General features: G+C 32.8%; 2 protein-coding genes across 2 annotated transcripts; both read left to right on the top strand.

Annotated features, from left to right (window-relative positions):
• The first annotated feature begins 15,748 nt into the window (after window positions 1-15,748).
• Window positions 15,749-27,125, top strand: LOC111709252 (uncharacterized). Its single transcript, XM_023482882.1, has 4 exons — window positions 15,749-16,044; window positions 16,593-16,630; window positions 24,332-24,388; window positions 26,849-27,125. Exons 1-4 carry the CDS (start codon window positions 16,004-16,006, stop codon window positions 27,043-27,045), a joined length of 333 nt encoding a protein of 110 aa, XP_023338650.1. The 5' UTR covers window positions 15,749-16,003; the 3' UTR covers window positions 27,046-27,125.
• A 31,307-nt stretch (window positions 27,126-58,432) lies between these two features.
• Window positions 58,433-60,215, top strand: LOC111709222 (uncharacterized). Its single transcript, XM_023482843.1, has 3 exons — window positions 58,433-59,394; window positions 59,543-59,617; window positions 60,091-60,215. The coding sequence occupies exons 1-3, from the start codon at window positions 58,788-58,790 to the stop codon at window positions 60,129-60,131; spliced, it is 723 nt and encodes a 240-aa protein (XP_023338611.1). The 5' UTR covers window positions 58,433-58,787; the 3' UTR covers window positions 60,132-60,215.
• The last annotated feature ends 11,874 nt before the right edge of the window (window positions 60,216-72,089 follow it).

Here is a 72,089-nt window from a genome sequence, read left to right as displayed (position 1 = left end):
ATAGCATGCATTGATTTATAATGATTTCAATTTATGATTACTTTTCTCGTTCATATATTTATCCTTGAATGGGAACCTTTCAACGATCCGTTGAATAGATCCGGTAAACCCGCAATATATTTAGATGTCGTCTTTGTTACAGTGTGATATTTCGGAAGAAAAATATATATATTATAGCGGTTTCGGGATAATCTAAATATATAATTAGATTCTATCAGCCATATAGAAAAGATTTAGGGGCATCTTGTTTTAATTAAGAGCTTTTAATGAAATAGCGGGTTTTCGGTCGAAATTCTTAACTAAAACATAACGTTTATCAACTTAGACTTTTTTCAAAAAAAAGCGGCCAAGCCTTATTTGACATAAACTAGGCTTTTGGGGCGCTTCGCGCCCATCTTCTATTTCAACTTTTAATTGTGGCTTTATCTATGAACATCTTCTCTTTGTACAGTATAAAACAAAAACAAAAAAGTTTGCGGATTTCATAATATTTTTTCGCGCATTTTCAAATTTTACAAAAATAAAAAACTATTAAACACAAATTTTTTAAATTTTGATCATTCATAAACCTTCCCTGGGGTCACGTGAGGTCCCAAACAAAATTTGGGCCCGATCGGTTCGGCCGTTTTGACGTTTATTGGATACAAACAGACAAACAAACACCAACCAAGACAGACAACAGATAAGCTAACTCTAAATATAGATAAGAGGTTTATGGAATAAACTTATATTGGCTAAGCCCCCATAATACCCAACTGTGCCCCCCCCTCCCCCTCTCTCCATTTCTTTCATTAATGTTAAGACCCAAGCCTATATATAGGGTTAAGAAGTACAAAGAGGTTGAATTACCATAAATATCTCTTAATCTTAAAGAATACCTATTTGATGGATGTTAAAACTGCATGTAGAGGTACAGGATGTTTAACAGACGGAGCCTTATAGGTCGTCTTTAATTGATACATTCTACAGACTGAGGAATTAAGGTCGTAAATTACGATTATAGCTATATTTTCCTTTCAAAAGTTGACTTACTGAACTTAAGGTAAGAACATTTCCGTGGTTCTCCCGAGTTCCCCAATAAAAATTTGAGGAAAATCGATCAAGGGGTTCATGAGTTATGATCGGACATCCCAACAAACAAACAAACAGAGATTACAACTTTATATACATAGAATAACTTAAATCACTGACCTTTCTGTGAATTCCTCCTTCTATGGTCAAGTGTCTGGATACTTACATCAGTCTGTGATATACACACTCTATGATTGAGTGGCTTAGAAATTTAATTTGTCGTTGAATTATTCTCTCCATGATTAAACGTCTAGACGTCTTTATTAACATCAATTATTCTCAAACAAGGATATGTAATAGAGTAATAAAATTCTAGTGTATTTAAACTAATTATTTAAACCTTGCTGACCATCAATATTCCAAAGAAGTAGGAATTATCCCGTAAAATATACAGAACTAGTTCTATGGTTGATAGGGGCGTATACATAATTGAAATGGATAGTCTAGGGAACATACTGTATTAATGTACTCTACTGCATATAATTTGTGAACATTTACATTATTTGTACACTTTGAACTCCCCTTCAAACTGAAAGGGACTGTAAAAATTCATACCGAGAGATTTTCTAAATTCCCCTCTAATATATATTCTATTCTCTATGGCTCTGAACCGTTTACTAAATTGCCTTCTGCCGTATTTTGCGTAATTTGTTAAAATTATTATGTATTTCGCGAAGAGCTTTCGCGAAGATGGAAGACGATGATGAAGTCGTCAATAAATTAGTTAATTGGAAATCTCTATAGTCCGCGGTTCGCGAAAATCAGAGAACTCTAGATACACATACAGAGCGTCCCAATCATGTTGGATTCTCCAAGCTCACCAAATTACGCACATAATACTCGAAACACCTAGTATGCATGCAGGGGCGTACGAGGGATTTTGTTTAGGGGGGGGCACAATTTGCGCGCATAAGCGCGCAATCCGGCCCCCCCCTCGTACGCCCCTGTATGCATGCAAATTTTTATTTTAGCCTTATATATATTTTTAAAATGATTCATTCTTTTTAAAATTTCTAATTAATCCCTCAAAACGCAATTTAAAGCTATGAACAATCTAATATGGTGTGGGGACACTCTGCACATATGTATGTGCATCTACAGATGTCAGGGTGTCCTAATAAACATGGGAATTCAGTGACGAATTCGATATCGTCTTTTTAAATAATTCTTAGATTTAGTATAGTGATACCTACTGAGAAAGCGTAATCTGTAAGATTTTCGTCTGCTTTGTTTACAAATTGTTTGTTTATGTTTTGACTGCATACGGTTGTACTTAGTAAAACAAGAAAATTACAGTATACAAACAGAATAAACTTGTCCATCATCACTGTCCATTTTGCATAGACATTATAGACACATCTTTACAGTCTTTTACCCTGTTCATAAAATAAACTCTAGCATACATAATAATATTATGGTTTTATAAATTAGGTATTAATTCATAACAAAGACGATATCGAATTCGTCACTGAATTCCCATGTTTATTGGGACACCCTGTATTTAAAATTTTTTTTAAGCTACGTTTTTTAAAAAGACGTGGTAATTCTCAACTGTTTCAACTGCGATTACTTTCCTAAACTGTATTTGTACTTAATCAGCAGGGTTAGTACACAAATACTTTCAAGGCAAAGAAAATTTACATTTTTAAATTAATATGATTGTTTTATGTCGAAAAGAAAATCTTTATTGTAACTACTGCCAGGGGCGTATTCAGGAATTTGTCAAGGGGGGCTTAAATTTTTTATCTTTCCAGGGGGGAGGGGGCTCAGCGCCCGTTGGGGCCTGAAAACCCCCTGAAATCAATAGATTTCACTGGTCCAGGGGGACTTAGCCCCCATAGCCCCCCCTAATACTCCCCTGACTGCTACCAGTTTCATTTCAGTTGTACGCAGTACGCACTTTGTTTTTAGTCTCAATTGCTTCTTCCTCTTTAATCTATTTCTTAACTGAATTGAAATGTGCACAGAGTACGGGAAGTACGAAGCACAAATGTCAAATCAAAAATTAGATAATAACGCGAACTCTATCAGACACACTCTTTTGTCAGACAACTTCTTTTGGAAGTAAAAACGTCGATTATTTTCTTATCCAATTGCACAAATTCTTATTTCTTATCGAAAATAATTGTAAAATCAAGCATGTATTAATTTTAAAAATTCTAAAGTAAAGATGTTGGCCCTCCATCAAAAAAAACTAAAACCCTGGCATATTATTTACAACTACAGATAAAGAAAATAACAATTTAAAAAATGTACAGACCAAAGAGCTATGTTATTAAATTAAATCATCATTAATGGTTGAGTGGTCTACCCAACCTCCCAACAAAATGTGTTTGATGTACAGACACAGAATGTTCTCAATAATCTTTGAACCCCTTAGCTTGTGTTTTTTAACCTGCACAGTGCACAGAGAACACACAAATTTTAACCATTTTAATCCATTCAACAGCAAGGCACTATATAATCTTATGCCCCCCTCTCCCCCCACAAATAATTCGTTGCCTCTGAATTTGTTGTTTTAATCTCCTCCCACTGCAGTACACATATTTGAAGCATCAGATTTGCGGTTCTAATATACAGGGTGTCCCACATCAAAATAGACCGCGTGAATGGGTCTAAATTACGATTTGGGGGACAAATCAGAAAATTTAAGAAGAATGAATCATTTTGAAAAATTTAATAAGGCTAATAGAATTTTTTTTTGCAGAAAATGCTAGATTTTTCGAGTATTATGTGCGTATGTAAGTGTTAAAGATTAGAGATAATCTAATATGATATGGGACGCTCTGTATTTCTTGGTTCTGCACAGTATTTACAGGATCTAAATATTTTGAATCATTATCATTTTCATTATCATTGCATAATTATCATTTACAATGTTATTATTATTATTCATAACTCATGAAACCCTTGACCGGTTTGCCTCAAATTTTGATATAGGGAACTCTGTTGAACCGTGGTAAGTTGGTAAACTTTCATTAAGAAAGTTTAGTTTCAAGTCAAAGACGGGTTCCCGGGTTAGTTCTTAATATAAAATAAAAAAAGGAATTGAGTTTTTGCAACAAACACTGATTTTCGGATCCCAATATCTTTGCAACCCAACGTTGTAGCCCTTAGATATGTCAAACCAGGAATTTTGTTAGGTCAAATAATCAAAGTTTGAAATATCAAATGTTTACGCCGTCCGGTTGCTAAGATATAGGGATTAGCTAAGAAAATCTGAGATTGTGCCAAAGACTCAATTCCTTTGCATTGATGCTGCAACATGTACTCCGGTTCAAAAATGTCCTTGGGTAGAATTTTATAGCCTTTAAATGACCCCCACTAACCCCCTCCATCGTATATAAAAAGGTCGCCCTGCCCCATCGGCGCGGCACGGCCACGGGGTAACGTAGACAACGCTTAAAAAAGGATTTTTATCTGGAACCATTTCGTATTTTTTAACATGGGGTTTATATAATCTATCTCACATGTTTAAAAAGTACATGTTCTGTAAATTTGTACAATTTGGTCAGATTGAAGAACTTCTTAATCTTTAAAAACCTAAAACCATTAATCTCCAAAACCTAAAAATTTTAGAAATATTGTGGTTGTTTGTGGACGTATGTTAAAAAAACAAGTTATTTTTCCAGCATGCTCCCTTTTTTTACTTTCATATTTTCTGTTTACATTTTAGGGGAAAAATAGCTATCTATCTCTCAGATCATTTAATATTGATGTGTACGCCGGCTAAATACCTAGTTATTATATATGATCTAAATATATGCCAAAATCGAAGTTTAAAACAAACCCCTGCAGACTCTGCATTATGCTTACTCTATGAGGTAACCACCAAAAAAGTTCTCTAAAAAAAGTTTTCGGAAATAAAGTCCTAAATTTTGGGACTAAAAAAGTCCTGTGGAAAAAAGTCCTTGAAATAAAAAGTCTTTATTTTCTAGGAATTTCTGGTTCCTCCAGTTATATTTTGTCCTCGGACTTCAGAAAATTGGGACTTCTTTTCGGCGGGATTAGAGTTATTAGCATAGCCTCAATTTTTTTGGGGGACTTTTCCCATTAACCCTAAAAAACAATAATTTTGTAAGCCGCCAATGCCGTCCATTCAAAAAGGGAAGCTATACTAATTTTTTCTTTTTTACTACAATTTATAAAATGTATTATGTTTATGCGTGATACGTTTTACATTTACTAAGTAGATTAAGATATATAATATATACAGACAGGCCATATAAGGAAAACATTAAAATATAAGTTATGATGAAAATAATAGGCAAGGTGGGTGTGAAAATGTTTCAATTTAGAATTTAGATGCTGCAGCAGGATATATTTTCTTCATTCTCACATTCTGAACATGTATACCTAAACTCTCTTATACGTTTCTTCATGGATTAATAAATACAATTTATGATTTTGACTTCATTTGCAAGCATTCCGTAAAACTTTTTATAACTATTACTATCATCATTTTCATTATTTATTATTATTATTATTATTATTATTATTATTATTATTATTATTATTATTATTATTATTATTATTATTATTATTATTATTATTATTATTATTATTATTATTATTATTATTATTATTATTATTAGTCATAGATCTGTTAAATTATTTCTTTATGTCAGCATTGTTTAGGGTTAGGTTATATTCCATGCGTTACAATTATGGTAAACGATTGCTTCAGGAAAGTTAGAGGGAAAATATGAGCTCACTTATATAAATATAAATAAACGTTAAAAAATTTTAAATGTGGGCTTAAGAAGTCACCCTTTTTCTCTCTTTTTTTTCTATAAAATGCCATAAATATTACTTACTTTAAAGTAGTACACTTTAGGTAAATGTGCATACTTTACATACAAACAAAAGAGGATCCTAACTCATTAACTAATTATCTAATAATTTTTAGAATAAGTTTAGTTTTCAAGTAGCAGGGAAACTTCTATTCAAATCTGACTTATATATTTAAAATACATTTTCCCTTTTTTCTCGTTTATACTTTTGTTGGTGGGCGCAGTTTTAATGAAAAAGCAGGAGAAGTAGGTTTAAAGATTTTTGACCAAAACGGGATGAAATAAAAATCGAAAACATATAGCCTTAGTTAGTCCATGGTGGGATAAGGTATTAACCAATAGCAAAGAAATGTAATGTAAAGATAGTTATTTCAGAGTTGTACGCATTTTTTGTACTGCAGTGTACTGTCACTGAACTGTAAAGTAAACACAAGACGGATGTCACAGCCTAAGATGGGATCGATCTTTCACATAAAAAATCAATGAAATATTCTGGTCATAGGAAAATATTATGTGAATTATCAAAATTAAATGCTTTTATCCTCCTCGGATACTAGAGAAACACTGATGCATCTATTCTTGTTTACAAACACAGCCCAGAGAGAACTGGTTTCAATATGTACTTTGAGAATACGCAAAAGCAATTAACTTTCTTTGCCTTATTACCTTGACCTATAGCCTCCATTTGTGTTAGAACTCTCTTTATGACTAAGAAGTATATATCTATAAATATATATATAAGAAGAATATATCTTATTTGCGGTTCTAATATACAGGGTGTCCCACATCATTAATACGAAATTAAAATTGTTGAAATTATTTGTCCCTAATTTAATGCTTATTTACATAAAAAACTTAATGAATTAGACCACAACGAGCAATTAGTATGAATCATTTCCTTTTCAATTAAAATAAAAATATGAAACCTTTATATATTTGATTTCTCATCTTATGTACGGTTCATGTCAAAACAAATTCTCTGAATTAACATTAAAAAAAAATTTAACATTCTCATATTTGAAAATCATGAATTCATTGTCTCCACCTGGTCCCTTGCTGCTTTATTAGAACAATTCCTTTACAGTATAGATAGTAATAAAGGTATAATAATAAATATTTTTTTTTTAAATAAAAGATACAAAGAAACAGCAATAAACAGAACATTGTAACATTGTGATAAAAGTATTTTTTACGGTCTTATTCTGGTTTTATCGGAACAATTTGGTCATAAAATGATTCGAACAAATATTTAAAGATGTTAACTTATCATTGTGAGGAAATATTTATCTTTGATATTAAAATATTTAGCATAAATGTAAAGGGGATGTACGCTAAAATCATGTTGTAAAATTGTCACCAGCTGATCTACAACTATTATTTTTGACTTAGTTATCATGTTCGCGACGCCTTCTTTTAACATCGACATTGTTTACCATTTCTTATTCTTAAATATTTACCTCAGGTATTCAATAAAAAGAATTTTTAAAATAATTATAATGCAAAAAGTAGTTTTAATATTGGACACCCAGGTTGGCCCGCCAACTTTATGATGGTTTCATGATAATATTTTCCTCCGTTTTAGGCGTTTTATAACTTTTTAAAAGTTTTAAAACTAATTATAATTCATCTCCCCCTGCCCAGTTAGTCTAAGCCGTAAACTAAACATAACTAGGCTGTAAAGTTGTGGCGAAGGGTTGAAATTTAGTAAATTTAGCAGAGATTTTTTATCCTAATATGTCTATAAATAGGCCATCAGGGCGCTTCGCGCAAATCTTTTAATTATTGCTCAATCTTTCAGCATTTTCTTTTCGATCAAACAAAAATGTGAGATCCCACACAAAATTTGGGCCCGATAGGGTCAACCGTTTTGACGTTTATAGGTTACAAACTAACAGACAAACAGAAAAACAAAGTATTTATATAGAATAGAGATGGACCAGAGAGAATATTTATAAGAATCCCTGTATACAGATTACAGACACATTGTCTCCATTATAAGAAACGGTTTATTCTGATTCCTCGATATCTGGTGATGGTCATACTTTAGTTAATGGAGGTATTAAACATTTATATTATTCGAAAAAAGGGTCTGTTATAGACGTAATTTCAATTGACAATCCATTTAAAATGTGCATGATATACCCGTTATATTTTCATCTAAATTAAATCTTTTTGATCGTGATTTCTCTTCAAACGTTTATTGTGCAGTTTTGCTGCAGATCAATTTAGGAAATGTTGAACATTTTAACAGATTGACAGCAGGGATATCCAATTCAGAGGATTAAGAAGAAAATCAAAAGTGTCCACGGTGGATAGAGAGATTCAGTAATCGGGTTTAAGGGTATTAAATTCTAAAGTTTTCAGCTCTGAACTGAAAACTTTAGAATTGAATACCCTTAGTCCCAATCGCTTAATCTGAATATCCACTCTGGACACTTTTGATTTCTACTAATCCGCTTTTCCCCCCTCAATTATATATCCTTCTGGTTTCTAACCATTGCGAGTTCTGTTATTAAATTGCGCGCAAATGCTCAAATTTCCCGTCTTCTGATTGGCTGTTTGGAATCTGCATACACCTCTCTTATTGGTTGAATTTTATAAACTTTCCGAGATAAAAACTAAAGATTGAAATAATCTTAAGATTATCAAATGAAAGGAGATCAAGAATTGATCTCGATATCCACAATTCTAAAGTTTTTAGCTCTGGTTCATCGTTCTTGAGTATTATTTGATGGGCATCTGTTACGTAAATATCCCTAATCAGTTCTCTAAAAATGTCTGCAGGTATTTTGAGAGATCTTATTCCAAGTTTATACAGTAAAGACTGGATAACTGTTGCCCTAGGTTTTATACTTACGTTGCCAAGTTANTATAACAAATTTTTGAAATTTTACTGTAATAAGTTTATGCAAATGGTTTTTGCAATTACAGTATCATGAATATAATTAAAAAAAATGAAACGGTGGCAAATCTTGAAAATAAACAGAATAAGCTTCATGGTTTTCATGGAATTTATTCCAAGAAATATATTCAAGGCGCAAATACGTCAAAGAAATCTGTCAAAGGAATATGATCAAGGAATATTTCCAAGGAAAATGTTCTAGGAATATGTCCAAGAAATACGTCCAAGGAAAATATCCAATGAATATTCCAATGAAAATGTCCAAGAAATATGTCCAAGAAATAGGTTCAAGGAATATGTTCAAGGAATATGTTCAAGGAATAGTCCAAGGTATATGTCCTAGGAATATGTCTAAGGAATAGTCCAAGGAATATGTCCAGGGAATATGTGCAATGAATAGTCCAAGGAATATGTACAAGGAATATGACTAAGGAATATGCCCAAGGAATATGTCCAAGGAATATGTCCAAGGAATAGTTCAAGGAATATGTACAAGGAATATGGTCAAGGAATATGCCCAAGGAATATTCCCAAGGAATATGTCCACGGAATATGTCCAAGGAATAGTCCAAGGAATATGTACAAGGAATATGTCCAAGGGATATTCCCAAGGAATATGTCCAAGGAATATGGTCAAGGAATATGTCCAAGGTATATGTCTAAAGAATATCTACAAGAAATATGTCCAAGGAATATCTTCAAGGCACATGTTCAAGGAATATATCTAAGGAACATGTTCAAGAAATATGTTCATAGAACTTGTTCAAGAGATATGTCCAAGGAATATGTCCAAGGAATATGTCCTAGAAATATGTCCAAGGAATATGACCAAGATTTATGTCCAAGAAATATGTCCTAGGAATATGTCCCAGGAATATGTCCAAGGAATATGTCCAAGGAATATGTCTAAGGGTATATGTTCAAGGAATATGTCCAAGGAAGTCATTTGGAAAGTAAGTTGTAATTGAAAGATGTATGAAATGATCATAAACATAAACATATTCTACCTTGAGGTTACTGGAGGGTTTGATTTGTTTCAAATTTGAATAAAAAGATTGAGAAGAAGTATTTACCTTGATAGGTTTATCCTCCTACTAAATACCCTGCAGTCCTGAAACCTGACTTTGTCTGCATCTTAATTCATTTCTTACACTACTGATTATACAGATAAGACAAGAGAGCAAGACAATTCTTGATAATTTCGATCTTATAAAGAGACTTATGCCTAAATTCAAGTGACCCTGTATGAAAAGAATCCCAACGGTACCCTTAAAAGATTTGTCTGATCAAGTATAAAAATAAATCCATGTGTTTGTTGCTGTTTATTTTAATTAGGGGTTTCTCTGCAAAGGAATTGAGTTTTTGTCACAAACTCAGATTTTCTAAACCCAATATCTCTGCAACTGGATAGAGTAAAACTATGATATTTCAAACTCAAATTATTTGATCTACCAGTATTTATAGTTTGAAATATCTAAGGTCTACAACATTGGGTTGCAAAGTTTTAACGATAGAAAAATTTTAGTTTGTGGCAAAGACTCAATTCCTTTGACGTTTAGATCGAGTCAGGAAAACGATGATATCTTCCACATTTTTGATCAGATAAAGGTTTCAAGGGTACTGTTGTGAATTGGGCTTGCATGGGTGGGGGTTCCCTGAAAATTACTTTTCCAGTTCATTTTAGCTAAAGGAATTGAGTTTTTGCAACAAACTCTGATTTTCTAATACCTTTATCTTTCCAATCCGATGTTTTAGACCTTGATATTTTAAATTATGAATTCTATTAGTTCAAATAATCTTAGTTTGAAATATCAAAGGTTTACATCATCAGATTGGAAAGATATAGGGATTGGAAAATTTCTGTATGAGGAAAAAACTCAATTCCTTTATTTATCGCTTACCATGAATAATTTCACTCATTTGGTTATGAACCAGCTCACTGATTCAAAAACCAAAATAGAGATTGTTCTCTAATAAGATTATAAAAAACCTCTTATAAACACAAACACGATTCTATCTGCGTAATTTCTATTTTCTTATCAATCTAAGTGTCAGATCTTTTTAGCAACCAAATTATTAATTAACTCCTTGTAACAACTTTATATTAATTTAACCGTAAAAATTTGGATAGAGGAAAATTTGGAAAAAGGGGGGATTCTAACCGTATCCTTCACTCCGTAAGAATAAATTAAAATAAATAATAGAATAACCAACAACTCCCCCCTTTCTTTAAAGCCCAGGTAAAGGGGTTGAACAATTCATGATTCATGATTTGTAATTCGGATTATTTTCAGGTTTTACATATGAAATTTTGCACCTTGGTTTATAGTTTTCCCTTCTTAAAAAAACAGACTGCAGTTATAGTTAAAACCTTTAAATATCTAAATAGTTTAAATGTTTAAATATATTATTTAAGTTTTTTTTTCTACGATTTTCATCCATCTTTGCTCTGTGTATAATCAAGAGCATCCCTCCACCCATCCTGATTCTATCTCTCCTCCCATTCTGATTCTATCTCTCCACCCATCCTGATTCTATCTCTCCCCCCATCCTGATTCTATCCCTCCGCCCATCCTGATTCTATCTCTCCTCCCATCCTGATTCTATCCCTCCGCCCATCCTGATTCTATCCCTCCACCCATCCTGATTCTATCTCTCCTCTCTTCCTGATTTTATTCCTCCACCCATCCTGAATCTATCTCTCCACCCATCCTGATTCTATCTCTCCCCCCATCCTGATTCTATACCTCCACACATCCTGATTCTATCTCTCCACCCATCCTGATTCCATACCTCCATCCATCCTGAATTTATCTCTACACCCATCCTGATTCTATACCTCCACCCATCCTGATTCTATCTCTACACCCATCCTGATTCTATCCCTCCACCCATCCTGATTCTATCTCTTCCCCCCATCCTGATTCTATCTCTCCCCCCATCCTGATTCTATTCCTCCACCCATCCTGATTCTATCTCTCTCCCCATCCTGATTCTATCCCTCCGCCCATCCTGATTCTATCTCTCCTCCCATCCTGATTCTATCTCTACACCCATCATGATTCTATCTCTCCACCCATCCTGATTCTATCCCTCCTCCCATCCTGATTCTATCCCTCCCCCCATCCTGATTCTATCCCTCCACCCATCCTGATTCTATCCCTCCTCCCATCCTGATTATATCCCTCCTCCCATCCTGATTCTATCTCTCCTCCCATCCTGATTCTATCCCTCCATCCATCCTGATTCTATCCCTCCCCCCATCCTGATTCTATCTCTCCTCCCATCCATGATTCTATCCCTCCGCCCATCCTGATTCTATCCCTCCACCCATCCTGATTCTATCTCTCCTCCCATCCTGATTCTATTCCTCCATCCATCCTGATTTTATCTCTCCACCCATCCTGATTCTATCTCTCCATCCATCCTGATTCTATCCCTCCTTCCATCCTGATTCTATCTCTCCGCCTATCTTGAATCTATCTCTCCGCCCATCCTAATTCTATTCCTCCGCCCATCCTGATTCAATCTCTTTGCCTATTCTGATTCTATCTCTTTGACTATTCTTATTCTATCTCTTTGCCTATTCTGATTCTATCTCTTTGCCTATTCTGATTCTATCTCTTTGCCTATTCTGATTCTATCTCGTTGCCTATTCTGATTTTATCTCTTTGCCTATTATTCTGATTCTATCTGTTTGCCTATTCTAATTCTATCTCTTTGCCTATTCTGATTCTATCTCTTTGCCTATTCTGATTCTATCTCTTTGCCTATTCTGATTCTATCTCTTTGCCTATTCTAATTCTATCTCTCCCCCCATCCTGATTCTATCCCTCCATCCATCCTGATTCTATCTCTCTGCCCATCCTGATTCTATCTCTTCCATTTTTTTTATGCCCAACGTTCCTAATTTATCGTCTAATAAAACTAAGTTTGTTTAATAATTTATTACTGTTTTCAAAACTGCAAGCTGTGCATCTTAAAACTTTTGTGCAAGGGGGTACGTTTAGACATTTTCTTAAAGGGGGTAAAATTTAAATTGCAAAAATTTTAAAAACAAAATTCCTCATTTCTTATTTCATAGTTAAAAAAATGGCTCTTTCCTAGGGGTTCTTTAATTAAACCCGTTTTTTCGAGATTTTAGGATGAGATTATTATGTTATGACCAATTTCAATTTCAATTAGCTGTTAATGACCAATTCTGAAAACTCACGGGAACATTTTTTTGTCGTCCTTTTCCTTAAAACCTCGTACTGCGTCTGCACTATTCTATTTATGCATAAAGAATTAAAAATTAAAGAATTGTGTTGTTTACACGGATTATATAGATGAGACTTGAGAGACAACTTATACGTTCTTTTCTTTACTTCAGTTTTACACTTTTTTCTTTACAAAACTATATTTAAGACTGAAACTATATCTAATCTAGATCTTTTTAGAAACAGGTTAAAGGGACTGTAAAGGAAAATGAAAGGGGGTATAGGATGAAACCTGAGTGAGAATCTCAGGCGTTGAATGATATATTTAGACTTCTATCTGATGTTCCTGTCTCGAGAAATTGATATAAAACTGTGTCAAATTTATACGAAAATTCATATATATGCAATTTTGTATAAAAATTGTAGTATTAAACTGATCACACTCAACAAATACGAAACCAATCTGAAAACGATTACATTCCACAGGAGCCTGAGAATCTTAGGTTTGCTCCGAATTATGATTTTTTAATTTTGATTTTGCATTTTGAATACATATAATTGATAATACTATAGTCCGTATTACGTCACCAGAACAAAATTATTATTACAGGAGCAAACCTGAGATTCTCAGGTTTCATCCTATAACCCCTTTAATTTTTCCTTTACAGTCTCTTTAAGGACGTCATTTAAGTCTCGTCCTTTGTGTGTAACCCTGTACAATTAATGTAAATTTGTCAATTGAAGATTTAACTCCGAGAATTGCTTAAAAATCATTAAAATTGTTGGACTTCGTGGATTAATTTTTTGCGTTTTTTTTCTAATGCTGAAAGAACATGAATAGTGATTACTCGCTACAATCTCAAAAGGAACTGAGTTTTTGCCACAAATTCTGATTTTGTAATCCCTTTATCTTTGTGACCTTTTGTCGTAGACCTTTGGTAGTTCAAACTATGTACATTTTTTTTGATAAAATAATTTAAATTTGAAATATCAAAGGTTTACACAACCGGACATAGACATAGCAATTGTGCATTGTAAATAGACCCATTTCACTTAAATAGTGCTTTGCTTTAAGTTACTAGTAAAAATATTTGCTTTGTAACAACATCAAGACGCTTAAGCATTGCTAAAATGTCGTCTTTCTATTCCATTGATTTCTGATTATTACTGTATATATTTACTACTTAATGTAGTACAGTTTTGATATTTTTAGTTATACATTGGATCAAACAATCAATAAAATGGAAAAAACATATTTCTTCAATTTTCGGAAACATTTTGCATACATAAGAATTAGAATTAGAATTAGAATTAGAATAAAGTCAGATTCTAAATTTGGAAAAAAAATAAAGGAGCTAGAAAAGTAAGGTTAGTGGGAAATAAGATTGTAATTATATTAAAACTAAGATGAATACAGTAGTTCTTCATATACAGGAAATATCTAGGGGCCAACTCTGTGATCTTTTATCCTCAATGTTTTAGATAATTATAACCGCAAACATTGCAGTTTCAGTTTTGTAATTAAAGAAAAGTTCAGCAAATTTTTCTCCTTTCATCAATCAGAATGCAAGCTGTTGAATGTAAACATGCCTAGTGTAAGAAAGGTTTATTATTTCATAAATCTTAATTTATGCAATTCATGACAATACTGTTTTCTTACCCCTTAGCACACGGTAACTGTCAGGATTAATAAAATAATAATTGGTAATAATATTTTGCAACAGAGTTTTTTTAAAGTGTTCACATAGATCCAGACTGCCATGAAAAATTTCATCAATTTTCAAGACAGGGTCTACTTAAATATTGGCAACACTTTGATTTTTCCTCTCTTATTCACTAACTACGTTATTGTAGCCTTAGATATGAACGTTTTAAAACTAAAAAGCATTAGCTTTTAAGCAGTAACTGAGAAATTTATCATCGTTTTTCGCGAGAGCTTGTAGCTTTTGGATAGATGTGATTGCATTGTTACAAGGCCTAGCCTGGCTTATCCCTAAACCATCCACTGTTCAAAGAACCACTATCGTTGTGTTTGATATATCAAAAATTACCAAAGGCCGTTCGATTTATTAAAAACTTTGTTCATTTCTCATATATCTTTGATAGTATCTAAGAACACTTTTAGACTCATGAACATAATGATAGGAGAGCTAAAAGGTTTTTATGAGGGCATCCGGAATGACTTTTAAGGGTTACTCACATAGGATAAAACACAAAGGATAAAACACAAAGGATTCCCCGCTATCTTATACTTTCTTATATCTTTCCAACTAATCCCTAGAAGAAGAACATTAACTTGAAAATTTCTGCTTGCAGAAACAATGAAGGAAGTTGTCTGAAATAAACACTTTTGAAACTAGAAAACGACGAAATCTTTCGCATAATTGTTGACACAGGTTTAAGAGGCACTGTTGTGAATCTGGCATGATATTTTTTTTAAATAGAGGATCACTTGAAATTATATCGACAGTCTCTTTAAATGGATCTAATACTGAGTACTGTGCTGAGATTGAAACAACTGCTGAGAACAAGTTTCTTTTAATACATTCATTCTAGAAAATAAGATCCTTATGAAAAATTTGCAAACTCATTCCTAAAATGTGTACTTTGAAAACAGACATATCACCCTTTTTAATCCGGAAGAGCGACTTAAAAAAGTTTTGGATTAAATTAAATGTCTCTGCTTGACATTGAAGATATCTGAAGCTTGACATGACAGTGATAGAAAACATTCAGTTCCTTTCCTTCCTTCCTCTATAATACTTGATACACGTGATTTTATATAATATTATCCGTATTCACATATCTAGATATAAGACATTAGGTGGTTTATATAACTTCAGATATAGTGGCACACCAGATACAAGTTTGGTTCAGAGCTGGTAGGGTTCAGGTTCAGATATCCATGACTTCGGGGTCTGGTATGAATTGAAGGTTTAGATGACGGAGAAGAATGAAGGACGGGTTGAGATATATAGTTTACTCAGGGTATCCTAAACAACAGGAGCAGATTCCACCAGACCAAGGAGAGACAAAATATGAAACTGTTCCCTTTTCTGCTTTTTCTCATTAAACTCAGGAAACCAAGAGAGTGAAATTATTATTAAAAACAGTCATTAGTTTCAATTATTTTTAACTTTTAAAATTTGTATGAGCATAAATATAGTCGAATAGGCTTATCAGCTTCTCCTGTTCTTGACAAAATTGCATGGTATCATTTTTGTTTCTGTTATTTTTCGTTGTTAATTTAAAATTTTGGGCAAACAAACTGAGTTTAAGACGAATCTCTCTCTGAATCCATTTTTCTTTCTTGTTTATATATGTTTATTTGATACCCTCCCCCCCCCCCCCCCCCCTCCTAGATTCCCTTCTCTTCCCAGTTATTTTCAATTATAGAATTAAATAATTTTACAAAGGAGCTTATTTTGATATACTCTCGCTTAAAATTTATTCTTTCCAATTCATCCCATACTTTCAAACCTTTAATATTCTAAACTTGGACATTTTCTTCAGAAATGTTTTATCGTTTTACATAACAAAGGTCTACAACGTCTGGTTGCAAAGATAAAAAGATTAGAAAATTCGAGTTTCGATTTGTTAACAAATTAATAAATAATAATTTTGCAGCAGAATTGTGATGTGTCAGCCCCTCACGGTCGGAATAGGAAAATAATTCAACGTTAAATGATTTAAAAAAAAACTAAAGCATAAAACTACTAAAAATTTTAATCTTAAAAAAAAATATTTTTACCGACACATTTTCTCAACTAAAAGAATTTGGGGTTCATCTGAATATCAAATAACTGAGTCATAGCCGTTTGAACGATTTATGTTCATGAAAACCAAATAGATTATCAAGTACAATAGGTGGCAATAGAAAAATGGACCAATTATACATGACGTCACAAGTGACAAATATAACTAGAAAACAAATTATTTCACAGTAGGATAAGCACTCAGTCTAAAATTATCACTATTATTAATAATTTTGTTGGACACAAACACTGAGTTGACACTTGTGACGTAAGAATACAGCTGTACTGAGAGAGTACAAATTCTACGTTGCCAATTATTGAACTTGACAATCTATTTGATGAAAACAATTTAAGATCATAAAAACTCTTAATTTATGCATACTCTCTGAATAATGTATACATGACTCATGATAACTGCATATCTACAAATATTTCATAATTACAATTTATAAACCTAAATAATTATCTAAATCTACATTTCATTTCCAAAGCTTGGGAACATTTGGTTTGTTATTAAAGGGAGTGTTCGCGAAAAATGAAGAAGGTCATAGACTGACCGAATTGAATTCGCTACATTGGACATTTATAGGTTGTAATATCTAAATGGTTAATTTTAAATTTTGTTGAATAATTTACAATCTGAGTGAAATATTGCAACTCTGTGAATTTATTTGGACGCTACGCTCTTGAGTGTAAGACGTTTTTTCTTCATTTTATCCGAATAGATGAAACAGATAGAAGTAAAATTAGTAGCGATCAATCAGTCCATACCACCTTTAATTTTTAGCGAACACTCCTTTTAAGGACACTATATTTAAATTATGAAAAGCAGAAAATTAAAAACCAAACTATTACAACGATTATTGTGATTCCAATTGCCAGAAATAGAGATTTTGTTTTATAATTGTCTTATCATGATTACATAAGTGAATTATTCACAAGTCATTCAGCAACTCAACATTATATCTTTTCTATCATTGTCATTGCAAGATTTAAAAACTATTATAAATAGTTATAGTTAGATAATTATATAGGACAGATATATAGATAGATAGGCAGATATAGATAGGTATATAGGCGGAAAGGTAGATAAGTGGAAAGGTAGATAAATGGAAAGGTAGATAGGTGGAAAGGTTGGTAGATGGAAATATAGATAGTTGGAAAGGTTAGAAGATGGAAAGGTAGATAGATGGAAAGGTAGATAGGTGGAAAGGTAGATAGGTCGAAAGGTAGATAGGTGGAAAGGTAGATAGGTGGAAAGGTAGTTGAGTGGAAAGGTAGGTAGGTGGATAGGTGGATAGGTAGATAGGTCGAAAGGTTGATAGGTAGAAAGGTAGGTAGGTGTATAGGTAGATAGATGGAACGGTAGATAGGTGGAAAGGTAACTGGGTGGAAAGGTAGATAGGTGGAAAGGTAGATAGGTGGATAGGTAGATAGGTAGTTGAGTGGAAAGGTAGGTAGGTGGAAAGTAGGTGGGTGGAAAGGTAGGTAGGTGGATAGGTAGTTAGGTGTAAAGGTAAAGTAAGTGTAAGGCAGATAGACATATAGATAAAATATATGGATTGGTAAATAGTTAGATAAGTAGATAGGCAGATAGGTATATAGATAAAATATATGGATTGGTAAATAAGTAGATAAGTAGATAGGCAAATAGGTATATAGATAAAATATATGGATTGGTAAATAGATAGATAAGTAGATAGGCAGATAGGTATATAGATAAAATATATGGATTGGTAAATAAGTAGATAAGTAGATAGGCAAATAGGTATATAGATATAATATATGGATTGGTAAGTAGGTAGATAAGTAGATAGGCAGATAGTTATATAAATAAAATATATGGAATGGTAAATAGGTTGTTACGCGAGCCATGCTGCGTGAAGAAAGTCTGTTTGTCGCCCCTGCGTATTTCTGAGTTTCTCCTGAAGATCTGTACGGAATGTATTGTGAAGAAACTGGTTTAGGAACTGTTTACAGTCCGACTGCGCAGACGCAAGATTTCTAGCGGAGTTATAGTTATATTTATATTCAGTATATGTTTATTCGTTTTGCAAGTATTTTCCGTGTTCAGAATTCTGGGATCACCGTGGTAATTATTTTATATTTATTGGTTGATTCTAGTATGATTGATGATTATGTATTCGTTTATTGGTTCCTAACCACAGTTTTTTAATGCCTGAGTGGATTATTTGTTATATTTGTATGATTTTCACTCAAAGCTTTTTCTGTGGGTTTATTAAACTTGTTTAGATTGAAGGCTCAGAGAAATAAACGTTCGGAACCTTACTGTCTTCCTTTTTATTATGAAGAGCGTTGAGAGAAGGGAGTCTTACGATCCAATCCTGAGAAATACCACACGGTACATATATTAGGTCTTTAGGGAAATCGCTAAGTAGCGAAACATAGGTATATATAAGTAGATAGGCAAATAGATAAGATATATGGATTGGTAAATAGGTAAATAAATAGATAGCAGATAGGTATATAGATAAGATATATGGATTGGTAAATAGGTAGATAAGTTAGATAGGCAGATAGGTATATAGATATAATATATGGATTGGTAAATAGGTAGATAAGTAGATAGGCAGACAGGTATATAGATAAAATAGAATTTGTAAATAGGTAGATAAGTAGATAGGCAGATACGTATATAGATAAAATATATGGATTGGTAAATATGTAGATAAGTAGATAGGCAGATAGGTAAATAGATAAAATACATGGATTGGTAAATAGGTAGATAAGTAGATAGGCAGATAGGTATATAGATAAGATATATAAATTGGTAAGTAGGTAGATAAGTAGATAGGCAGATAGGTATATAGATATAATATATGGATTGGTAAATAGGTATATAAGTAGATAGGTAGATAGATATATAGATATAATATATGGATTGGTAAGTAGGTAGATAAGTAGATAGAAATTAGCATCATTATGAAGGATAAAGTGTAAACGGTAGAGTTGTGCAAAATATACTTATACAGGGAACTTGTCAGAAATTGGTTTGAGTTTTATTGAGGAAAAGATTAAGAAAAAGAATTTAAAATTAAAAACAACAAGTTTAAAAACTACTGCATACAAAATGGGTATTTTTCCCCCACGACCAGATGTTTTGGAATAGAATAAAAAGGTACTTTTTTTTTGCAAAACTTTAAAAACTATAATGGACACATATATAAGTTTTAACCCCCCCCCCCTCCCCCTTCTTGGGTAATCTTGCTGAGAGATAGGAGAAGGGGGGTGGGGTGTATTGGGACATGAAGCGCGAAAAGGGTTCAGGACGCTTTCAGAGAAATTAAGATTTTCAGCAAAATTAAGTAAAAGTTTAGATCTTAATCTTCATTGAACTGTCTGAAATCAACTATTTATAACATTATTATTTTGGTTCGCAGTGTTATGAAGTTTTTAAGCAGAAATTTTCTCATTATCGAGAAAGGTTCGAGCCTTTTAAGATTAAATTTTGTGCAGATCTTAAGTCGTCGTGCCAAAATAATAGTGTTATAGGTAATTTTAAGAAACTATTGTGTACTTTATCATTCTTACTCACTTCATGGTGAATTCTATTATGAACGTGCTATAAAGTAATAATCGTACTATAAAGTTAAATTAGCTGTACATTATAGCACGTGTGCTATAAAGTTTTGACTGGTTCCCGGATTTTCTTCTAAAATTATAATATCACGCGATAAAAAAGAAAATTCACATATAAATAATACCCATCAACAACGGTAAGTTTCTTACTGCCAAACATGAACCTTACTTTAAGGCGCAACTAGTTGTAATCTACGGGGNATAAATGGTAAAGTAAAACTAAAGCTATCTGATTAATGAAGTGTGAAGTGTTAACTATTATCAAATAGGATGGAGATAATCCAACCCAACGACTAGGGGTCAACAACTTTTAAACTTTTAACTTTCAGTGGTTTCGTTCCCTTTAAGCACTGTATTCTATATAGACAAGCTCTTCGCTCATAGCCTCATATATAGGTTAGCTTTAGGTGACCAAACGGTGGAACCAAATTGACTGAATTTTTTAAGGAAACCATTTATTTCAAAATTCAAAATTTTGTTTACAATGTGTTTAAAATTCCACGGGCAAGGCCGGGCACTTCAGCTAGTAACTTATAAAGAAGTTTTTGCCACAAACTCCAATTTTCTAATCCTTATACTTTTGCAACCTGATGGTGTAAACCTTTGATATTTCAAACTTAGACTAAATGTGATTTCAAACTACTATTTATTTGATTTTACACCATTTATAGTTAATAATATCAAAGGTCTACCGCTACAACATCGGGTTGCAAAGATATGGGGATTAGAAACTCAGAGTTTGTGGCAAAATCTCAATTCTTTTGAAGATTATGTCCCAGCAATTGTTGAAGTAATTATTACAAAAGTATGTTTTCGACATTATTGGAAATAAGCCAGTTGATTCCCCCTACTCTCACCTGGTAAGAACCCGCCATTCCAGTCATCTTAATCAAATTTTATTATACTTATAAAGATATCAACATGTATTATGTAAATGCACCACAACCAATAAAATACGATTTATGAAAAAACTGTTTTTTTCCTTAAGGTTTTGTGGTTTTAGTTTTTGTGTGAAACCAAACATTAGTTAGTTGTTGTCTGCGTAAAGTTTACGCTTTTTAATTTTTGATGTTATTTCCTGATATTAGAGCACAACACATGATGATAAAATAATCAAAACTTTAATGATTAATATTAATATATTATATATATTAAAATTAATATATTGATGCGTTTGCTTCATCTTTTTACAATGTGTTTAAGTGTTCGTAAAACACGACATTAATGATTGGTTAGAGCTGGAAATAATTTCAGGTTTGAGGTAATTAGGTATATTTATTTCAAGATGATTTTCTAGTTTTAACAGTTAAATCTTGTCATGATTCTTGATTGGGGATCAGAAAGTTAAATGGACTATATAAGAGAAATTTTAAGTTTTCCTCCATGCAAAGATGGCAATGCCCGATTCACAACGGTACGCTTGAAACCTAAATCAGAATAAAAATGTGGAAGATAATATCGTTTTCCTGACTTGAGAAAAGTGTTTCTGATCATTTTTCGAATTGCAATTCTTAAAAGTAAGAAATGCTCCGGTCACTTTTACAGAAAATCCGCAAATGAAAAGAAACACTTAAAATAAACTAAAACATGGATACCTAATTCATAATTGATCAGACAAAGCTTTTATCGGCATCGTTGTGAATTGGGTATTGTCATCTTTGCATTGAGGGTCACTTGAAATTACGCTTTTAGTCCCTTTTGGGACGGCCCAGAGAGAAAAAAAAAGATGAATGGCCGAGCAGAAAAAAAAGTATTTAAAGGGAGTGACCGGCTGTGTAAGGTAGTTGAACTGAGTACGCAGTGTTGTGGAAAACTTCTTTCGGATTCATTTGAGACATACTAAACTTTTTAAAGATCTCTAAATCCTTTGTTTGAGCGCAAATTCGTCTCCTACTTTGGGGTTGGATCCGTTTTCAGAATTAGTTCTTTTTAAACTATTAAATACGACGACATAAAATGTAAAAAGTTCTTCTATTAACTACAGGTTGAAAAAATAAAAATTAACTGTTATAATTAAAATAAATATTTTATTTTAAATTTATTTTTAGTCATGGGGGGAGATGTGATATAAGACTGGCACAAACGTAAAACTGTAAGAAGAAACCCTAAGCTAGACTTAGCAAATATGACCAAAGACAGATCGATGTGTCGAACACTCTGTTAGAAAAGGGTTTAGCAATAAATTGGCGGGTTTTCCGTCCCTTTATCCTTCCTATATGTCAACAGTAGCAAATTCAAACAAAATCAGACACCTTGTTAAACCAATGCCATAAACTGTTGTAATGATAAATTATCCATCGTTATTTTTCGTATAAAGCAACAACTTTTTCCCCGTAAGACAGAGCGGCATGTTTGAGGACTGGAGGGCGGGGACGGGAAGTGTGTCAAATTAAAATGTGTGCACTGGATGTGGGGGGGTGGGGTTTATATCTTTACTAAACCTTGAGATGAGTTAATACCCCTTTATACCTGGAAATAAACGCTTTGTAGCTGAGTTTAAGTGAATCCGAGATATAAATATAAATATATTCAGACAACATACAAACCGTGCTCAATTCTCAATTGAATCGTGGACTATATATTCTTACATTCAGACGTATCAGACATCATCAGTGCACAGACATTAGACATATCAGACATTTCCACTGCATAGACATTAGACATACAGACATAATCTCTGCGTAGACATTAGACATACAGAAAATCATCTCTGCATAGACATTAGACATTCAGACATAATCACAACATAGACATTAAACATACAGACATAATCTCTGCAGAGACATTATACATAAAGACACCATTACTGCGTAGACATTAGACATACAGACATAATCACAACATAGAAATTAGACATACAGACATAATCTCTGCAGAGCCATTATAGACATACATTCATTGTAACTGAATGGACAATCGATATAACGACATCATCACTACATGAAGACATTATATGTGTTTGCTGATATCGTCACTACATAGACATTAGACACACAGACATCATCATTACATAGACATTAGACACACAGACATCATCACTACATAGACATTAGACATACAGACATCATCTCTGCAGAGACATTATACATACAGACACCATTACTGCGTAGACATTAGACATACAGATATAATCACAACATAGACATTAGACATACAGACATAATCTCTGCAGAGACATTATACATACAGACACCATTACTGCATAGACATTAGACATACAGACATCATCTCTGCATAGACATTAGAACTAAAGACATCATCATTACATAGGCATTAGACATACATACATCATCTCTGCATAGACATTAGACATCCAGACATAATTTATGCATAGCATATAGGCATCATCGCTGAATAGACATACAGAGTACAGACATCATTACTGTATAGACATTAAACATATCAGAAATCGTCTCTGTATAGACATTAAACATATCCGAAATCGTCTCTGTATAGACATTAAACATATCAGAAATCGTCCATGCACAGACCTAGTTTCAAAACCTTCATTTAAATGGATTTTTAAAAGAAATTTGTGGAATTTCATGAAGACAAACTAGTTAAATATATATAGTAGGTTAAATGAACATATCTAAGTTTGTTTATTGTTCGTATATCTAGCTTTATTGGCATTCATGCTTCCAGAAGTGTGCAGTGTTAACAAAATTAATGCAGCGTTGTTGCAAAACATTCGCTTTTTAAAGAGACTGTCAACGAAATTTTACGTTTAATAATTAGTTCAATAATTTTATTAGGAGCAATATTGAGGCCTTTTCCGGCTCATAACCTGAGCCGACCAAATCTAGGCTTTGTGAATTAATGATGGCACTTTTTTTAAAAAAGATTACTTGGAATTACGTTGACAATATCTTTGAACTTAAAAATATCCTCCAAACATCTAGAAGTATACTTTAAAATCAAAAAGTTGATTTATGGACATTTTTGGTTTCTGATTTTTATATTTGAGGCCGTAAATGCCATGATTTTATAAAAAATGTTGAATATTTACAGGCGGAGTATTTAACACCCCTCTCATGCCAGATTCTTCTGTTTATGCCTTCGATCTAGGTAATAATAATGAACTAAATACTCTCAAGAAGATGCACCAACAATTCAACTGAAACACTAAACAGGATGCATCAAAATGCAGCCTAAAAATGACCATATTCGGGATTCTTTACTTTAAAGAAGGTTCCAATAAAATGATAAAATGAACACAGGTCACTTAAAAACATTAAAAGTTGATCAATACAAAAAGAAACATTAATTCTGAACAAGTTAATTTCTTGAGGACATATAATGCTAAAAAATGCAAAGCCCTGTAAAAATTACTTGAAACTCTATCCAGAAGCCGAATTTAAAGAATTTGAACCGCGTCACTAAACAGTAAATTACCGGTTCCAATTGAGCGCCGGCTCAAAATTCGAACACTTATTAAAACTTCCAGCTGAACCGTGTCTTATGTTTAAACTGCGTCTAAAGACGAGGTTCATATTTTCTAAATTCAGCCTCAGATGTTCAAAATGTTAAAGTTTTTAGACACAAACTTGAACAAATCGATTGATCATATAAGAGTTCATGAACATGGGCATGGACACTTTTTTGGGACATCCCAGGCCGGGGTTATCAAGTTTTATGTACACAGCACGTTTTCTGCAGTTCACCATTTAATAATACCACGTCAACGTGTTATAATTTTAACAACCTGATATAAATATTTCTAAGTGCACTTGCTCGCTAAACTCTGTTAACCTTGTTTCTATATTTGCATATTGCAATTGCATCCTGCAGTTAGGGCAGGGAACGTTCAAATCTTTCGTTTTCAATTCGCTCGTTGGATAATAAATGAAACAGTTAGTCGTTTTAGGGGGAGTGTTCGCGAAAAATTAAAGGGGTATAGGCGGATTGAATTCGATATTGATCACTACTGATTTTACTTTTATCTAAATTGCGTGTACAAGGAGAAAGAGTTTAAACACATTTTATACTGAAGAGCGTAGGATCCAAACAAATTTACAGAGTATTTCCACTCAGATTGTAAATCGTTCAACCATTTTCTCCTTATTATAGGCGCAACAGATAAAAGTAGAATTAGTAGCCATCGATATCAAATTCAATTCGATATCAGCCTATATATACTCCCTTTCATTTTTTGAGAATACTACCTTTAAGATTATAACTTTTTTCAGTTTGTGATGAAATTGTAGTTCCCTATCCAATTCTATTTGTGCGCCGTTAACGGAAGATTTGCCAAATCTGCCTTAACCGTTAACGGTTTCTCAGTTCGTTAAAGAAAGTTGTACCTCTTTCCGTTTTGGGGGTTGAATTAAAAAAATACTCAAGTCAACATTAGAACCCATCTTCACATATTTTCATTCATGCAATTTGAACCATTAAAATTAACGATGTTTGCCTTTACTTAAAAAGTATTATTCTTCTAAAACGGTTCATTTCGTTCGTTAACGGTATTAAATTAACGTTTTTGCCGTTCGTATAATGAGACGGTTTACACAGCCCTAACTGTAGGATGGGTTGTAAACTCTTGCTTTAAACATTCATTTGAAGTAAAGTGGGATTAGACGGAATATGAATGATTTTATAGATTTAAATGTTAAAATAATAGGACAAAAATCATATTGACTGAAATGCATTTACTTCATGCAAAGAGATGTGTAAGAAATGGAAATAAAATCATTCTTTTTAAACATATACAGGGTTACCCACAAAAAATGAGACTTAAAGGACAAACTAAAAACCTTTCAATAGAACTATTCCAATGTTTAATTATTAATCACATGTTTAGGGCTGGGCAAAGTTCCGTTAACGAAACTAAGGTTTTCGAAAATTTACGGAAGAGTCCGTTAACGAACGGCAAAAGCTGTTAATTTTTTAAAAGTTAACGAAACGGATTAGCCATTTTTGAAGAAAAAAATTAAAGGTTAAAAACGTTAACTGAAATAGTAAAAAGCAAAAAACTGTAAATTTCGTTATTTTCTGATTAAAATTGCTTGAAACTTTTTTATAAGTTTAAAAATTTAACGCGTTTTGATGTTTTTAAATGTCGTCTTCTGTGTTTATAAACCGTTAACAATTTTTTTCGCCGTTAACGTCGTTAATACTGTAATATAACCGTTAATGAATTTTGTTTGCCCCTAACGCCGTTAATACTGTAATATATCGTTAGCAGCTATTATATAATTGATGATATTAATAGTTAACACTGTACTTTATGCGTCTATAACCAAAAAGAATAGATTAGTATAGAGAGGAATTAACTCTTTTATGTGTTTACAATATACTTTTATTTTCTTAGAGGGACTGTAAAGTGTAAGGTTAATATTTAAGTATTTAAAGAGTCATTTCAAAACACTTCAAACCTTGATCTGAGGAAGGATATACCATCGACCTTACATTAGACAAAGGTTTATTAAGCTGGTATGATTGTGAATTGGAAGTGCCATTTTTAGAAGTAGAAAATCAATCACTTGAAATTACTTCTGCAGTCCCTTTAAGTTATCTAAATTTCAGATTATCAGAACAGAGACTACAACGACCAGCAGTATTACCCTAGTTACGACTACTATCATGACTACGATCACAGTGAATCCCGACATTCTGGTCAAAGATACGAAGACGACTCATGGCAACGTGGGCTCAATATATTCTGCAGTGGTGCATACTGCGCATATCAGCTACACAGCGGGAGAGAGGTGTTAATGCAGTGAAGAGAACGTTTAATTAAGCATTAAATTAGCGTTATGTTATTGTTATTGTTTTGTTTAATAAAATGAGAGGTTGTTGCGCATTTCTTTGTTTTGATACTAATGCCTATTCAGATTTAAAAAAAAAAACAATTATCTGCATAGTAGTTAATTATCTTAATGACAAAAACTTTGCTCACTAGTTGATTATAATCGATTATGATTTATATATAATCTTATTTGACCTTAACTTGGAAATACTGAAGTTAAATGAAAGGGGTAACAGTATTAAAAGAAAAAATGGATATTCAACTTGAAGCTTCAATGAAACCAATCCTACCCTACACAAGAATTTTATCTTCAATCTGTGTTCATTTTAGGAATTAAAAACTACTGAGCTGTTTTAATGCGTCATAGGTGAATGTAAAAAAACTGTTCCTAATTTTTCGTTTAGTGCAAAGTAAGTTTGAAAAGTTAAAGTTTGCTTCAATCTTATAAAGAAACCCATGCAGTTAACAAGAAAAAACAGTTAATCATCAAAATGTTTATATAAAAAAAGGAAATTTTGCCAAATTAATAACAGACAGTATTTTAATTACTTTTTGGCAGTGCTGTATTTCTATTTGATATTTCTGTAAAGCAGGTCGGTTAACATCGATCAAGTCACAAGGAGAATGTCAAATTTACTCGACATTAATGGTTCAACTTTGTTACCGAAATAATACTATTTCAAGAATAAGTATGATAAAAGATAATTTATCTGAGCTGAAAACTTTAGAATGTGATATCCTTAATCCCGATCTGTTAATTAATCAGGAGATTAAATTCATGAGGTTTACAAGCAATATTTAATCTGGAGATTAAGAAAAAGAGTGGATTAAGCATTAATCCTGATATCCACCATTCTAAAGTTTTCAGCTCCAGCCACATATTAAACATTTTAAACATTTTTGTTCATCACTGTAGATCTTCATTAAGAGGAGTTCTGATCGAAAACATGAAAGATCTTTCGTGCAATCTATTTTAGTTTGAAGTGAAGTATATTACAAAAGTATTTCGCGATTAACAATCAAATTGTTCAGGGTTAACATGTTAATCATAGTTTTTGAGGTTAATAGTTAACTAAAATAAATAAAACCATCCTGATGCTTATCAGTTGTTTATGTAGAATATTTGTTCAAGTTCTTGCAGTTACAGTGTGTCCCATATTGGATTGTTTAATCGTGAATTCCGGGGCTAATAAGAAAATTTACAAAGATTGAATCATTCAAAATATTGTAAAAGCATATTATAAAAATCTGCATGCAGAAAATACTAGGTATTTCGAGTATAAAATGCGTATTTTGGCGTTAAAACTAAGAAATAATCTAAAATGATCTGGGACGCCCTGTAATTTACAATTATTATAGAGTATATTAGCCTTGTTTACAGTTAATTACTCTGCAAGGGTTGAAGCGTATATTTGGCCTGTATTTGCCCTCAAGGTTCTCAAACTGCTTGGTGCTCATAAACTCTTAGGTTTATTTTATCTCCAACAATACAATTACAAATTCATGATAAATAAACATTATTTTTTAGTTATTAAAATAAATTAAAACAAATATGCCCACGCTTCAGGTCACCTGACGGATTAAAAAAAATAAGGATATGTAAGAAGAAGGGATGAGAGAGAACAGAGGAGAGAGGATGGAGGAAGAAGGTGTGAGAAGGGATGGAGAAGTGAGGAAGAATTAAGAGGAGGGTGAAGAGAGGAAGGAGAATAGAGGAGGGAGGAGGGGGAGCGCCATAGAGAATAGAATATGTATTAGAGAGGAATTAAAAGAATCTCTCGGTATGAATTTTTTCAGTCCCTTTCAGCCTGAAAGGGAGTTCAAAGTGTACAAATCATATAATGTTCACAAATTATATGCAGTAGAGTACATTAATACAGTATGTTCCTAGACTATCCATTTCAATTTCAAATTTTTTAAACTGTTAAATAAACTTTGTAATGAATTAGGTGAATAAAAACATCATTTGATTTATAGTTATAACGGAAAATCATCGTTTGTAAAGTGGAAGGCATAGAGTCTATGTGAAATGATCATTGGTCAATTATGAAACCATAATTTCATAATTTGGTTTTCTTTTAACAATAATTTTAGATTTTCTATATAATGATATTCCAGGGCCCAACAGGTTATATAGCATAAATATGTGAAGTACACCTGAGCCCAAAACTTAAAACAGGGTATCCTTATGAAAACCAGTTTTGGAACCCGGGTTTCAGAAATGGGTTTACCCAGTTTTGTAGATATCGATATTTTTGTTTTGAAATATTATTTTATTTAATCCTTTATATCTTACCATTTTTATCAAATCTCTTAAATCAAAATCTACACAAATAATAAGACCCCAAAAAGGAAACTCGGAAGTTTCGTTCAACGATACTCTTTTAAATTTCAGGCTCAGCAGTATGGAAACAGTACAACAAAATGGCCGTTTTACACTTTTTTCCAGTAAATTCCTCTCTATATATTCTATTCTCTATGGGGAGCGCCCAGCTAAAACTAATGATTTTAAGTAAACTACATGTAGAGTTAAAGACATTTCTTTAAATTTATCATTTTCTCAGCGATTGATTTATCGTTTATGTGTTGAAAATAAAAAATTATAGTTGTAGTTCTTTTCACGACTGTACAAAATGGATCAACCTGCAATACTAGGATATGATTGCTGAATATGGCTTAAAGGGACAGTAAAGGAAAAATGAAAGGGGGTATAGACTGAAAGCTAATCACTTTAGCTCTCGATCGCGACCCATGAAAGTTATATCTGATGTTCCTGTCTCAAGAAATTTATTTACAACTGTGTCAAATTTATACGAAAATTAATATATATACAATTTTGTATAAAAGTAGTGGGTTTAAATAGATCAAATTCAGCAAATATGCAACCAATCTGAAAACGATAATATCCCCGAGAAAGCTAATTATTACTTAGGTTTACTCCAATTCTAATTTTATATTTGTTATTTCTATTTTTAATAGATTTAATTCATAATATTATTTACACGTCCGAATTACTTCACCAGAAAACTCACCAATGACAGTGCAGTACAGTGGTCACGTGATACAGGCAGAGACACGTGATCAGTATACTGCTCTGCCATTGGTGAAAGTTCTGGTCACGTGATTTAAGTTTAAGATTTTCTAAATTTTACATATATGAATTTTCATATAATTTTAACACAGTTTTATATCAATTTCTCGAGACAGGAACATCAGAGAAAACTTTCATGGGTCGCGATCAAGAGCTAAAGAGATTAGCTTTTAACCTATACCCCCTTTCATTTTTCCTTTACTGTCCCTTTAAGCCAAGCTCAGTTTGCACGCTAATTTACTCCTGACCGTTTTCACGTTTGGTTCCATGTCTATACCTATCCAATAAAAGTAGAAATAAGGACGGGTGGACGGGGGTATAATGACGTATGTACCTAAACAGCTCAGGAATAGTTGTATTGTAAAGAATAAAACAATAATGATCGAAGGTAGAACAAAAGGGAAGAACTATTAAGAAGAACAAAGATGTTTTGAGTTATTAATATCTAAATAATTAAATGCTTAAAAAAATACAAGGTCACAAGGTCGTACCTGTAATGCATAAATTTAACCTTCTCCTTCTGTCTAATTTGAAATGTCTATGGAAATCAGTAAAAATAACTGTTGCCTGTCTCCAATGAAACTCTAGTTTCAAGCTTTCCAAATTCCTGACAGTGAGATGTAACAATTCCTAGCCTATTTCTATATATATTTATTGACCAATGACCGTAACTGGAACAAAAGGGCCGTTCAGCTGTTTTTGGCAACTAATCCTTAAAAACTAGTATATGGAAGGTGTATTGGTTCCTAGAACAATCTTAATAATGCGAGTACTTTTGCAATAATGCAAAAGGGATTAGTTTTGAGGCTACAGGCGCACGTTGCAAATTGCACTTTATTGCGCGCGTTGTTCATACATAAGGTTATTGTTATTATTATTGTTTAATAAAATTATATTCTTTACTCTGTAATTCCCCTTGGTTTTATTTCTGGTTGTTTATGGCACAACCAGATTTAAAACCACATAATACAATATGTTATTGATACAGCTTTTTTGTTTTGTTTTGTTTTGTTTTGCAAATTGGGAATACAGAAATTGGCGCGAAATTAAAGCACACTGGCAATGGGCGTTACCATTTTCACAGCTGTCACTTTATAAGAGAACAAAAAATCAGTCTATGATTTAAAAGTTCTTGTAAACCCGGAATTTTCCATGCATGTTCCAATGGGACCTCAAAATATTTCATTTGTTTCTTAACTAACATTTTACTAATATCCGAATTATTTACAGAACAATCATTTGCAATGGAAAATAAATTTCCGCCAAGAACTGCGTTAAGGTCATTTTTGCATAAATTAGAAAGTAATCTAATGCAAAGCTTAGAACTTGCTTCAATAGTCTCATAGAAAGACACACATCTACTAGCTAACATAGTTTTTACATGTAAACATTGTGAATTACTTTTACTGGGACACCCTGTACCTTAATTTAACAAAGTCCTTTGTACAGCATGATATAAGCTCTATAAGAATTCCAATATACTTTAAAAACGTATGTTTACTGCAAAGTGCAATTTAATCCCGGATAATTGGTTTAACCCTCGCCCTCAAACTAAAATGCTGCTAGCATAGAGAATAGAACTAAGAGATAAACGGAATTAGTTAAAACTTCGGATTTACCCTGACTGGACTGAGTTAAGCTCATTTCGCTAATTTAAATGTTTCCAGCTCTGATTTGGATAGATCCTGTTTCTGTTTGCACATTCTTTATAGCTTTAGCATTATGCATCATTTAGCTTTCATTACATCATTAGATCATTTAGTTTGCTTTTAACCCACATTGATCTAAAGGTTCCAAGGCTCTCGCAAAAAGCATTAAAATTTTGCCAATTTCTTCTTAGAAACTAAAACTAAAAAGTGATTTATAATTCTAAGATGTACATGTCTACTGTCTATGGCTACGAAAAAAGTAAACACGAGATAGTGACGTAAAATCAAAGTCTAAAGCGTTTTACGACACCTCAAAGTTGACCCAGTCTTGATTTCAGCTTTCAGCTCCTTAAGCACAGTACAAATTATGATTAGAAAATGTATGATGTAATTATTAATTGGTTCCAATAAAGACTTTTATGCAAATATTTTTTTTGTGTAAAATTGTTTAAGCATAGCTGGGAGGGGGGGGGGGCGGGTATAGAAAAAGAAATATGACAAGCTAAAGTAAGTTACACATAATATCTTTTTATGTTTTTAATCCTAACTCCGTTTTTTGAAGAGCTATTGAATTTCTAATATATAAACAGATAAGTTTTGTGTTATAATATATACTTGTTCTTAAAATCAAAACTATAAGAGAAGCTACGCGGTCACAAAGTCTCACGAGTAGTGTCGCATAAATTTAACCTTTTCCATGATATCTAGTTTGCAGGCGGAATCATGTTTATATGTAATATTTTAACTTAAAAAATAAACAATTGGTGCACGATTAAAATGGCCAAGAGGGGTCACTCTAAAGTAATATTTTTGCGGGATTTCTGACGATTTCCCGCACCGATACGAACATCTATATTACAGCTAAATAGTGACGATATAAAACCGATTAGAAATTCAACTCAAATGGATAAAATAAAAATAAACAGTAAACCAGAAAGACTCAAATTACGATCTACAACTCTTTAGATCATTAATTTGAAGGTTGAACTTTTTTTAATATAATAATAATAATATCTTTTAGATATATATTAATTGAGTTGGCAAAATAAGGTTAATGTAAATTTATATAAGACTGAATAATTCTGAAGTCGTCTCTGAAGAATCATGCTTTGTGGATAACCCTGTAGCTTTGTTTTAAAAGTAAAGGAACAAAATGGGTTAGCTGGAACCATGTCGGAACCATGTTGGTACCATGTTGGAACCATGTTGGAACCATGTTGGTACCATGTTGGAACCATGTTGGAACCATGTTTGAACCATGTTGGAGACATGTTGAAAACATGTTGGAACCATGTCGGAACCATGTTGGTACCATGTTGGAACCATGTTGGAACCATGTTGGAACCATGTTGGAACCATGTTGGAACCATGTTGGAACCATGTTGGAACCATGTTGGAACCATGTGTTGCTACCATGTTGGAACCATGTTGGAACCATGTTGGTACCATGTTGGAACCATGTTGGAACCATGTTGGAACCATGTTGGAACTTAAAAAGGAACAAACCCTTAGTGAACTTTCCTTCTTACAAGGAGTTAACCTTGGGAACACGCTTCAATAATTATACAAATTACTGGTCATCATTACGAATTAGGGTTGTTAAAACATTTTTTGAAAACGTACATTACGATAAAGTTTTCGATAAAAAAGATGAATACAACTATGATATTTCTGAGAAGAAAAATTGACAATACCATCATTAATAATTATTTAAAAAGTCTCTCCTAAAGTTTTACCTCTGTTTGCCTCTACCTGCACTGCCTGATGTCATGAAAATTATTTATTATTTTATTTTGTTGTTTCTTTTATTGTTTTACAAGATCAGGTTACAATCAAACCATCAAATAGTATTGTGATGAAAGATAAATGAATTCTAAATATTTAGCCTAAACTAAGTAAAATTGCAACCTAGTATTCAGAATTATAAAATGAATGAATCATTTAATCTGTTTGTTTAAGTTGTTAAATGAATGTAAAGAATGCAGGTTTTATTTTCAAGAATGAGATATGTTAAATTTTCTGAAACGTCACAAAAATAATAATTATGTCTGATTCACTTATATTTTAACCTTTAAAACACATTTTTTAAAAATTTAAATTATTCATAAACCTTCCTTGTGGTCACGTGATGTCCCACAAAAAATTGGGCCCGATCGGTTCAGTCGTTTTGACGTTTATTGAATACTAACAAACAGACAGACAAGCCAAATTTATAAATAGATGTAGAAAACATTTGTTAGATGTATAATATGCAGTGCATGGATGGGAAAGATGACTTATACTCAATTCTTGATTTTAAAATTAAAAGCCCAAAACTGTGCAGACCCCTTTCACTTAATAAATGATTTGATAAGTTACTTATAGTAAACTATCTGCTTTATAACAACATTTAGTGCACACTTAAGTTTTGCTTTAATGTCGGCTTCCTATTCCACAGTTTTATGATTCTCACTATTGAAAACAATTAATTAAAACTTTTAAAAACCAGGCTTTTGAGGGCGGTGGAGAACTTTATTAAGTCAAATATTTTTAGCAGAAACGTCTGTTAGAAAAAGAAAAAATATGCATCATCTTCATTAATAAGGTTGTTCTAGGTCCGACCCCCCCTCCGTCTCACCCTGTAAAACCCCCAAAAAAAGTCCCCCAGCTTGCTTCCTTGCTTCTTATCCATCCTGCAAGGAAAGTAAATAATAAAATGCAGGTAGACATTTTTTATTTTGCGTATATTGTGATGTATATTGTAATATATTGTAAACCAAATTTAATTCAGAAAAATAGACAATGCATGATCTATAAATTGTGTATTAACAATAAGATGCAAAACTATCTACCCCTTTATTCAGAAATATTCAACTGCTAAAAATAAATAAGAACACTTTTAATTTTAGTGTGTTTGGTCTAATCAAAACCAATATTCACGGTTACAGAAAATTGAACCAAAAAAAAGCAAAACCTAATTTTGCATGAACTGAATTTTAATATTAGAAAATTTTTTTAAATGTTGCAGATTTGTCTTATTAAGAAATCTACAAGATATGAACAATCTCTCATCGAGGATTTGGCTGGAAGATATCAACCCAAATAAGATATTTGGCCGGAAGATATCAACCCAAATCATATATTTGGCCGGAAGATATCAACCAAAATCAGTTATTTGGCCGGAAGATATCAATTAAAATCAGTTATTTGGCCGGAAGATATCAATTAAAATCAGTTATTTGGCCAAGTAAAAGCATGTAACAATCATACAAATTAAGTAGAAACCACTGCACTAAACAGTAAACAGGAACCGAATTAAATGAATTTGAGCTACGCCGCTGAACTACCAACTGCCGGTTAAAAGGAATTGATTTTTTACCACAAACTTAAATATTTTAATCCTTATAGCTTTAATACATTAACATGTAAATTTTTGATATTTCAAACTTAAATAATTTGATCTAACAGAAATCATAGTTTGAAATATCTATGGTAGACGACATTGGATAGAAAATCTAAGTTTGTGGCAAAGACCCAATTCTTTTGAACCACCGATTCAAAATTAAAGATTAAGGAAGGATGCAAATCGTTGATTCAAATTTGAATCGATGGTTGGCAGTTCTAATTCATTAAATTCGGTTCCAGAGCTAGATGTGTTCATTTTTATTCTTTTTGAATTTAATCGCGTTTCATGGTCTACAATTCAACAATCTTATAACTTAGTGAGTTGTCTTTAAATACAAAATATGCTCTAATTTAAAGGGATTATAAGCGTATTTAAATACAAAATATGCTCTAATTTAAAGGGATTATAAGCGTATTTAAAAGTGACTCTCCATGTACAGATGGCAATGCCTAATTCCCAATGCTACCCTTAAAAGTTTTGTATGATCAAGAATGAATTATCAGATTTCAGCTCAGCATTAAAAGTTTTATTATATCATAATTAATAATTTCTCTTCCGTATTTTTTCGCGTTTTTCGTATTTCTTGAATCGCAAAAATGGTCGCAATTTTCGAGAGCGAACGAAATGGAAAAATATGAGAAATTTTCTGCAAACATTTTTTCGCGAAAATGTGAAATTTTCCCATAACGATTTACCCCTTTTGCTGAAACCCCTATTCTCTAATAAAGTGACTGGAGAGTAATTTAAAATTAAGCTTTAAAACTGATAAAAAACAACGGAAAATCAAAAACTGTTTAATCAAGTTCAAATTGTGATGTAAGTCACAGCTTGCTGGGATAAGGACCAAACTTGAAAACCAGCGTGAATAAAGTTAGTCTTCCTGCGCAAAGAGAATAAGTTTATGTAAATTAAATGTTCCAAACTGCGAATAATTAAATTAAATGTACATTTTTGTCTCTTCGACTATTTAGAGTTTGATGATTGATTCATTTAACAAAATGTCCAATTTCGACCTAACCCTAATGACATGATTGACAATTCTATCCTGTTTAACTATGAAACTTCCTGTATCTATTTAAACCCAGCCTACAGCTCTTAACTCAGCAGAGTATAATGAAGCTCCTTCTCTCTTTCCTCCTTCTATCCGCCGTGATTAGCTGCTTCCAGGCAGCTCCCTCCCCCGGCGGAAGTAGTTTTGGCGGAATGTACCAACTTCGTCGAAACTCTGGCAATTCGATCTACGCATTCGACTTCGGGGAGGAGGACGCTGGCGTCGACGGTAAGGTTTTTTAAAGAGATTGTAGAGGTTAGTTTAAGTGACTCACCATATTTATTCAGTGGCCTTTCTTAGCCGTGTTTGGTCAAGAAAGACTCAGATATCTATTTTTTCTTTCAAAAATGTTTAATTTCAATTTTATAAAAGGGGTGTAGAAACAGTAGAGATTTTTTTCTAGAATTATACACTTTTTTAGCTAAACATTAGCAACAATATCGTCCACAATATATATCAGATGAAGGTTTAAGGGGTACAGTTGTGAATTAAACATGCCATAATCAATTAGAGAGTTAACACTTGAAAGTACAAAGACAATCCATTTAAGAACCATGCTTCACAAATAGAGTAAAATAGTGAAGAAAAGATTTTTTTATTTTTGAATTAGATTGCAAAATAGTTTAATGGGCCTCGGGTTGGATCTGCTCGGGGGAATTATACTGGAGGGATTTTAGAATTCTAGTTGCTTTGCTGAATATTCATTGCAGGGTTACGTTGCCAACTTATTTTTCTAGAGCATGAAGGGGGGGAGGGGGTAAAATTATTTTTATTCCTTGCAGTTCTATTTTATTAAGATATTTTAACATTTTAAATTTAAAAAGTTTAAATTTTTCAGTTTTTAATAGGAATGGGGAGTGGGGGGGGGATAACATGTGTAAGAGGAAGAAATAAAGGAACCCATTTATTACTGAATCTTTATTCGCTCCTTTCACAAAGGACACTACATGTAAATACATTGTGTATTGTATGCCTTGTGTTCTCTTTATGGAGAAAAATGTTGAATTTTAACCCATTCAGTTAATGAGGCAGTAAAAGGAACAGCCTAATTATTCCACATTTCTTGCAATTTTATTAAAATATGATTTTTATGCGCAAAGATTTATTGTTACGAATATTTTAATTTAAAAAAAGATTAAATGGACGATGTATTGTTGTCCTTGTTAACATTTATATTACAGATTGCAAAAACGTTAAGATCTCCTTAAAGTGCCAGTAAAACTGATATCGTAACTTTTGAATAAACAGAAATAATTTATATCGATGAATTTTACTTATTTAGTATTTCTCTGTTTCTGGAAAGTTGATCTCTAACATTTATAAAAACATCTTTTATTTGTCAAAAGTTTGAAAACTTAAAGAGTAAATACTCTGTAGTTTGTGTTTTTATATTAACAAATTTCATAAATTGATTTATTTTATTAGCGCGCTCAAAAGTTTCTACCACAGGATCAGTTACAGAAATGCATTTTGTGTTATTTAAAAAACCAGTTAAAATTCATGGAGATTATTTAGCAACAGTATTGCCATAACAGAGTAATTTCTTCAATTCTAAATAAATTTTCATTTTCTAATTTCAGATAAAGTTCCTGAGTCCCAGAGTATCCACGGATTCAGTAGCTACGACTACGGCGGGGGTTATTATGATACTGGATTCGACGACAAGGGTGGATTCGACTACTATAGATAAAGCACTCAACAACAACCCTAGGATTTCTACTGATAAATCTGTCGATTACTAGTAAATTTTGATTTTAGTGCACTGACGAAGATCAGATGTACAAAATGTCAAGCTTTACATAAATTCATTACTTTGTTACTTAAATTTGTTAAAGTTTAATAAATTGCTGTAGATTTAATCAACATGTTTATTATTTTCCCCTCAATTTTGAAATTTTAAGGGAAAACTTTGGGTTGATTGTATCAAGGGCTTCAACAAGTCCCGGCATCGTTTTGAGGTCCATTTTGAGGTCCGCCTAGAGGTCCATTTTGAGGTCCGTTTTGAGGTCCGTTTTGAGGTCCGTCTAGAGGTCCATTTTGAGGTCCATTTTGAGGTCCGTTTTGAGGTCCGTTTTGAAGTCCGTTTTGAGGTCAGTTTTGAGGTCCAATTAGAGGTCAGTGTTGAGGTCCATTTTGAGGTCCGTTTTGAGATCCATTTTGAGGTCCACTTTGAGGTTCATTTTGGGGTCCGTTTTGAGGTCCGTTTTTAAACATTCAATTGGTTGTTATGCTTTAAGGCGCTTTAAAGAATCAGAGATGCTGTGTACAAAGCATATAAGGTTTTCTATAAGTTAACTTTTATTGCATTAAGCAATTTATTTTCTCTAACCAAAGATATTAACTAAAACAATTTTTCAAAACGGTTTATGGAAACGATTTTATTAATTGTTTTGAAAAATCTTTGAGCAAAGTAAATTTTTTGCATGATGTGATAAATGGAAACTTCCCAGGTATTTAATTTTTTGATATTTGAAATTCTTTTAGTGCCTCTGAAAAGTCTAAATCTTGTTTAAAAACGGACCTTCCAAAACTATACCATCAGTACATACAAGAACTTACGAGAACACAAATTCGTAGCATAAAATCAACAATTATTCGTCTTCAGATAAGAAGGCCTTCGAAATAACAAAGATTTTGTTCGAATTACGAAGACTTAAGACTCAAAAATGTGTGATTAATCCATAAAATCTTATGTTCATAATTTCGAACTTAATGCTAGACATTTTGTAGTCTGTAGTTCGATATTACGAAGGAAATGTTAGTTTACAGTGTACTAGTGATGATAGTTTAACAATTTACTAATGATGATAGTTTAACAGTGTACATACATACTACATACTAGTGATGATAGTTTAACAGTGTACAAATTAGTGATGATACTTTAACAGTGTACTGGTGATGATAGTTTAACAATCTACAATTGATGATAGTTTAACATTGTACTAGTGATGAAAGTTTAACAGTGTACATACTAGAGATGATAGTTTAACAGTGTACATACTAGTGATGATACTTTAACAGTGTACTAGTGATGATAGTTAAACAGTGTACTAGTGATGATAGTTTAACAGTGTACGTACTAGTGATGATACTTTAACAGTGTACTAGTGATGATAGTTTAACAGTCTACAAGTGATGATAGTTTAACAGTGTACATACTAGTGATGATAGTTTAACAGTGTTCCAGTGATGAAAGTTTATCAGTGTACATACTAGTGATGATAGTTTAACAGTGCACTAGTGATGATAGTTTAACAGTGTACATACTAGTGATGATAGTTTAACAGTGTACATACTCTTGATGATAGTTTAACAGTGTACTAGTTTTGATAGTTTAATAGTTTACATGCTAGGGATGATAGTTTAATAGTGTACATACTAGTGATGGTAGTTTAACAATGTACGTACTATAGTGATGATAGTTTAACAGTGTACATACTACTGATGACAGTTTGACAGTGTACATACTAGTGATGATAGTTTAGCATCGTACATACTACTGATGACAGTTTGACAGTGTACATATACTAGTGTTGATAGTTTAATAGTGTACATACTAGTGTTGATAGTTTAATATGTCAATACACCTCCCATAAGATTTTTATCTCTTTTAATTAACGCATTAAATACTCCCAGTCCTTGTATCCTCATATCATCTAGAATCATATTGCATGCTGATGTTCATATAGTTTAACCGTATACTACCTTCACTTTAATATATAATCTATATATATAGGGAACAATGCATCACATTTTACTATTATTATGACTTGTAAATATCTACTAAACCTAAAATATTCAGATATATCTACTAGAAAATATTCAGATATATCTACTAGAAAATATTCAGACATATCTACTAGAAAGTATTCAAATATATCTATTAGAAAATATTCAGATATATCTACTAGAAAATATTCAGATATATCTACTAGAAAATATTCAGATATATCTACTAGAAAATATTCAGATATATCTACTAGAAAATATTTGCTCCAACGGTTTACATAACTGTACAGTGTGCAGTGTACATATTTATATAACTTATTGATACCCTAACTCCTTATTGACTATTGTAAAGCAGTTTAAGAGGCCAGGAACTGGAACTAGGTAGCTGAACTACTTGAACTACGTAGCTGAACTACTTGAACTCAAATTAAACCCTGAAGTGCATCATGCATGTGCAAAGTTCCATTGGTTAACATTCTTTTAATTTTCTTTAATTCCTAAATTAATAATTTTCTTTGAATGTATGTTCAACGTTCAAATTTTTTTTTGTAAAATGTGTTGTGCACTTCTTTATTTATCATGTGTTATGGGTGAAAACATATTCTATTGAAAGCATTTAGAATATTGTGTTCTTGTTCTACCAATTTTGTGAAGAAAAGGATGACGTTTTCTTCATAAGTTACTCCCAAACTTTTCGTACATGGGTTTTATTTTAAGGGTAAAACAAGCTCAAAGGATTGGAAGAGTTCAAATCTTCTTGAATGAAAAGTCTGGGTAAATTCCGTACATTAGGGTAACTTCTCATATATTGAATATATTATTATCGATTGATTCTAATGAAGTTAATAGACTGTAAGCGTAATTTAATGTATGACATGTGACCCTCCATGCAAAAATGGCAATGCCAGGGTTACAACGGAACCCTTAAAAGCTTTGTCTGATCAATTAGTATGAATTAGATTTTTTTCTCTAATTGTTTTCTTTCAGTTTTTAATGCAAACGTGACTTGCGAAGAATTGGAAAAGTTCTAAGAAATAAACAATTTTCGAGTCAGAAAAACGATTGTATCTTCCACATTTTTTATCAGAGTAATGTTTAAGGGTACTGTTGTAAATCGGCATTGTCATCTTTGCATGTAGGTTCAATTAAACTTTCGCTTACAGTCCCTTTAAGGGGTGATTTATCTCCAGAAATGTTAAAGACTGAGTAACGTTGAACTGCAGAGTAAAGGATATAACTATTTAATCATATATATTTAGAACCGGCTCACCCTCCTTCCTTTTAAACTAAACCCATTTGTGGTTGATTTATTGGGTGTGAAGTGTAATACAGTCAGCAGTTAATAGATTTTTTTAGCACACAGTCTATATATTAAAACAAGACATTCGTATGTATGTTCCCTATAGCCGGCCAAACGGCTGGACCGAATGGGCTGACATTTTTTGTCGACACTCATGGGTGTATTTTTCCCACGTGTATCGCTGGGCTCTTCAGCTAGCAAGCAATATTATACGAAGCCTGTAGATACAAATGTTTAACACCAATTACCGAATTTTGTTGCGCATTGCCTTGATTTTACCATATTTAAAGGGACTGTAGGTAGAATATATATGTATAGTGGGGTCGTCTTTTACATTTCTACTATCATTGTGACGTTCATCTTGATGGGGTTCGATCTTGTCTCCTCTCTCATCATCATCTTTATTATTCCCTCATCGTCCTCAACCTGGGTGAGTAGCAAACACCATTTAGAAAAAAATTGTTTGAAAATCAAAATTTCCCAACACGCAAATCAGTTTTGAGATTCAAAAAATTCATAGATGTGCTAAAGAGCTTAGAAATCACTCTGATTTTGCAGATTTTTTTTTCTCAAAGTTTTTCAGATTGGCAATTGCAACTCAATACAAGCAAAAATAATTGAAATTTAAAAAATGTAAAACTGGGAATTTCTTAAGGTGAACTTAATTTCCAGTGACTTACCATTTCTATTTCCAGTTCACAACGGTACCATCAGAGATAAGAGAGTTATAGAGATCGATTAACACCTGCAAATTGCGATATTCAACAGCATGTTCTTTTGTGTACAAGTACTGTACACGACCAATCAGGAGATATCTGTATTCAGGGATATTTAAGGATCCTTTGAATAGGAAATATACACAATCTTTAAAAGTAGACAATATTCATAAACGTTATGTTTTATGTTTAAAATTGGAGTATTTCTTGTAAAGTTGTAAAACTTAACCCCTGAATGCAACAAGTGCCGTAAGATGTCAGTCAAAAAACATTACATGGAACCGTAGCATGACGTGCCGGGACACTATAGGCCTGCTCTTCCTATCCAGGTAGAGTGTATGAGCAGTCTGTGTAGTCTGTGGTATCATTCAACTCGATCGGAGATGAACAACGAGGTTAAAAAGTATAGAGTGATGATGTACGCTAATCCTTCACCGAGAGCGTACTGCACATTTTTTCATTATAAGGAGATTCTGCAGCCTAACCTCGCCATAGTTTATCATAATTAGTAAACAGTTGTAAGTGTACAATACAGCTAACTGAGCACACAGGTACATCTTTTCAGCAAGAAAACTGGTCATTACGTTTTAAACAAACTTAATTGCTGAAAATATAAATTCCCATAAAAGTGACATATAAAAAAAGATAAGCTTTCAAACTTCAGGGTGCAAATATGTTGCTGGGCTAGACCAAGGAATATAAATTGACTAGGAATCGTCAACTCAGAAGTATTCAAATTGTGTACAGTGTACTCTCTAGGAGCAATGTAAACAAAATATGATTTTGGCTTTCAGGTCAATATCGAACATTTTGTGATGTCCGAGTCAAATTACTTAAACGGTTTTAATTAAAGTGATAGCAAAATCTGTTAATCTACCCCCCCCCCTCTCACCCCGCACAAATAATATTTTGCCCCAGAATTCTTTGTTTTTGATATCCTCCCGGCCACAGCATTTACAGAATTGATGTGGTGGTTCCTAGTCAATTTATATTCCTTGAGCTGTCGGATACACGTGTACGGCGTGGGCTATACACGAGGAAAATGGGTATTAATGTAAACATTCTATAGTGACCTTTTAACTAACCATTTATACAACCGATTTCCTTGGGTCTCATTATTACAAGTGTAGTGTACTCAACCATGTTACTTGTTCTATGTATTTTACAATAGGTTTGCCCTACTTAATCTTAACTCAGACATTAGTTACCCGCCCAGCCTTCCCCCTCTCTAATCCCCTAAATAAACTCCCTACACTACCCTAGTCCTACCCAAAATAAAATCTTTATCCTACCCTAGTCCTTCCCTCAAAAAACTCCCTATCCAACCCTAGTCCTGCCCACAAAAACTCTTTTTCCTACCCTAGTCCTACCCTCAACAAACTCCAAACCCTACCCTAGTCATACCCACAATAAACTTTATATCCTACCCTAGTCCTACCCTCAATAAGCTTCCTACCCTACCCTAGTCCTACCCTCAATAAACTACCTACCCTAGTCCTACACTCAATAAACTACCTACCCTAACCTAGTCCTACCCTAAATAAACTACCTACCCTAGTCCTACACTCAATAAACTACCTACCCTAGTCCTCCACTCAATAAACTACCTACCCAATCCTAGTCCTACCCTCAATAAACTACCTACCCTGCCCTAGTCCTACCCTCAATAAACTGCCTACCCTATCCTAGTCCTACCCTCAACAAATTCCCTACCCTACCCTTGACTTATCCTCAATATACTCCCTTCCCTTCCCTAGTACTACTCTTAAGATACTTCCGACACTGCCCTAGTCCTACCCTCAATATACTCCCCAACCTGCCCTAATCCTAACCTCAATAAGCTCCCTACCCTGCCCTAGTCCTACCCTCAAAATAATCCCCACCCTGCCCTAGTCCTACCCTCAATAAACTCCCTACCCTGCCCTAGTCCTACCCTCAATATACTCCCCACCCTGCCCTAGTCCTACCCTCAATAAGCTCCCTACCCTGCCCTAGTTCTACCCTCAATAAGCCCCCTACCCTGCCCTAGTCCTACCCTCAATAAACTCCCTACCCTGCCCTAGTCCTACCCTCAATATACTCCCCACCCTGCCCTAGTCCTACCCTCAATATACTCCCCACCCTGCCCTAGTCCTACCCTCAATAAACTCCCCACCCTGCCCTAGTCCTACCCCTCAATAAACTCCCTACCCTATTGTTGTCCCTTGTCCTACCCCTCAAAATATACTCCATACCCTGTCCTTGTCCTACCCCTCAATAAAATCCCTACACTACCCTAATCCTACCCTTAATAAACTCCCTACCCTCAATAAACTCCCTGCCCTACCCTAATCCTACCCTCAATAAATTACCTACCCTACCATAGTCCTACCCTCAATAAACTCCCTGCCCTACTTTAGACCTACCATCAATATACTCCCTACCCTGCCCTAGTCCCACCCCTCAATATACTCCCTACCCTGCCCTAGTCCTACCTCTCAATATACTCCCTACCCCCCGAACTTTATCCCTCCAAAATTACAGTTGCTAAACTTATCATCAACCTGATCAAAACTCTCCATGTTCATTTCACCCGACTTTGTCCACCAATTCTACAGTTTTTAGTTTCTAACTGTACAGTAATGCAAGAAGAGTATACATATTAAGAATTATAAATATAATCTCTGGTTTCAAAGTTAGAGGCAAAACTAAAATTGATTTGCTTCAGGAGGTTTCTTTTACAGTCACTGTTCAAAATCCTACCCTGAGAATGTTAAAATACAAACCTTACAACAGAAGGATAAACAGAAGGATAAACAGAAGATTGAATAATTGACCAAATATGATGGAATAAAACATAAAAAAACCTTTAATTTTTCATTCTTAAAGTGACTGTTGACACAATATTAAAGTGGCCTCATTAAAAGAGTTATGTAAGATTTACAACATTCGTCCGAGCAAAATTAACTATTCTTGTTTTTTCTAGTTTCTATCAAGTTTCTTTGTTCTATTTTCTATCTGACCCTTCATTATTTTGGTTTTTCTCCTCGGATGAGGGAGGGGAGAGAGGGGAGTGGTGGAGAGGGGAAGGGGGTGCGAAAGAAAATTTGCAGCATTTTGTAGTTATTTTGTAGAATAAAGAGGTGTATGTAGTAAAGTATAAGGTTGCCATGACAGGTTTGTATATTTTCAAGGTTACAAAGGATTCCTTTAACATTGGCTGCTATACTCGGATATTTTTCAATTTGAAAATCATTTCAGAAACTTTTCATTATTATATTTTCTTTACTGTATCTTTTATAAAATTATATTTTAAAGACTGTTCACATGAACCCCCCCCCCCCCTTGATTAACCCTGTCATGATCTATATTAGACAGTCGGGATAAGTTAAAAACTTGCACATAACCTATTCTCAACGCAACCTTTATCTAAAAAAATTGAATAGAAAAAGTCGTTATTTAATCTTTAAAAAGATGTAAATAATGCAAAAGTCCTTCTTTGTCTCTCTGTTGCATAAATTCTCAAGGCATTCTTAAATGGAAAATGGAAAACACATTTAAATTGATCAATTTTTGTAAACTTTTGATATTTCAATCTTAAATTATTTAATCTAACAAAATTCACATAAATATCAATGGTCTACTACATTGGTTTGAAAAGTCATATTGGTTAGAAAATCAATACTAGCTCACCATCTGGTTGCAAAGATTTAGGAATTATAAAATTTTTCTTTGTGGCAAAGACTCTTTTGATAAGCACAAAGACTTTCATAGGAGAGTCATGAGACTCGATTAAATTAATTTGTAGACGCGCTGTCCTATTTGAAATCGAAAATCTTAAACGTTTTTTTACATTATCTAATCAAGGAGTGGAATGCATTTTTGTAAAAAAAAACAGTTTATCTTTTTTTTTGGTGTACATAGAAGGTGTACATTATTTTAATGCATGTAATTGTACAATTATGTATTATGTTTCATATATATCAGGTTTATATTTAAAAACATGTTTTAAGAAGCTAAATATTTTGTTCCATATATTTCCTGATGTAGACTTAAATATATTCGTTGAAAAACATATTTATAATTCAACTTGCCTGATTACAGACCTCATGGTGTCTGATCTACTTGTCAGGTTTTATAGCAAACTTATTTCTTTCACGTCTTAGCCTTTAGCTCTTTGCGGTTCATTTCTGGAAGGTAGAATTCTAGATAAAATTCTGGGTTCTACAGTTAAAACAATTTCTCCTCATCTATTGTTAAAAAATACCTTAAAGGGACTGTACATGTAATTTTGTAGTTTGGCATGTCAGATTCACAACGGTATTCTCCTATTCGCATAAACTCTGGTAGTTGTTAATAGCTTCGCCGGTCACTTCAGCTAGTAGTTTATAAGTAATAACCATAGAGTAATAATAATAATAATAATAATTACTCTATGGTAGTAACAACCTGGACTATATGGAGGATTATTTGAAATTACGTATCCCGTCCCTTCTACAATAAGTCCAGCACTTCATGTTTTTAAATCAAGAATTCGAAACATTTTAAATTTAGTACTTTCATCAAAATAAAGATTAACACTCAAACAATCAGTCGTGGCATGCCCAAATCAAGATATTTCTATTCTTTATACCATCTGTCTCCCAAATAAAATTGTGGATTAGAACTGGTGATAATCAATAATAAGTCATTCTAAATTACTAAATTTAAACATATACTGAGCATAAGTATTACATTACCCAATTCTAAATAACTAAATTTAAACACTTACTAAGCATAAGTATTACAGGTAATTAAATTCAGAATAAATTAAAAATTTTGTTAAAATTCTAAACTTTTCGATGTTGAATGTCTTAATTATTTTCAAATATTAAAGGGGAACTGAATGTAATTAACCTTGCTACTCTAGTCTATTCACAGAGCGTTTACATGGTATAGATATATATGGACAGTATGGTAAGATTGAATTCTTTGCAGGGGGGGGGGGGGTCAATAGCATGTTTTAGAAATAGTTAAAACTTTTGAAATTATCCACACAAAATCTTTAATTTAATTCAATACTAAAAAAAATTTAATACTAACCTATAAATTGAAAAATTTTGGAACATACATTTTTTCTTGTCAGATGAAACGTTTCTCGAATATTTTGAAAAGTCCCAAGTGGGTCAAACTTGAATGCCTTGTCATCAGCTCGCTACCTTTAGTCCTGTATATATATTGAAAACAGATGATTAAAGAATAACGTTATTTTATGAAAACTCATAATTTTTTGGCTGGTATCTTTTCAACAAATATATAGTAGATAAGATAAGATAAGATAAGATAAAGTTTATTGCTAAAAAACATGTATCTGTATACAGAACGAGTTTACTATTACAAATTGATGATTATATTAACACTTAACAGTACAAGTATAAAGCAATTAGGTGGAAAATAGATCTCGGCTGTTTTGATTATTTTTTCCACCTAATTCCAACTGATTTTAATAATGATAGCAAAACATTTCAATTAAATAGATTTAAAGGGAGTGTTCGCGAAAAATGAAAGGGGGTATAGGCTTAATGCGATAAAAAAGCGCTTTTGATCACTACTAATCTCACTTCTATCTGTTGCGTCTACAAGGAGAAAACTGATAAAGACGTCTCATACCGAAGAGCATAGCGCCCATACAAATTGAGGAAGTTGGAACATACGACTTAGACCGTAAAAAATCAAATTAATATTATACAAATCATTCAGATATTACAACCTATAGTCATCGATTATCTTTCGCCACATTTGTATATATTCAATATTTCATACTAGTTTTGATTTTGTTTTTTGAAATAATATTTAGCTTACAACTTGTTTTCGAACATTCCTGGAAAATATTACCAAAAATCCTCGAAACAGGAATAAATGTTTTTATAAGTAACTCTCAGATCATAACAATTAAATCATATTATGAAAAATCAACTAATATATATAAATGTGGCGAAAGATAATCGATGACTATAGGTTGTAATATCTGAATGATTTGTTTGAAATTAAATTGATTTTTTCACGGTCTAAGTCGTATGTTGCAATGTTATTCGGTATGAGACGTCTTTAACAATTTTCTCATTATAGACGCAATAGATAGAAGTAAGATTAGTAGTGATCAAAAGCGCTTTTTTATCGCATTAAGCCTATAACCCCTTTCATTTTTCGCGAACACTCCCTTTAAGGAGAACTATTAGAGGTAAGGGTGCAATTTTATCTTATGCAAAATCATTTATACATTTATTAGAATAACTAGAGTTTAAAGTAATTTTCTAACATGAGCTGAAAACTTCAGAATGGTGGATATTGAGATAAATGCTTGATCCTCTTTTTTTCTTAATATCGAGACTAACTTAATCTTGTACTTGTATCCTGAAAAGTGTATAAGTTCAACCAATCACAGTCGCATATATGAAGCCAAAAAATTTGAAATTTTGCGCGCAATTTAAGATTATATACAGAAACAGGAGGGACTCTCTAAATTTAAAACACCGGTTTTTGATTTTTCTCTACTATATTCAAGAAAGAACAATTAAGGATGAAAATCAAAAGTGTGCTCATTGGATACTCAGATTAAGTAATTGGGATTAAGGATATCTCATTCTAAAGTTTTCAGCTATGTACATATAACAATGCATAATCAAAAATCAGAACACACGTTTTAATGTCCAAAAAGCAAATTGAGGTTTAAAATTGTATTGAACTATTGAATCTGCATTTTGGTGATTTTATACTGTATTAATATTCGGCGAATTGTGTAAACTATACAGTTGTTAAAAATCTACAGAGAGTCAATCCTAGGACATACAGACCTGTTATCGGTCTCTTTATCTTAGGCAAAAACTGTAAAAAGCGCGTAATACGGTAGGGTTGTACACGTAACTCCGGTATATTACAGTTTTTTCTAAGGTGATAACCAGAAAACTATGAACTAGGAAGACGACTTTCAGACTCAAGTTATGACTTTAAATAGTCCACTAAGCTTGGTACACAGCAATTGTACAGTGTAAACAGACCCATTTCACTTATTTAGTGATTTAATAAGTGTCTAGTAAAACTATTTGTTTTGTAACAACATCAAATACACTTTAGTATTGCTATAAAGTCGTCTTCGTATTTCAGAATTTTCTGGTTATGACTATATCTATCTGTATAACCCATCATGACCAACCCAACCATATCATCAAGATTTTAAAGTTTAAAATATCATAGATTTACATCATCAGGTTGCAAAGCTAAAAATGTATTAGAAATTAGTATTTAAGTCAATAATCTGTTCCTTATGATTGAAGAAAAATAAATTCTTATATATAAATATAATTGATATATGTCAGTCCAGATTACAATTATCTAATGTATCTTATCTTATTCATCTGTAATTGTAAACCTAAGATTAATTGGTTTTCATGTTAAAAATCTCAATATGTCAATTCTTTTTTTGTTCAGAGGAATTGGTGGTTGCGAGAAGTGAAAATTAACTTCAGAAGTTTAGATTTTGTTAAATGTGAAAATTCACGGATAAATTCTGAAAAATAGTTTGATATCGCTTTTTGATGCGAGATAAAAAAAGCTCGCAGCTAAACTAATTATTTGAATAATGCACTTAACAGAACTATCAGATTAACATAAAAGTACTTCCATCTATTTAAGTTTAATTATGGTATACACTTTTCTTGATAACACCCTATTTAGGCCAATTTCCTTTAACGTCTGTAGCGTGCTATGCTATGAATTTATAAACTACTTTTGTTTTCTTAAACAAATTTTAAAAAACTCTTATATAAATGAAAAACTAAAGGGATATAACAGTGTTTAGCAAACTGTATCAAATTACGTCCTTTCTGTCCTTGTCTTGAGTTTGTGTGCACCCCTGAACTATATAAAGTGATGAGTTTGTGTGAAACCCTGAACTATATAAAGTGATGAGTTTTTGTGAACCCCTGAACTATATAAAGTGATGAGTTTGTGTGAACCCCTGAACTATATAAAGTATTGCTAACTGCATCAATGGTTTAAGATGTAATCTAAGAAGTATTTATTTAATATGTTGTTATGATTTTTATTATTCAAAGAAGATCAAACGATTGCAAAAAAAGATGAGTTAATGCTTACAGGCTTGTCCTCAAAGATTGATTCCTAAATGACGACTTCAAACCCTTTAGATATAACGACACGAAAATTTTGATTTTGACAATTATTGCCCTGTTTGTTTAGCACAAGCTTTTTGTTACTAAAGTTTTTAAAAAATTCATTGAGAAATGTTTTAAAACTGTTTTCTTTCCTTTTGAGAATATCATTATTTGTGAACTGAAATTTAAAGGGACTGTAAGTGCAATTTCAAGTGACCCTCCATGCAAAGAGGGCAATGCCCATTACAAACGTACCCTAACTCTGTGTGCTCGTCGAGTACAGAGATATGTTTGTTTAAACTTATCAAAACCCGCTTAAATTCAGCTGCACATTCAGGTGTGCTCTGTGTTGAGTTACACAGTCTGTAAATCGGACATTGAGGGTTACTTGAAATTATGCTTACAGTCCCTTTAAGAAAAGCGAACTTGTTTAAAACTAGATTTAGAATATGAGAGAGATAAGGCAGGTTATGCAAGCATCAAACAAACAAACAAAAGCAAAATTATCGACGCAAAAAAAAGAGTTTGTCAAATTGCCACGTTTATCAAGTTGAAAGGTATTTTTAGAATGGGTTAAAAAATATCGTATCTTTCTAATAAAAGATGCATTTACAATGCACAACTCTGCATTTTGACGAGGGCTCGGTTTTCAAATGTAATCCTGGATGCATTAAAAAATTATGTGAAGTCTAGACTGAAGTTACATTTAACGCTAAACTCCAGACTTCAAGCAAGAATATAATTTAAAAGCCAGAGTTTAGCATTCTTTTAATTTGTTTTTATAGAAAATTCAAGGTTTTAGGGGGCTTTCTCAAGGCTCAACAAAATCTGGAGGTTTGGGGAAAAATGAAGGAACTTGCTGCTTGAGGTTTAGGGATATATCAGGGATATATCAGGATACTTGAAGATTTAGGAGTATATCAGAGAACTTGAAGGTTAAGGGATATACCTGAGAACTTAAAGGTTTAGGGATATATCAGGGAACTTGAAGGTTTAAGGATATATCAGGATACTTGAAGATTTAGGAGTATATCAGGGAACTTGAAGGTTTAGAAATATATCAGGGAACTTGAAGGTTTAGGGATATATCAGGAACTTGAAGGTTTAGGAATATATCAGGGAACTTGAAGGTTTAGGGATATATCAGAGAACTTGAAGGTTTAGGGATATATCAGGGAACTTGAAGGTTTAGAGATATATCAGGGAACTTGAAGGTTTAGGGATATATCAGGGAACTTAGAGGTTTAGGGATATATATCAGGGAGCTTGAAGGTTTAGGGATATATCAGGATACCTGAAGGTTTTAGGACTATACCAGGGAACTTGAAGGATTAGACATATATCAGGGAACTTGAAGGTTTAGGAATATATCAGGGAACTTGAAGGTTTAGAAATATATCAGGGAACTTGAAGGTTTAGGAATATATAAGTGAACTTGAAGGTTTAGGAATATATAAGGGAACTTGAAGGTTTAGGAATATATCAGGGAACTTGAAGGTTTATGGATATATCAGGGAACTTGAAGGTTTAGGGATATATCAGGGAACTTGAAGGTTTAGGGATATATCAGGAACCTGTAGCTTTAGGAATATATCAGGATACCTGAAGGTTTAGGAATATGTCAGGGAACTTGAAGGTTTAGGGATATGGAAACTTAAAGGATTAGGGATGTATTAGGGAACTTGAAGGTTTAGAGATATATCAGGGAACTTGAAGGTTCAGGAGTATATCAGGGAACTTTAAGGTTTAGGGGTATATATCAGGGAGCTTGAAGGTTTAGGGATATATCAGGATACCTGAAGGTTTTAGAACTTTACCAGGGAACTTAAAGGTTTAGAAATATATCAGGGAACTTGAAGGTTTAGGGAAATATCAGGGAACTTGAGGGTTTAGGGATATATCAGGGAACTTGAAGGTTTAGGAAAATATCAGGGAACTTGAAGGTTTAGAAATATATCAGGGAACTTGAAGGTTTAGGGATATTTCAGGGAATTTGAAGGTTTATGGATATATCAGGGAACTTGAAGGTTTAGGGATATATCAGGGAACTTGGAGCTTTTGGAATATATGAGGATACCTGAAGGTTTAGGAATATATCAGGGAACTTGAAGGTTTAGGAATATTTCAGGGAACTTAAAGGTTTAGGGATATTTCAGGGAATTTGGAGCTTTTGGAATATATGAGGATACCTGAAGGTTTAGGAATATATCAGGGAACTTGAAGCTTTAGGAATATTTCAGGGAACTTAAAGGTTTAGGAATATATCAGGGAACTTGAAGGTTTAGGGATATATAAGGGAACTTGAAGGTTTAGGGATATATCAAGGAACTTGAAGGTTCAGGGATATATCAGTAAACTTGAAGGTTTAGGGATATATCAGGGAACTTGAAGGTATAGAAATATATCAGGGAACTTGAAGGTTTAGGAATACATCAGGGAACTTGAAGGTTTAGGAATATATGAGGATACCTGAAGGTTTAGGAATGTATCAGGGAACTTGAAGCTTTAGGAATATTTCAGGGAACTTGAAGGTTTATGGATATATCAGCGCAGGGAACTTGCTGCTAAAGGTCAAGGAATAGTTTAGGTAACTTGCTGCTAGGTGAGATCAGAAGTTACTGTGAACATAAAATTTGTCTTGGATCGATGCTAGTTTAATTAAGGTGGTTGCTAAAATTTCCAGAAAGAAATAAGTAATCGCCACAAACTCAATTTTCTTTATCTTTATAACCTGATTGTTTGAAATTTAAACTTACGCTTTTGAACTAACAGAATTCATAGTTTGAAATAAATCAGGTCTACAACATTGGGTTGTAAAGATAAAGTGATTAGAAAATCAGAGTTTTCTTTTGTCACCATGATGCCAGCTCTGCCAGCAGATGTAAGAAAAAAAAATTGAAACGTGACGCCACGAGAAGGGCCCACTTCAGAAACCTATATAATGCTGCGCTTGCAACAAAATCTTATATATAATTCTCTCTTCACTACGGTAGGTTAAATTAAAATATATCATTTGTGTTAAATCATTTGTGAGGATTGAGAATGATTTTACCAAGGGTGTAATGCAAGGAAAGTTATTTGCGGTCGTGTATACTCTGCGTACACATTGAAACTAGTTCTCTTTGGGCGGAATTTCTAAACAAGAATAGATGCATCAGTGTTCGTTTAGTATCCGAGTAGGTTAAAATCAGTAAATTTTGATAATGTTGATAATTCACATAATAGGTTCCTATGACCAGAATATTTCATTTATTTTTTATGTAAAAGATGGATCCCATGTCAGGCTTTGACATCCGTCTTGTGTTTACATTACAGCCCAGAGACAGTACACTGCAGTACAAAAGATGTGTACACTTCTGAAATAACTTTCCTTGCATTACATCCTTGGATTTTACAAGCAAAGTTTTAATATTCCGACTTTAGCTTACAATATTTGTTATTGTTTAGATAAAACTAGACTCAATACGTCACACATGTACACAATAGTATTCCACCCTTTCCTTCACCTTAGTTCTATTCACATTGCCTTGATTGAACTTGAATGCAGAATATTCAGAAAAATAGTTTAGGCAAGACGAAGCGATACACACTTTTCCCTCACCTATGCATTAAACTTGTTTTACAGCCCTGGAAAGCCTGTCAAACTAGACCTAAAGGACAAAATTTGAACTTAAAAATGAAATGCATAATTATCTGCAACCTATGTTTGCATGCATCCCACACAATAAATTATTGCAACAAGGTAAAGGGACCGAATTTAATTAATTCAAATTGCCTACTTTGAATTTGAATCACAAATCTAAATCTTTCCTAAATCTCTAACTTTGAATAGGTGGTTCAAATTTAAACCAGCAGTAGGTAGTTTACTGACGTAGCTCAGTTGTTTGCGCCATTTCAGCGAAGTTTCTTTTTGGGGAATCTAGTGTCGCTCAAGTGTAATACAGTTTAACCCAAAACTTAGGAGATATCGAAAGAATTTATAAAATATCGTCTTGACAAATTTTTCAATGGGTATTATACAATTATACCTAAATCTCATTATTTATAAAAACAAATAAATAGCCATAAATATGCGGAAACAGTTTAAAAGAGCTCCAGCTCCAGCTCCAGCATATATGGAGAATTCAATAATCAGTAGGTTAATTTAGAAAACAAATTTCCTCGATGTCTCCAAAGTTTTGGGCGGAGTGGGATTCCTGTTGTGTGCAATGTCCCGTAAAATTCCAAAACAGAGAGAGGGGGATTGAATTTTGTCCTAACCGCAGCGCTCGGCCCAGAAAGTGTCATAACTTGGCCGCAGCGCTCGGCCCCCTAGCCTGTCCTAGCCGCAGCGCTCGGCCCAGAAAGTGTCTTAACCTAACCTAACCCTAAATAAATACTAATTTTTTTATCTTTCTGGAACTACAAAATTCAATCCCCCTCTCTCTGTTTTGGAATTTCACGGGACATTGCGCACACCAGGAATCCCACTCCGCCAAAGTTCTGGGCTAAAGTGTAGGTATGGTAATAAAGTTTTTTCTCACACATTTTACGAATTAGGTCTGCTTGGTGGAACTATACATAGTTATATAGAAAACTGGAAACAAAGGTTCCCTAAAGTTGGTTTGCTTTTACCTTTAACCAGCCTGAGTAGTTCTAATGAATCAGAATAAATATTCAACAGAGACCTTAAACTCCCCACCTTACATCCATAGGGCTGGGCACGTTCCAACTTTTTCTAGCCGTTAACGGTATATTACACTACTATTAACGGTGTTAACGGCGGACAAATTTCTGTTAACAATTAAAAAAATTGTTAACGGCACAGCCATTAACGGCGTTAATGGCAAAAAAATTCTTTAAGGGTTTATAAATACGGAAGAGGACATTTAAAAACACCCTTTTTAGCTTTTTAAATAACATTTTGAACTGTTATTTTTTCTTAAATGGCTAATCCGTTTCGTTAACAATCTAAAAATTAACGATTTTTGCTGATCGTAAACGGACTCTTCCGTTAATTTTCGAAAGCCTACGTTTCGTTAACGGAACTTTGCCAGCCCTGTACATACACACAATACGTATGAAATGTCTTTCTAAAGTGTTTCATCCTCTTCCATTAATGCGAGGGTTTCCATTTTTTTCGGACCAACTTGGACCCGTAAAGCACACTTAATTGCCGCTTTATTAATTGTAAATTCAATCATTTGCAGACCGCGTCAGTTTAGTTATACCAGCTGTTAACACGGTGAATGAACGGGCGGAGCAGTACAAACTAATATTTCAATGTACATGAGTTGAGTGTGAATGGCCTGTTAAGAATTATGAACCCTTAAAAACTCATGGAAATTAATGGCAGAAACTTGTTTAACCGGATAAATAATAAATCTACCTCCTAGACGCCTTACAAGATACAAAGCTGCAGGTGTGACCTGTTAAAAAAGTGTACGGGACGTTATTCTGGATCAATTATTGCCATATACAATTTTCGTCCCTTTAACTTTTTTCAAAATATCACACCAAGCTCTGTGTATTACATAAGATATATATACTTCGTTTCAAAATCAGTTAAAAAATATTTCCAAAAGTTTTTTTATGGTTTGTAGTTCTTAACAGCTTCCGGAAAGGTTCCGTAAGACATTACGGGTCCAAATCAAGGAGTATGAAATAGAAGGGAAATACATCTGACGCGACCCGCCCTACCATATGATTATACCTGCTTTGCAGACGGTGCTCCATTTGTATAAGAAATATTTACAATAGGTTATTGTATACGTGGTAAGTGTACAAGAGACAAATATTTCCTATACAAATGAAGTACCGTCTGCAAAGCATGTATAATCATATGATAGAGCGGGCCGCGTCAGTTGTAACTTGTATCTTCCTTCTACTCCAAACTTCTTGGTCCAAACATTGAAAACCCTAATAATGCTGTTTCTCGTGAGGGGAAGAGAGAATAATTTTCGGGAACAATCCTTTAATTTTCTTTATCAAGATGTGAATTCAAGGAACAGAATAAGTGTAGTTAATTATAAAAAAAGGTAAACTGCATGTTATCGCTAACTGCATCTGACATGTACTCGATCAGAGAGGCATTAATCCACAAGAACTCCGAGGTTGCGTGATTCAATTAAATTAATAAAATACAATATATGTAGTTGATAACTGTCGAGAGTGTAATATAATCTAGTTAACATCTACCTGTGCAGTTTACTACAATGTTTATACTTCTTCTACTAGGAATATATCGTATTGTATTATCTTGTCATATTCATCGATATTTTTCTATTATTATTTATAAAATTACGTTCGCTACATCACTAAAATCCAATTTATTCATAAATATAAAGTGTTTATCTCTGTTTGTCTCTTTGTTTGTCCGATCAAAACTTAAAAACCCTTGGACCGATTTGCCTCAAATTTTGATCGGGGGAACTTGCAACATATATCTATAATGTTGTTAAAACATATTCGAACATCCTACTGATGTAGGTGTTTGATCTGACGGATATCTTATACCATTCCTTGAGACATATAGCATAGCATCTACGTGTATACTTACGTAACAAAAATGGTGTTGAAGGGCTGTAAGCGCTATAGAAAGTGACCCTCAAAGCAAAAATGGCAATGCCAGATTTACAACGGTACCATTGAAAGCACTGTCTGATCAAGTATGCATTTATAGATATATCACGTCCCACAGGTGTACATTTAAACATCCGAGCTAGGCCAACCTTTACAGTCCTACTTTGGACTGTACTGCCAATTTACAATTACTAAAGCAGCAGAGGAGTGTGATAAATGATTTGTTTGTTTAAAATGCTTATTTTCATTTGCGGTTTCTCTGCGAAAGTGACTTGCGCTGCAGTATTTGTTTAATTATGGGAAGCAATAGAGAAACTCAGAGAAATAATTTTTTTCAAGTGAGAAAAATGACAGTTTCTTCCACATTTTTTATCAGACTAAGGGTATCGTTGTAACTCGTGTATTTTCATCTTAGTATTAAGGGTCGTTTGAAATTACGCTAACATCAGTCCCTGTCAGACAAAGAAAATTTAGCAAAATATGTAAAATATGTAAAATATGTTTACTTTTAAATTATTTTTATTTTAATAATTTTATAAAACACTTTTCACTTCAAACAAATATGTATATTCAATAAAGGAATTTCATTGCCACAACACAAATTCTGATTTTCTAACACCTATGCATTGCAATCCAATGTCGTTGACATTAGATATTTCAAACTATAAATTCTGTTATAACAAATAGTTTAAGCTTGCAATATCTAAGGTTTACATCATCAAGTTGCAAAGATAAAGGAATTAGAAAATTTAAGTTTGTGACAAATACTCAATTCCTTTATTTCAGAATAAAAATACATCTTTTTTGCCTTCAGACGAAAATACCAACAAGTTTTAAATTTGAGCAAATTTTCCTACTTATCTTCCTGAAAACCTTTTTTGTCATCAAATTGAATGACATTTTTGTAAAGTCACAAATTTGGTTATTTTTTTCCTGCATGACCATGAATGGTTTATGGCCGCCGATGAATTGCATAAAAAGGAAGTGAAAAAAATCCCCACCCAACAAAAAGGAACAAAAATCTAAGATTCTTATAAAAAAACGCGTTTTAAGCCTTTTTTTGTAAATGATGAAATGATTTTTATCTGCTCAAATAAATATTTCGATAAAGAATCAGAGAACTGAATAAAATTATAGTCGTAGGTTTCAATAAAAATATTTTTTTTTAAACCTCGAATCTCTGTTTAATGCACTTTAGTATCTAAAATGTGCATTAATTTGAAGGAGTTTTGGTGGGATCCAGGAAGACTTGAAAGTTTTTTTTCACAGTGGTTTTAATCTTGTATTTTACAGCAGAGATCGTTGGTATTCATGACCCACATTATGCATTACCACAACATTATACAACCAGCTTTATTCAGTCTTACTAACTCCCCCCCCCTTTTTTTCTAAACTTAAAATATTTCATCCTCTTTCTCAATGGAAATGTTCTTTGTTTCAAACTTTACAATACAATTTATTTTCAAACTTTACAATACAATTTATTTTCAAACTTTACAATACAATTTATTTTCAAACTTTACAATACAATTTCCATCATCGGCCAAATTGCAGAGAATACATGTATGCATAGAGTGAGTTAAATCACATTAAGTTTTATTTTCAACTTTTTGCTACAAACTCAAATTTGCTAATCCCTATATCTTTCCAACCCGATGGTTTGAACCTTTGATATTTCAAACTTTGATTATTTGATTTAGCAGAATTCATTGTTTGAAATATAAAAGGTTTGGTTTCAAATATAGGGACAAGAATTTCTTTTTCAATTATTCTTGAACATTAGAAAATATATTTGATCCTTTAATAATTTATTGTTTACACTAAACAACCATGTTGCAAACGAAACCATGCACAAAGTTCAAGTTAATATATAAAACCGGGTTTCGTGTTTTGTACGATGCAATTAGTTTCGGACTCTGAGGTTGCAAGATTAATATCTTGTTTTGCATCCCCTCTTTTCGGTTGAACGGGGGGGGGAGGGATTATTGAGAGCTTCAATTATCAAGGTGTGCAAAGTGCAAAATGTTTTTTTTTCTGAAAATACTGTCAACTAGTATAACTGGTGCCTTTTGTCACCGTTCCCAGGCTTGCGGAAGGCAGCTTTAATGCCGATTATTTTATCCAAATATTTTTATATTTACTTTTTTCGTCTAATTGTTAATATAACAATATGTTTAGAACTGGGTCGATTCTACATGGTATGGTTCTCTTATAGATCAACATATAAGTCCCAAACCCCCGGAACTGTTACCAAAAATCCTGGAAAAGTTACAAAACCCTTTGGACATGTTACAAACAATCCTGCCACTGTTAAAAACACAATTGGAACTGTTACAAAAACCCCTGGAATTGTTGCAACTTCCCCCGGAACAATTAAAAAAAGTCCTGAAACTGTTACCAAAGCCATTGTAATCAAATTCCCCGGAAATGTTACCAAAAGTCATGAAGTTACAAAACCCCTGGAAACTGTTGCCACTACCCCAGGATTTGTTACAATTAGTTCCGAAACTGTTACAAAAATCCTCGGAACTGTTACCAAAAGTCATGAAGTCACAAAACCCCTGGAAACTTTTGCCACTACCCCAGGATTTGTTACAATTAGTTCCGAAACTGTTACAAAAATCCTCGGAACTGTTACCAAAAGTCCTGAAACAATAACCCAAAACCCTGGAACGGTTGCCAAAAACCCTGGAACGGTTACAAAACGCACCGGTAATTTTAAACCAATTTTTAAATATCGAGAAAGCAATGCATTCAAAAGATTTAAAAAGATTTTGATTTTACTATAAACGTTAATAAATTTCTTTGTAATTTCTTTTAAAACACCAGAATTGATTTAATTAATATAAAAGATTTTTAGTTTGTACTTGTGATTATGATTTGACGCTAGTCTGTGGAGAAGATGGAAAAACCTACGACAATGAATGTTACGCAGGTAAATATATACAGAATGAGACTTCAAAGACGACATTAAGAAATCTTTTCTGTCTTGTTTTTTGAACTTGTGGTTCCCTGCATCTGTAAGAATTTAATTCTTACTATGCTAAAAACTGAATAAATTATATTCAAGGCAAGAGCCAAATTCAACTTTGAAATTTACAGGATTTATACTCATCATTCAAGTCTCGTCTTTTCTGGGAAACTCTGTGTGAACTGCATGCATACATACTTATTTTATCATAGTACTCAACAAAACACTGCAAATATGTAAATAATACCGAAATGTTTGTTGCTCTTAAAGTTTTTGCAATGTTGGAGCGAATTCAATTTGGTAAAAGACATTTTCAAAGTTTGAATAATTTCTTAATTCACTTTAAAAAATACAAACAGTAAAACACATTTGGAAAAAACCCTTAAAATTTACAACTGACTTAAAGAATTTTTATCAAAATAACTTTTACTTTTTAGAATGTAACTTTATAAAAGTTGCGAGCTGGGGCCCGTGCTAGAACAATGCGAAGGATGCAAAACAAAATGATAAAATTCAGAAAATTAAAGAAGATTAGATCAATAAAAAGCATTTCAACAATGTATATATTTATTTTAAAAGAGATATCTTGAGAATTTTAATACTTATTCTTTGCTAATACTTAAATATTTACAATTTGTCTAAAAAGATGATAAATAGCTGTTTATAGATTGTATAGCATTACACTTTTTTCTTCAATATTCATGAGATTTGATAAAAATTTTAGTTGTGGACTTTTAATTATCAATTAATATTAATACATGCGTGCTAATTTGTGGTCGTTTTATCAATTTTATCAAAAGCACTTCAAAATTACACTCAATTACAGCAGAATTTACAGATTTTGTTTGTTTTTTAAGTTGATGCCCACCAAGAGGCAACATTGACGGAATACAGAATAAGTTTAGTTGAATAATTTTCATTTATTTTTCTTAAAACTCAGATTTATCTGTCAACTGAACACTATAAAAAAGTTAATTACATTCTCTAAAAAATTCAGTGTTCAAGGAAATAAAGGTATTCACGGACAGAAATAGTCAAATTTTCATGATGTTTAATCTATATTTTTCTCACTGTTTATTTGTAGCTAAAGTTTTATCCCGTTTACATTACAGGAGACAAATTGCATCAAAGATTTTTTCAGCTCCTGGATGTTAGAATATTAAAATATAAATAGAACATACAAACAGGACAGACAACAAGATCTGTGGATGAAAGAGTGAGGGAACATATTGGTTACATTATAAAATCTCCATACAAACCAGCCTACAGGAGAACATTTTAACCTTCTTAGGCATGAACTCCTGTACAGAGAAGATTTGGGACCTTGGGAGAAGTTTACTTGAAGTTCAAGAATCTAAATACATCAGAGATTTTATGACTGAACTCAGAGGAATGACCGAAAAAAAATAGTTTTTACTTAATTTTAAACGTTAATTCAGTATTTATTTTTTAAAATAGTATTGTTTATGTCTTATTCTTTAAAAGGTTTAAATACCCCTCCTTAAACAAGCCGCCCCCCTCCCCCTGATTTACGTAAAAGTTCGTTAATTAGATCGACCCCCACCACCACTTTATATATATTCATATAAACAGTTTGTTTTTAATCTTGTCTTAAAACATTCTCTAAGAAGTGAATATTTGGAAATTATCTTTTTTATCTCTAATGTTAGTTTGTTTCCCTTCTGTCCATTTGACAGCCCATTTTTTTTAAATAATCTTTTTTGTTTGTTTATTTTATTGTGGTTTTTTAACATTTTTTATCATCGATTTTGATGGTTATTATATTGTAGAACTGACAAGGGTCAACCCGACAAGGGTCAACCCAGACAGAAATATATTTTCAATAAATGTGGAACTAACATCTACTTTTATTTACACTACAGAGGTTTGGTTCATCACCATCATCGAATTTAAATAGAACATACAACATGGTGAATAGATGTCAGAATATTATAATATAGATAGAACAGACAACAAAGTGCCAAGATGTCAGAATATTATAATTTAAATATAACAGACAACATAGTGCCCAGATATCAGATATTATAATATAAAACGAACAGACAACATAGTGCCTAGATATCAGAATATTATAATATAGATAGAACAGACAACATAGTGTCTAGATATCAGAATACTATAACATAAATAGAACAGACAACATAGTGCCTAGATTTCAGAATACTATAATAAAAATAGAAAACACAACATAGTGGATAGATATCAGAATATTATTATATAAATAGAACAGACAATATAGTGCCTAGATATCAGAATATTATAATATAAAAAGGATAGAGGATATAGTGCCAAGAGATCAGAATATTATAATATAAATAGAACAGACAACATGGTGCCTAGATATCAAAATATTATAATATAAACAGAACAGACAATATAGTGCCAAGAGATCAGAGAACAGAACACTATAATAATAAATAGAATGGACAACGTAGTGCTTGGATAGTATGCTAAATATAAAGTATGAAGTGCATTCTATTTTAATTATAATTTCTTAGCAGGTGTTGCGTGCAAACACAAAGTTCTATTTAATTTTGTTGATCTATAAAATACAGTTGACAAAGTTCAAATAAAATAAACAGATAATAAAATCTGTCAAAGGTTGAAATACATTTTATGGGCCTTAAGGGACTGTCAACGTAATTTCAAATGACTCCCTTAATTATTAAGTTTCTTGTTCGAATCACAACGGTACCAGGTGTGCACCGTTATCTGTTTTGAAACCTGAATTCTGAATGATTTAATTTCTTCTCTGTGCAAAAATCCACAAAAATCTAATTTTACAGAGAACCAAATATTATTAACTATCAGACAGAAAACAGAAATATATTCGCAATTTTTTGCTCTGATGAATGGTTAAAGGGCCGGTATCGTTAGAAATGTTTGTGTTTTGAGATTTAATATAATTATATTTTGAATGATTAAGTAAAAAACGATTCAATTATCTACAAATAGAAATACAAATAATACCTTCTGCGTCCTTACATTTGAGTTTTATAGTGTTCAAGATATCGCTTGCAATATATTATATCATAAGCATAGCATTTCATTTAAACATAAAAATATGTTCTTTAGATAGAGACTGAGCCCCCCATTAGCAAGTTGTCCCGCTTAAAGTCCCCNGTAAAAAGAAGTAAGGGAGCTGCTGGTCAAATTCATGTATACGCCCCTACACCTAAGTATTTTAACTGTTTGATAATATAGTTTTTGTATTGAGTTGAATTTTCAAGATAAGATTTAAAGGATTTGATGGAGCATAAACCTTGAGTAAATAGTAATATATGCATAGAATAATAACAACACAGATAGAAAACTAGATGTCATCTTTTCAAGATTTAGGATTTTTTCGTTTACTGTAACCCTGAGGCAGACGCCCAACGGAGTTACGCGCATGTCACGTTGAATTATAAGACAGAGAGAAAGCATTCGCGTACTTCATTTGGGCTTCTGCATTGTGAACAAAACCCCTAAATCTTGAAAAGACGACATCTAGTGTTCTATCTGTATTGTTATTGATCTATGTATATTATTATAAATATTTTGCGTACAAATTGTTTGTACAGCATGTATATTGTATATAAAGGGCCGGGTGTTCCAATAAATATGGGATTCAGTGACAACCTTCATCGAATTTGAACCACGCCGCGCTTCATCAATAACAGCTAATAATATATTAGTCTCGGGATTTCCAAAATGTGGTCTTACCTACAAAATTTATGGGGAAATTAGCAAATTTTACTAAATAAATTTATTAAAATATCTGATATCTCTGTAAATTTTGCAACGAACACACACTCATTGACATGTTCAAGTAAGTGTCCGAAATCAACGACGATATTCAAGTCGTCTCTTAATTCTTATCTATATCGGGACACCCTGTGTTGGCTTATACATTTAAATTATCACAAAAATTCTGAATTTTTTGTTGAACTGAAAACAATAAAAATGTGATCCCATGATATCAAAATATTAAAAACGAAACGAGAAAAGTTTAATACAGTCTATCCATCTCTAATAGTTCTCCTTAAATCTATTTAATTGAAATGTGTTGTTATCATTATTGAAATTAGGTGGAAAAAATAATCAAAACAGCCAAGAGCTATTTTCCACCTAATTGCTTTATACTTGTACTGTTAATATAATCATCAATTTGTAATTGTAAACTCGTTCTGTATACAGATACATGTATTTTAGCAATAAACTTTATCTATCTGTATACAGATACATGTATTTTAGCAATAAACGTTATCTATCTATCTATCTATCCATGTCCGATCATAACTCAAGAATCCCTTGACAGAGTTGCCTCAAATTTTCAATTAATAACTCATGAGAACCACGGGAATGTTCTTAGCCTGGTTTAAACATTTAAATTGAGTGGGTTGACTTTTATGAAAACTGCTGCAGGTTCTCATACGTTAGTATATGTGATAAAGTTCGCTCACATATTTATATATATTTAAATTTACATATATATATATATATATATTTATATATTTTGATTTATGTTAGTTATAGCTGGCTAAACGACTGGAACAAATTGTTTATAGATTTCTTTTCTACTTCTAGGCTTTCCTTTATTTCAAGCTCATTTTGTATTAACCCACAATATTCATATATCGTGTCATATTTTTATATTTGGTTTCAAATATGGTTTCGCGAGTTTCAGATTTAAACCTCTGCAAGATCAAAAAGCCAAAGTTCTGATTCTGATTTTCGTTCTCTCCTGATATTTCTAGTAAAATATGAGTTTTCTCCACCAGTAAATCTAAACAAAATATTGTTTTCTTAGAAATAATATTATAAAATTTTAGATTTACAGAAAACTATTAGAAATCTTAGATTTTCCAGATAACTATTGTAAATTCTAGCTTTCTTTGAAAATCTGTTTTAATATCAGTATTTTATCCTCATTAAATTTCACAAGATTTCTTTTATAATATCTTATTTTTCTCAATATCAATATTTTAAAAAAAATCATCTGTAAAGAAATCTTTTCTTTCTCCTGAACATTATTATCTTAGTTTTCCCTTGAAAATAATAAAAATCTTTGTAATATTATTATAAAACCTAGTTTTCTCTAAACACTGTTACAAATCTTAGTTTTCTCTGGAACATAATAAGAAAATATTAGTTTTCTCTGGAACATTATTATAAAATCTTAGTTTTCTCTGGAACATAATAAGAAAATATTAGTTTTCTCTGGAACATTATTATAAAATCTTAGTTTTCTCTGGAACATAATAAGAAAATATTAGTTTATAGTATTATACAATCTTTTTTTTCCAGAAGACTGTAACTTTGTTTTCTCTGGAACATTATACTAAATCTTAGTTTTCTTCGGAACATTTTTTAAAATCTAGAACACTGTAAAAAATCTTAACTTTCTCTGGATCACTGCAGTAACAAATCTGTATTAACTTTTAATATTTATATTTTATTTTCTACGAAAATTCATTTCAATCATAATGGGAAATTCCGGAGCAACAACACTTTAAAGAGTGGAAAAATAAAAATAAAAGAGAACCAATATGATTACATGGTTGAGATTTAAATTGAAATTGAAAACGGTATAGTATTTTTTGATTGTGTACCTTGTTAAACTAAACTCCATATCACACCCCTATTGGTGAATCAGAGGCCGAATTTAAAGAATTTGAGCGGCGGTTTAAATTTAAGCCGCGGCTTAAATATGGTTGGTTCCACTTCAAATTGTATCAAATGTTTCAAGATTTAAGCCGGCGCTTAATTTAAACCGGGTTTTGGCAGATTTAAACGGCGGCTCAAATTCTTTAAATTCCATCTCTGGATAAAAATATGACATATATATTCAGGATGCAAGGAACCCGAGTCCAAGGCCTGATAGAAATGAAACAAGAAGAAAAATTCCATCTAGAGGCAAATGTCGACTTTTCGACAAATTAAGAGCGTTAACGATAAATTATCTATAAAAAATATATCTCTCATTAAACTCAGAGCTGAAAACTTTAGAATGAGATATCCTTAATCACGATCGCTTAATCTGATTATCCAGAGATGGAATTTAAAGAATTTGAGCCGCGGTTTAAATCCACCAAAATCTGCCAAAACCCAGTTTAAATTAAACGCCGGTTTAAATCTTGAAACAATTGATACAATTTTAAGTGGAACCAATCATATTTAAGCCGCGGCTTAAATTTAAACCGCCGGTCAAACTCTTTAAATTCTGCCTCCTTGGATTATCTAATGTACACACTTTTAATTTTCTTCTTATAATCATCTTTGCGGATATTTCTATTGTATAAAAGTTACGTTTGAGAACAATTACAGACATTATGCTATTTCGATTGAACTAATATCCGATTGAATTAAAGTAAACAAGCCGGCTTTCAGAACATTGAAGCAAATCTAAATTTAATCATGTTCATATGAAATTATTAAAAAAAACATATTTTAGGACTATTGTCAGTTTGAACGTTTGTCTTAATAAGAATTAATCCGAAACTTACGTTCGTTCAATCGATGTTTATTTCAATTGATATGACACCATCAACACCAGAAATCAAAACCGGTTTTTCAAAAGAGTACATTTTAACATGACACGCTGATTGGTTAAATTTTTAACTTCTATCTTGGATATCGAATACGTTTTAAAATAATCTTGGGTTTAGAAAAACCAGGAGTTTAAGCATTATATCCTGATATCCACCATTCTAAAGTTTTCAGCTCTGCACTTATTGATCTGTATATGGAAAGGGACAGTAAAGTTTTATCTTTCTGAATTTGAAACTTGTAAAAAGAAGTAAAACTACGTGTAATATGTATGTCCTGAAGCGGACAGGATATGATGATACTCGATAAAATGTTTTCATTAACGTAATTAAATTGTAATACTGTGAATTTTATTAGATTAAATACAACTTAATTTTCACAGATAGAACGATCAAAATGTAAGCGCAAAAAACTGAGAAAAAATCATCTTAGAAATTTATTGTCAATTTGCTGTATAAGTACAATACGGCCGGAAAGAATGTCGGGGATACAGGGTGTATAGTTTAAAATGTCTTCGTCTATATTTTTTTAAGTTGTTGAATAAGAATAATATAAAAATTATATGGCAGTCATATTATGATAAAATTAATTTCAAAGTAAAATATAATTTAATAAAAGATTTGTTTAACGAAATAAACCGCAAAAAGTCCTTAATATCTAGTACTGCATATTGAAGAAGACATTTAAAACTGTTCATCAGCTGTCATGTTTCGTGGGACACCCTGTATGTAAACGTAATTTAAACATCAACAAACACGGTAATGTCACCGTGCACTTATTTATTGTATTACTCTGAAACACAAAAGTTTAAATTCGAGCAAAAATAATTTAATTTAATTTTAAAAAAATTTAAAACCAATCCGTAAATTCAAAGTTCTAACTATTTTAGTGCAATTTTAAATGAAAATAAATATAGAAATGCTATAAACGTAAAACAGTATGTAACCAAATTGTAAAAATTTATTAGAACCGGAAATATAAATATTTAGATTCAAAAACGTTTGGTTTTCTCTGAATCATTATCTTTATGATTTCTCCAGATTTTTTGCCAGTAGTATTTCATATTTTCTCTCCAGAAATCTATCATCAAATCTTATTCTTCTCTTTACTAGTTCTACCCCCCCCCCCCCCCTGGATATATAAAAAAAAAAAAGTTTTTCCCATGAATTCATTTTTTCAAATCACGCAACTTCTCATGCGATGAATGCCTCCTGCTATTTTTTCCAAAAGTCAATGTTGGATAATATAGTCAGCAACAATTTTAAGATAAAATATTCAAATGCATTTAAAAGTTAAGGAGAACCAAAACATTGAATTTTTATCAATATTTTTAGTTTGTTTTATGCAAACTGAAACATTTGGTCTTTTTTGATCAATCAGAAAAAACAAATCGACCAAAATATCCGATTGTACGAAATATACGAGGAAAAATTATTTCAGACTGAATGTAAAACTAAAATATTTTTCCTAAACTTCTTTTTGCATAAAAGCAACATTTTGTTAACATTTTGTCAAATACTTAAAATAGCTCAATGTAAAACGAGCTTTTCCAACACTCTGTACAAAACATTAAGAAATATTATGTCTTTCCAACACTCTGGACCAAACATTAAGAATTATTATGTCTTTCCAACACTCTGGACAAAACGTTAAGAATTATTATGTCTTTCAATTAAAACATTAGAACCGGCATTAGGTAGTTCAAAAACGTAGCTCAAATTCGTTGAATTCGGGTCCCGGAAGATTATTTTGTTTTCGTATGATTATGTCTTTCAATTGAAACATATATTTCTGTTGAAAAAATGTCCCGAGGCCCTTGAACGTAAACAATCCAGACACAGCGCATTAAAAGCTCCAGTTCGTTTAACCATTAATTATATTTAATTAACAATGCTTTTATCCCACACTGCCTTAATTGTTTGCAATATTTTATATCAATTCAATTTTGCCAAGAAATATGCAACTGCATACAGGGTCCTCCAAAGAAATATGCAACTGCATACAGGGGGCTCCAAAGAAATATGCAACAGCATATAGGGTGCTCCAAAGAAATATGCAACAGCATACAGGATTCTCCAAAGAAATATGCAACTGCATACGGGGGGCTCCAAAGAAATATGCAACAGCATATAGGGTGCTCCAAAGAAATATGCAACAGCATACAGGGTTCCTCAAAGAAATATGCAACAGCATACAGGGTGCTCCAAAGAAATATGCAACAGCATATAGGGTGCTCCAAAGAAATATGAAACAGCATACAGGGTTCTCCAAAGAAATATGCAACTGCATACAGGGGGCTCCAAAGAAATATGCAACAGCATATAGGGTGCTCCAAAGAAATATGCAACAGCATACAGGGTTCTCCAAAGAAATATGCTACAGCATACAGGGGGCTCCAATGAAATATGCAACAGCATACAGGGTTCCCCAAAGAAATATGCAACAGCATACAGGGTTCTCCAAAGAAATATGCAACAGCATATAGGGTGCTCCAAAGAAATATGCAACAGCATACAGGGTTCTCCAAAGAAATATGCAACTGCATACAGGGTTCTCCAAAGAAAAATGCAACAGCATACAAGGTGCTCCAAAGAAATATGCAACAGCATGCAGGGTTCTCCAAAGAAATATGCAACAGCATATAGGGTGCTCCAAAGAAATATGCTACTGCATACAGGGGGCTCCAAAGAAATATGCAACAGGATAAAGGGGGCTCCAAAGAAATATGCAACAGCATACAGGGGGCTCCAAAGAAATATGCAACAGCATATAGGGTGCTCCAAAGAAATATGCTACTGCATACAGGGGGCTCCAAAGAAATATGCTACTGCATACAGGGGGCTCCAAAGAAATATGAGGATTAAGAGACGAAGCTTGTAATTATTTCAGCATTGATTTCTAAAATGTTGTCTTCTTTCAAATGTGCTTCCCAAATTATTGTAGAATTTTGTCCAAATATAATTTTTCAAAATAGAACGAAAATCATTTTTTGAACAAAATCATTTTTTTTCTCACTAAAAGGCAGACCTTAATCTGGAAAAAGCCTGCACAAGGGTTATTTTGAGATGATTTACTCAAGTATTATACAAAAGTAGGTTGAAGAATAAATTCCACAAACTATTAAAAAATCAAGACGATATTTAGCGGAACACTCTGTACATCTGGACTAAAACTGTGCCAAATTGTTTTGAAAATTCATGTTCACAGTGATGGTTTATACATCACAAAATTATACATGATGCAATAAAGCGAGGGAAGAAAGAAAAGATTATTTGGATGAATGCTAAATACTAAAGTCTGAATGCCGAAGGAATCAGGATGGAGAAGGAATCAGGATGGAGAAGGGATGAGGATGGAGAAGGAATAAGGATGGAGAAGGAATAAGGATGGAGAAGTAATCAGGATGGAGAAGGAAATAGGATGGAGAAGGAATCAGGATGGAGAAGGAATCAGGATGGAGAAGGAATAAGGATGGAGAAGGAATGAGGATGGAGAAGGAATCAGGATGGAGAAGGGATGAGGATGGAGAAGGAATAAGGATGGAGAAGGAATCAGGATGGAGAAGGAATCAGGATGGAGAAGGAATCAGGATGGAGAAGGGATGAGGATGGAGAAGGATTAAGGATGGAGAAGGAATCAGGATGGAGAAGGAATCAGGATGAAGAAAAAATCAGGATGGAGAAGGGATGAGGATGGAGAAGGAATAAGGATGGAGAAGGAATCAGGATGAAGAAGGAAGAAGGAATCAGGATGGAGAAGGAATCCGGATGGAGAATTAATCAGGATGGAGAAGGAATCAGGATGGAGAATGAATCAGGATGAAGAAGGTATCAGGATGGAGAAGGAATAAGGACTGAGAAGGGTTCAGGACGGAGAAGGATCAGGAAAGAGAAGGGTTAAGATTTGAGATGGAAACGGAGAAGGTTTCAGGATAAAGAATGGATGAGGAATGTAGAAGGGATGAGGGATGTAGAAGGGATGTGGATGAAGAAGGGATGAGGATGAAGAAAGGATGAGGACGGAGAAGGGATGAGGATGAAGAAGGGATGAGGATGGAGAAGGGATGAGGATGGAGAAGGGATGAGGATGGAGAAGGGATGAGGATGGAGAAGGGATGAGGATTGAGAAGGGATGAAGATGGAAAAGGGATGAGGAATAAGAAGGGATGAGGATGGAGAAATGATTAGGATAGAGAAGGAATGATGATAAAGAAGAGATACGGATGGAGAAGGAATGATGATAGAGAAAGGATGAGGGTGGAGATAGGATGATGATGAAGAAGGTACCAGAAGGGAGAGTGTATGGTTAAGAAGGGAAAGGAATGAAAAAGGAGAAACAATTTCCTCTAGATGTTGGCTGAGTAGCAAACATTTTACCCCATTAGAATGCAAACTGAATAGAACTTAAAATTCTTAACTATATGCAACCTACTATTAGTAACCATTCTAAACACCCGCTTGCAGAGTGGAAGTGAAATGAAAGTGAATGTTTGTTTTCAACAGAGAATCTTTCTTTTCAAAAGACTTGTCAAAAGGTGCTAAGTTTATTTTAATTTAATTTGATTTAACTTAATAAGATTTGATTTTCTACAGTGTTAGACGATTATATCGATACAATGAAGACGACTGTTTATTTGAGTTTTGATTGTTAGCAAGCTTTTTTTGAATTAAAAGTTTACAAATAATCAAAGAGAAGCTTTTGAAATTGACAAATTTTCTTTGCTTTCAAGTTTATGTGCATCCATGCTGTTTAACAGGTTGACCTTTATATTAAAATTGAAATTGAAAGTCGTCTTCATTGTATTGATATAATTGCTTATCACTGTAAAATATTGCTTAGAAATTAGTATTCCTACGGAATTATTATTTCAAATTATTGTGAGAAATCTACGTGAACGTTAACCCTATTCCTGCTGGGGGGGGTCAGCATATATTGGTTTTCAAGTACCTCAGCAAAGATAGGGTTAACAGTACAAGGAAAACTGTAAACAAAATTATAAATATAATTCCCGTAATATTGTAATAATATATAATTACATTCAGGCATTATCAATGCTAATTGAGCGTCACAGTAGATATCAATAAGCATTAGATTTTGACCAAATTTAATTTATTTTATATTCGTTTTTGATCGTAGGGATCCAAAACTCACAATATAAAATCATGTAAAGTCCCCCCCCCCACCCTAGAAAAAGACCTGAGAGAATGAGTGTAGGGGTGAAATGCCTGTTCACAGCCAGCTCATAAAAATAGACCAATAACTTTGATAGTTTGGGTGCTAGGGAGGGTTGAAAAAACGACAAAAAAGGGTCAAAAATGTAAAAAGAAATTTTTTGTTGCAAACAAATATCAAGATGTGACATATGTTTCTACGTTCATTTTTCAAGGGCTTTTCGAAAATATAGTTTTTAGAATTTTATTCATTAAAAGTCTCGGTGATAGTGTCAAAACTGAGAGTGCTAGGGCAAAAAAACTGGATTGGGGGGGGCAGGGGTGTCAAACGCCCCCCTCCCCTTGCTTGTGAAGGGTAAATTTACTTTATCAAGGTATTATCTTTTCTAGCGGAAAATACATTTTTTATGGTTTTTGTGTACACAGTACAAGTTACTTGCGAAATAAAAGAGACATTTATATGAATTATAAGTAAGGCTTTCAAGCTTTAGCTAATGATTATTGTTGATAAAAAAGGGGTTAAAAGTGGTTATAAAGGGGTTAAAAATGGATTAAAAAGGTGTTAAAAAGGGGTTAAAAAGGGGTTAAAAAGAGGTTAAAAAAGGGGTTAAAAGGGGGTTAGAAGGGGTTAAAAAGGGTTAAAAGGGTACCGTTGTGAATCGGACATTATAAATTATACCTGCAAAGTACACAGCATCTTCAAATTAAAAATT

This window comes from Eurytemora carolleeae, unplaced genomic scaffold (assembly GCF_000591075.1).
Source record: "Eurytemora carolleeae unplaced genomic scaffold, Eaff_2.0 scaffold42, whole genome shotgun sequence".
Lineage (NCBI taxonomy): Eukaryota > Metazoa > Arthropoda > Copepoda > Calanoida > Temoridae > Eurytemora > Eurytemora carolleeae.
The sequence above is the reverse complement of the archived record's forward strand: the minus strand, read 5'-3'. Positions and strand labels throughout refer to the sequence as shown.

Bases quoted from the DNA above. Each gene is read 5' to 3' on its own strand.
- LOC111709252 (XM_023482882.1), top strand. From the start codon at position 16,004: ATGAAACTGTTCCCTTTTCTGCTTTTTCTCATTAAACTCAG. The intron at 16,045-16,592 runs GAAACCAAGAGA...ATAATTTTGCAG, and splicing joins CTTTTTCTCATTAAACTCAG to CAGAATTGTGATGTGTCAGC. The intron at 16,631-24,331 runs GAAAATAATTCA...GAATATTTACAG, and splicing joins GCCCCTCACGGTCGGAATAG to GCGGAGTATTTAACACCCCT.
- LOC111709222 (XM_023482843.1), top strand. From the start codon at position 58,788: ATGCCGATTATTTTATCCAAATATTTTTATATTTACTTTTTTCGTCTA. The intron at 59,395-59,542 runs GTAATTTTAAAC...AAAGATTTTTAG, and splicing joins AACGGTTACAAAACGCACCG to TTTGTACTTGTGATTATGAT. The intron at 59,618-60,090 runs GTAAATATATAC...TTTACTTTTTAG, and splicing joins CGACAATGAATGTTACGCAG to AATGTAACTTTATAAAAGTT.